A 72089-nucleotide genomic window follows, 5' to 3' on the forward strand; every position below is an offset into this window, starting at 1 on the left:
TTTGTGAAGTGGAAGAAATACCAAGACAGGATAGCATTCAGGCTGTATCACAATTGCTGCTCATTGTTCTCATCTAGGTCTCCCATGAGGCAGAAAAATAGCAAACAGCTGAAAAATAGGAAAAGTATGCAGTTTGGTACAGAAAGTAGACTGTTTAAAGATACAGACACGGTTGGTATGAAAACAGCTCTAATCTGTCTTTGTTATTACTATTAGCATCATTAGAGAGAAACCTATTCCTCTGTCCTGGGACAATGGTAACACATCCTGAAGGTGAGACTCTATCAAAGTCTCTAGGCAGTACACACAAACATGCATTTGAAATGAGTCAGACTGAACTGAACCACCTGAGGAACTGTTTCTTCAGGCATGTAATGCCAACTGAAACTCCATTCCAAAGGGGCCAGTCTACACCTTGAGCTGGCAGTAGAGCTAGGCAGTGTTGCCTAGTAACACTGGTTTTGCAGGCATGAAAGCTACAATAATGAGAGAGTGTCAAGATTCCAGAAGTCTTCTGCAGCTAGGCAATGTGGCAGGGCTGGAGTCTCTACAAGGAGGTCCCAGGAGGCCATTGCATGAAATTATAAAGGTAAAGCCTAAGATTCAATGGATACCACAAGGTGTTGCAGATGAAAAACTGAGTTCTGCCAAGATAAACCCAGGTACGAAGGAGGAGGTTATGTGTGCTGCAGGCAATGGAACTGGAATGGGCAGGTATCAAGCTCTTTGGAGCCCAATGATGCCACACATGGCACTACAGGACTTGATGTTTTCTCTATGGGGTTTTGGTCTAACCCCTTGCTATGCCCCCACTCCTCAATTTTGGTATGATAATAGTTATTGAGAGCCATTGTAAGAATGTTACATTATACCATTATAAGAATATCAAATTGTAACATTATTGCATTGGAAGAACGTTACATTGTCATTGAGAGCTACTGCAAGAATGTTACATTGTAACATTCTAAGAATAATGAGTTGTAACATCGTTGCATTGGAGGAATGTTACATTGTAACATTGTTATGTTGGAACAATGTAACCTTTTAAACATTTACTTCCACAGAGGCTCCTAGTTAAAGAGATTGGCTTGAGCCAGGTGTGGGGTTGTGCGCCTTTAAGCCTAGCACTCGGGAGGCAGAGGCAGGTGGATCTCTCTGAGATCAAGGCCAGCCTGGTCTACTGAGGGAGTTCAAAGACAGCTACATGCAGGGCTACACAGGGAATCCTTGTCTTGAAAAACTGGGCTGGGGGGAGGGGAGAAGAAAGGAGAGAGGAGAGAGAGATAGATATTGGCTTGAATCCTGAAAAAAAAAAAAAAAAAGGAGAATCTCTTGATTTTTTTTTAAAGAGTATTGTACTTCTTAATGACTTGATGCTTTTGAAAATGAAATGAATCTATTTTGAGCCTGTGGGGGCTGGGGGAAGGGGATGTTTTGGTGTTAAACTATTGTGTTTGGGTACTAAGTTAACAAGGAGCAAAACTGTGATGGTTCATCTTGCTTATCAACTTGAAATAATTTAGATCAGAGATTCTCAACCTCTGGGTCATAATTCCCACAGAGGCCATTTATCAGCTATCCCGCATGTCAGATATTTATATTAAAATTCACAACAGTAGCAAAATTATGGTTACCAAGTAGCAACAAATAATTGTATGGTTGGAGTTCGTCATGACATGAAAAAGTATTAAAGGGCCACAGCATTAGGAAAGTTGAAAATCATGGACTTAGATCAACCTTGGAAGCAAACCTCCAGGCATTTCTACCAGGTTTTGGTCCTCAGTTGGTGGCCATGTTTGGCAGGTTGAGGAATTGTGTCACTGGGGGGTAGGCTTTGAGGGTGTATAGCCTTGTCCTACTTTTAGTTCACTTTTTGGCTTTGTGCTGCTGGTTGAGATGTGTTCTCTTAACTTCTTGCTCCTGCCACCAAGCCTTCTGCTTGCTGTCATGCCAATCCACCATGGTGGACTCTTGTTCCTCCAGTACATTGAGCCCAATGAACTCTTCCTTTATAAGTTGCCCTTGGTCATAGGGATTTATCACCGCAACAAAAAGTGGCTGATATAGAGTCAGTGCTGGTCCTTACAGCATGTGAAGCCCCTTTGGAGGGGGGGAGAATCTCCAGGATGCAGCTCTTCATGCTGCAGATGGGCAAAGGCGGGCTCCACACAGCCTGCCACCCATTTATGGTGTCCTGAGACTCAGCTCCACGTATGTTATGTGTAACAGTGTTCCTCTGGGCTTGCACCTGGGTTCCAAGTCACCTACCTTAAGTGGAAGAGATATTTGTCACCCGATGCTTCACACACCACACAGAACCCTCACCACTCCCTCCCCCCAAAGGCTGCTTCTTCAGGGCCAACCTGGTGATAGAGGCAGATACATGGTGACTCTGTGTAGAGATGTGGGGTCCCAGAGATAAGAAAATGCAAGGCCCTTTAACTTGCAAGCTCAGACAAGATCTTGTAAGGGGCGCCTTGGTATAACACCACAAGCTTCCACTCTGAAGTGAGCTCAGAGAGCTTCTCCACAGGAAGTGTGCTTGCTGATCCCAGGAAGATCTGGTTCAACAGTACTGAATTCTGTGCAAGGGTCCTGCTCACGTGGAACCACCTTTCTGTCTCATCTCCATTCTCCCATCCAGGGTATCTGACTTCCCTTAGCTATCTTAAAGAGCACTCCTGGATTTCAGCTGTCTCCCACAGTCATCCAGATGACTGTCGGGCAACTCTGTATGTAATCTGTCCTGTGAGGTCCCCGACTTTGTCATCAGCTTATTGATCCTGCCCCCAAACATGTCCTAAAAACTCTTTCTGATCTTGTTCTTTACCATGAGTTGAAACAGCAGTCTTCAGTTTTATTTTTATAACCATGCATAGACCACTTCTGTGTAAGGCAAATAACTGCTACCCATTTGGGATTTGTTGCTACACTCTATAGAGAGGTAGGATGAACTTAACTTTCATGATTCTCTTTATTCTAAAGATGCAAAGAAGTGAATCATATTGCCTGGTGTTTAAGTGTGACAAACAACAGCCAGCTACAAACATCCAACCACAAGGCCAGCTCAGACATCTGTTCACATTTTAAATGAGTTCTTTCATAGCATTTAATTTTAAATAATTTGATAGTAAAATCTGAAAGCCATCACATTCAATTCCTTTTATCTTAAAGAAAAAAAGTCACATACAAGATTCCACAAATCGGTAATTTTGAAAACTTTAACAGCGTTTGGAAGGATAGCTTTGCCTGTTTATATTTAGCACATTTCCAGCTGAGAAGCAAAGTATGTGGGACATAGATGAAGCTCGGGTAAGTGTAAAGTTGGGGTTGACTCCTGGAAAAAGAGTCCCAAGGAGAGAATCCCTTCCTTGTGGAGCCATTTCTAGCCATTACTCAGGTACTAGAGAAAAGATACATGTACCTGTTTTCCCCCTGGTACTACTAATTTGAAAACAAAAGAAAATGTTGGTGAATTCTAGATAGACCTAAGGAGATCTCAGGTACTCATTACTTCTGTTGCTGTGTTATGCCTGGCATAAAGAAGAAATATTAAGCTGGCTCACAATTTTAGTTCTCGGTGACTTGGAAGGCATGGCAGAGCAACTCAGTTTATGGGAGTGGGACCAAGGGATCAAGGCTGTGCATGTAACTGGATTAGAAAGTACAGCATATGATAGGAAGCAGGGACCAGGCATCATCTTCACAGACTGACTCCCGTTAGCCTTGTAGGATTTTAAGCCATACTTCACAAATATTTCCACAGTTTCTGAAAGAAAATGGCAATACCAGCTAGGGGGCATTCAAAATAGAAAACCATAGAGGGTCTTTTGGATGTAAAGTGTACCTTTCTATCTGGCCTCCAAAGGCTTATTATGGCCATCACATAATGTACAGCTCAACTTCAGGAGTCGCCATGGTCTTAACTTTTCTTACATCATTCAAAACTCTAAATCCAGGGTCTCTACTGAGACTCAAGGCAGTTTCTCAGTTGTGACTCTGTGTAAAATAAAAGCAGACAAAGAGATACTTCTAAAATACAAGGGCACAGAGGAAATTTTCCCCAAATAAAAAGGCAGAAACAGGGACATAAGAAATGAGGAACCAAACAGTGTAAAACAAGGCCCACCAGGGTAAACTTAACATTCTTTAAGTCCAGGTCCAGCACCAGGGTCTATGGTGTCATGACATGAGCTCCAATGAGTTTGGGGGCCTTGTTCCTATGGCCTTGATATTTGCAACCCATATGGCCACTCTCTGGAACTTGCTCTATTTGGAGCTTGTTCAATTATCAATGGCCACTCTCCATATCCTAAGTGGTACACTGTCTTGAAATTTCCTCTTCCTAGTCGAATCCAGCCTCACTGAAATTGTCAGGACATCAGCAAAACATTGGCCAATTCTCTGTCAGACTGTAACATGACTAGCCTCTTGTTTTATCCCGACAGGAATCTTGTCTGAAAATTTATGAACACATCCTTTTTTAACCTCCATTTTGTTTCAGCATTTTGGTTTTCTGAGCTCCCACTGGAATGGCTATCAAATTCTTCTTAAATCATTCTTGGATTCCCCAGCTCACATCCCATTTTTTTTTTTTCCCAAATTCATCCCACATACCAGTTCAGGATTAGTCATAGCAGTGACCCCTACTTGTCTGGCACCAGCCCTCTGTATTGGTTAATTTCACCACAACACCTGACATCTTAACAGAGGGCAGATTCATCTGGGTTCATGGTTTCAGAGAGTTTCAGTCCATCATGGCACGGATGGGCACACAGTCAGTTCGTAGAGCCCCAGGCACATGGGAGAGGTTGTTCACATGACAGCACGTTGTCCACCGGAAGCAGACAGTATGGGAGAACTGTATGCTGACTGTTGCTTTCAGGGGCTATCCTGGGTAGTGTGTTTCTTCCGACTAAGGCCCCACCTCTCAAAGATTCCACAGACTCTGAACATATGGCCGTCAGCCAAGGAATGAACATTCAAGACCCAAGTGTGTAAAGGCCGTTTTAGATTCAAACCCCAATACCTGCTCTTCTCTTCCCTACTCCCCTCCTCCTCCCCAGCCCCACCCATTCTGGCTCAGAATGATAAAGTGGACTGAAATGTACTTCAGTATCTCTTGAGTCAGACACTTCAAAGCCCACATGGTTCCTGGAAAACCATTGCATTAGCTAGGGCTCTGCCAGGCTATCTGAGGAATGCTTGCATTTCTTGGCTTTTTGTTCTGTGAAAAGCAGCCCTGCTTTCTCTTGTGGTTGCAAAGTTCACAGGATGGAATGTCCAAAACTTAGGAAGGAGCCTGCAGGGTTACTGTATAACATGCACTGTGTACAAATCAGGCAAGGCTCTTGCAAAGGTTTTGACTAGGCTCCGTTATACTCCCAAGACTGTATCGATCCCATAAGAAGAAAATATTTATAAGGTTCAAGTTGTTATCTTTGAGTCATAGATATGAACAGTTTTAATATTTTCTGAAGATTCTTCCTTAGATAAGGGGCAATGTGTTTGTTTGCTTGTTATTGAAGCCAGGTTTCTGTCTGTAGCCCTGGCTGACCTGGAACTTGCTTTGTAGCCCAGTCTGGCCACAAACTCACAGATAGTTGGGGTTAAAGGTGTGCCCCACCACCACTGCCTGGCCCAGAAAAGGGGCAACCTTATATCTGCCTGTGATCCTGGTTTACTTGACTCCAGACCCATCCTTCATTTCCAGCTCCTCCTCTCCTACAGTGATCATCTCAAGTGTAAATCAGATCTTGCTGTCTGACCTGCACCTTAATGCCTTTTGTGAGGGATCCCTTGCACGTCTGAGTAAAATATGAAGTCCAAAACAGCATGCAAAGAACAGCCTCACCTCACCTCTCTCACTTGCCACAACTTTGATTACGGTCACTCGTGATTGTGACAGCTGAGGAGCCAAACCTAAGTTTTGATAGGTTACACTGCAGAGAATCGTCATTTTTCTTTTTAAAAATTAATCTTATGCTCTGTGGTCTACAGAGGAATTCAGCAGTCCTCTTTATTAAAATAATGTTCCTGATAACATATCAGTAATGGTTCTGTATTTGTGTTTTAAGTCAACTTCAAATTTTAAGAAGTTGGTGACAATTGCTCTAAGAGGTGGGTTCTATTTCTAACCTTTTTGATAGATCAGGAAACTAAAATAAACTTCGCCCAAGTTCACGAATGGCAAAGCCAGGTTTCAAAGCCTGCTGTTTAAGCTCCATGAAGCGTCATCTTAACCATGCTTTTATGTACCCATCACTAATGCAGTTCACTCACTGGCCCATCCACATCCAGAGTTTTACATAGTGGTAAACATTTGAGGACTACTAGTGGGCGAGTGCCCTCTAGTGGCTGTACTAGACTATAACATTATTCTTAGTTGAATCAAGTTTTAAAAAAATGTGAACAATACAATATATTTACATCACTTCCCTTTCTCTCTCCCATGTATGAGCCAGATTTTTTGATGCATGTAGTGTGGTAGGATAAATTATTTTCATTATGATGATTGAGTATTTAATGATCTTTAATTTAATTTTGTCATTAGTATATGAATAGTACCAGATGGCTGTCATAGGTACCCATTTAGACCTGGAAATTAAATCTCATTAAAAATTTATATTACATACTATGTATTTATTTGCTTGTTTATTCATGCTTGAATATATGTGAATGTGCAGATCAAAGCACTTGCTTGCAGAGGTCAGAAGCCAACTGTTGCTAGTCAATTCTCTCCTTAAATTATGTAAGTTCCAAGGAACAAAATTAGGTCATCCATCAGACTTGGGGTAGGCACATCCTTACCCACTGAACCATCTCTCCAGTTCAAAATTCAATTTTATTTCCGGAAGTCCACACCCCACCTTCAAGAAGGAAACACTACGGCCACTGAGCCAATGGCAGATTTTACTCATGGCAGCTGCAGGGGCTTCCCTGCCTCATCTTTCCCTCTTGTTGTCTTAGAAGATGGATGGATGAGAATCTGTTAACTATATATGTTATACACATATAGCAACGATATGTGTATAGATCTCCCCATTTCCATACTGGATTGTTATTTAGCCCTAAACAGGAAAGACGTGTGACATTTGTCAGACTGGAATCAAGTGCCTATAGTCCAAAGTCCCTAAGGGCAGTGGATCAAACAGTGATGAAGTTCACTCTTTCTGTTGCAGCTGCCAAAAAGGCAGCCATCCGGGGTGCGGAATGCTGGCCTAGGTCCTTGTTCAGGCCACACATTCAAAAGCAGGATGGATTCTGAGTAGCTGATCTAATCCTGCACTTCCATCTGTATCCAAGCCATAGAGGAGCACCTCCTTTCTCTTAGAGGCCCAACCCAGAAGTGGCACACACATCTTCACATCCCACTGTCTATAATGTGGTCAGAAGTTTCAAATGAGATTGGAGTTAAGAGTTTCTTATGAGGAAGCTACACCTCTGTTCATACCTGGAGTGCCCTTGCTAGAGCAAATTAAAAACAAAACAAACAAAAAAAAAAAAAAAAAAAAAAAAAACCAGGAGTTGATTTTGGGTGGAAAAAATAGGTCTTTTGCTCACAGGATACTCCATTTATTTGGACAACTTTATTTTTTTCAAGCACCGATTTTATTCAAAGAAATCATGATGAAAACATCCTGTGTTTCAATAACTCTAGTTAATGGAATGCCATTGCTCTTGAAGAGGTGCCGCTGGTTGTGTTGAAAGCCATGTTTTCCTCATGGCCCTTCTTGGTGGGGACTTCAGTAATTATGAACCAAGGCAATTAGTTGAAAGGCAGTTGCTGCTGGTCCTTGTATCATTTGCTTCAGCTTCGGCAAGCACAGATCACAGCTAGTTACTGTGCTTCCATTAATTTCCAGGTCCCCAATCACACAGTTCAAAGGTCAGCCATGCAACTTGGGCTTACTGTGTGAAGTACAGACTCTAAGTTACTTCTTTGGCTCACAAATCACTAAGTCAATGACAGCGTTCTTAGCGGTCACTTATCAAGCACATAATGTTACTTGCTGAGCCTGCTCGATATATGTTCAGGGTGCAGTGTGTATAGCGAATGGTGTTTCCTTGCTTCCCAGGGGTAGACCCATGTGACCTTTGATAAAAAAATGAAGGATTGAAAAGGGAAATTAACAATGATGAAAGAAAGGAAGGAAAGAGAAAGTGAGTGGTAACTATGGAAATAAGATTCTAGCCAAATGTAAGTGGAATTATAGGAGAAAGTATTGACCCAGAGAATGATACTGCCACTGTTATCGTTTTGAGACACCTATATGAGATGGAGAAAATTATTGTCAAAGTTTGTCAGGACTAGTGCTGTGTATTTATTAAGAGAGAGAAAGCCAGGTGGTGGTGGCACATACCTTTAATCCCAGCACTCAGAATCTCTGAGTTTGAGGCCAGCCTGGTGTATAGAGTGAGTTCCAGGACAGCCAGAGCTACACAGAAAAACACTGCCTTGAAAATCGGGGGGGGGGGGGTGGAGAAAGAGAGAGAGAGAGAGGTCAAAAGAAGGTGTGTGTGTGTGTGTGTGTGTGTGTGTGTGTGTGTGTGTGTATGTATGTATGTATGTGTGTGTGCCTTTTAAGGATGCTTGAGTGCTTGAGTCTGGCAAATCTCAAATCTGTAAGTCATCCATTATTGTATTTGAGTCTTCAACTGATTGCCTTAGGTTTACACATATCTTGGAAGGCAGAATGTCCACCAATACAAATATCAGTTTCATATGAAACTACCCTTACATGAACATACAGAAAACTGTTTGACAAAATACCTAGGAAATATGTCCCAATATATATGATATATAAAATTAACAAGGTTCAGAACTTACAGAAGTGGTTAGTGAGAATGTTCAACAGGCAAAGGTATTTGCTACCAAGCCTGATGACCTGAATTCACATGGTAGAAGGAGAGAACTGATTCCAGAAAATAGTCATCTCACCTCCACAGGGTGCTGTAGTGCACAAGTACACACACACACACACACACACACACACACACACACACACAGAGAGGAATTAAATAAGATGTAGTAAAATTTGTTTAAAAAAGAACTTACAGAAGTCAAAATTATTAACACACACAAAGAACTTGATAGTGTTGAATGAAGATGACCCAGAGAAAGTGGAGTGGATTTGCAAGAAAAACAAACAAACAAACAACTACAAAAACCCCAACAACAGCACTAAAGGAACTACTGGAATATTTCAAAAGACTAAAAGCCCCAAATAGGTAGTATTTGAAGCTGATCCAGAACAGAGATGACTGGGACGATTTCCCAAAGCCCAGGAAGGACTCCTGCTTGAGGCTCGAGCTATTCTCAGTAGGAGCAAAGAAGTAAAACATTCTCACTTCTCAGCGTCACTAGTGTTTTAAATTACTAAGTAGTTAATACTTCAGATACTTTTATTTATAATTTCCTATGACCGAGATTTTATGTGTTGGCAAAAGTATTAATGAGCCCAGAAGGACCCAACATTTCCATTTATTGTTAAGAACGGCTTTAGCTTGAGGGCCGTTTTTATAGTCCTTCAGCAGCATCCAAAGTGAGGTCTGCAGGTGGTCTAATTCATCTGAAGCCCAGTCTCAAGGCTGCAACTCCACTTCAGTATTGGGAAAGCCAGTAGCTTCTCTGTTTCCTGAATCTCTCTTCTCAGAGGCAGCCAAAGACTTCCTAGATTCCAGCACTTCTATTCGGCACTTGCATTCTATTGATCAGGCAGCAGCACTTTAAAAATCCCATGGCTTCTCTGATTCAGTCTCTATGCATCTCCCCGCTGATTCAATGGCACTGTATCAGAGGCCCCAAGGCTTCTCGTTTCCGCTGTCCCTTGATATGCTTCCTTGCTTTGTTTCTGACTTGGAACCCCTTGCTGTAAGCCAGCCTTCTTCGGCACCTGTCCGTAGCCCTCAGCCTCTTGGAAGTCCACATCTCCATTAATCCAGCAACCCACCTGCAGCAAAAAGCCGTTTAAACGTGGCTTCCCCTCTCCGCTTCCATCCAAGGCTCTTCACATCTTTAAGAAGCAGGTTACAGAGTGGGGTGAAAGCGTGTACTCTCGGTACATGCAGAAAACAAAGAGAACTGATCCTTGCCATCCAAAGTTTAAGATAAAACTTCTTAAATGTGTACTTTTCAAGAGTGATCCACCCCACTGGATGAGACAGATAGATGTCTGGGGATATGGGCGGTAGTACTTTCTTGAGTAAGTACCGTTCATTGTGAGCGCCACGAAGACATGCAGGAAGTTAGGTGAGGCAGACATAAACAATGTTAAATTTCTTTCTCATCGTTATATGATGAGGGCTCCTCACCCAGCACCCGGCTGCTTAACACAAAGCACACACACACATATGCCACTTCTTTGTCCCCAAGGTCAGGAGGAGCTTTGATACTGATATGGTCACACAGCCCTAAACCCTAGCAAATGTAGCAGTCTCAGGACTTTGGCCCACTACTTGCTCTTAAATCACACGATGTCTAGAAGTAAGTAGCATGGCCCAGTGTGTGTGCGCTAAAAGACGCCCTCAGCTACCTGCTCTCCAAGGTGTTTGATGGAACGTTCACCGTCTCAGTCACAGAATCATTGTGACCACATTGCATCTAGATTACGGTAGGAAAAAAAAAAAAATTAGAAGCAAGGCAAAAGATAGAAGGGGCAGGCACTATGAGTAAGTATCTCTTACATAAACTTGTCTTGGAATACTTGAGTGTTTTTTTTCTATTTATCTCTGTGAACATCCAATTAAAATTACTTCAAAGAAAGAGCAAGTCAACGACCCTAAGTGGCCTACATACTTAATATGTGGGTTTGTTGTAACCTAGACTGGTCTCAAACTTACAGTAACCCTCCTGCTTCATTGTTATTTGTGTTGGGATAACAGATATGTGCTATGCCTGACTTACATATTGACTCAAGGCGATTCTTCACTGATCTCTTAAGATTAAAAAAAGCTTTAAGAAGATGAAAAATTTAAAGTGTAAATCTCAGGGCAAAATATTAAAATCTCAAAAAACATTAACTTTGCTGTTAATTTCATTCCCCTCACAACTCCACTAGGAAGCCTAAGTTGGTCAGAAGCCTGCCAAGGCCATGTTTTGCAATAATACCTTGTTATTAATTAGCCTGTGTTTCTGTATCTGTCTGCAGGCAATGGAACGGAGTGGCTTTGATAAGACATGTCTCATGTTTGCTTATCACAGAGACTTGGTAAGCATGTTATAATTTAGGGAAGATGCTTGGAAATTGTGTATGTGTGTGATGCGTGTGTGTGTGTGTGTGTGTGTGTGTGTGTGTGTGTGTGTGTGCTTGTGCGTGCGTGCGCGCGCCTGTATGCTTGTATATATGGGTGATTCTAGAAGGCAGGTGAGCTACTGAAGGAATGAGGTGGTTGCCTCAAACTCTCTAAACAGGGCATCCTAATACACTAATAAATTTGTTATTTTTAACTCAGGAAGGATCAAATTCATAAAGATACTGAGAAGCATGTAGGGTTTGAAGACTGACAGTTGTATGTCTGTGTCTTATGAGCTTACATAAGGCTAATCAGAATTTCCTGGTTATTGGGGTTCATACAGAAAATAAAATGGTATTGCACTGCAGAACATCAAATTCAGATGCAGATGAGTACCCCTATTGCATATCCTCTGTTAACAACTTAATTTGTCCCCTCTTTCTGATGCATGAAATTGCTTATAGAGGGGATATCTTACTTCTGTGTCATACACCAACTAATAGGACTTGGGAGTAATTTAAGCCCCCAGGAATATTTTTTTTTAAGTGGTGTCCTCTCTCGGTGTACTCTCTCTCTCTCTCTCTCTCTCTCTCTCTCTCTCTCTCTCTCTCTCTCTCTCTCTCTCTCTCAAAGACAGGGTCTCACTATATACACCAGGCTGGCTTCAAACTCACAGAGATCCACTTGCCTCTATCTGGAGTGCTGGTATTAAAAGCTTGCCCCATATGCCTGGCTAGGAAGATGACTTTTTTCCCCTTATTCAAATCAGGCTTTTTAAGGGTTCCTCCATTAAGCACTGCACATTAAAATTGAAAGCTAGGGCTGTGCTGGAAGCTGGAGGAGGGGAGGAAGGAGACAACCAAGCAGAAAGACTAAAGATAGGGAAGGCTGGAAACTTAGTACTCAATTGGTTCAGGACCAACTTATTTTGCTGGGCAAGTCTCGTTTGTCTTATTTTTTATTAGCTTTGCATTAGCGGAATGGGAGCATAAACGGAGGAGTTTCTTACGGAGAAATTCGTCAGGGAGATTCTTTTTTCATAATGAGGTTCATTTGTCATGGGCAGGCCTAGCCATACTTGTCACATGCATTCACAGGCGGCAAACCACCTTCCAAGAGATAATACTTATCTTTGTTTCTCTTCCAGGCCTCCAGGCAGGGCACACTACAACTCATAGTTAGGGTTTTTCTTCTCTGAAAGTTTCATCATTTCTCTGTGAAGTCATTTGCTTGCCACTCTCTGAGCCGCCAGGCCTGAGGAGGCATGCGGTTTCATGCAGTTTGCATGAGTAGCAGTGAAGTGAACAGACTAGTTTTAACCACACCTACTGAACTTCTATTACTGCTCTGGACAGAAAGGAAAGCTTGTGGAAAAATAACCAGTGGCCTAGATTATTATTTGCTAGTAGAAATTAAAATCACCCCGGATAGTAAAAGGACAAATGAGTCCTTCTGATATTATAAAATATGTTGACGTTGACATCTGTGTCTAAGGCACCATACGGCTTGGCTCAAGCCTACTATTTAGCCTGCGAGTTTCAGCTCTCCTATTTTCAAAGCTTAGGGCTGTAAGGAGAAGTGAGATCCGTGAGAGTAAACTGGAGTGTGAATGTTTTCTCTAGCATTTACTCAGGAGCCCACTACTCACAGTCTTTTCCAGAGCTCTTTTAGTAAGCCCAGCACTGGAGCAAAGTGGCATCCCCAGACCCACAGCCAGGACTAGTCTGCAATCCCGTTTGATATTTTAAGACAGGGGTGTCCTGTGTCCTATTTCTGCCAGTTTGTCCTCAGCCTTCCGGCCCCACTTTTGGGAGAGTGAGCAGGATAACGGAAGGTGTACGTGACCAACGGCCTCTCTTATCAGTCCTAGCACCTCCACAGACCTCGCGTCCTTCCAGTGGGACCCACCTCAGTGGGCGGGGTGGAGTCTTATCTTCCAGTCCTGGAGCGGTCAGGCGGGTGCTGGTGGCGATAGGACCGGACTACAGTTCCCAGCATCCTCCGCTCCCGCTTGCCTCCCGCCGCCTGCGGCCCACACCCCAAACGACTCTTCCAGGCTCCCGGTTCTAGTTGCAGCGAGTCTCGGTGGGTCTCGGGACCCGGGGGACTCCGGTGGCTCTGCAGGATCGGCGCTGCCCAGTCCGGGCGGGACATGGCCTTGCGGCTGGGCAGGCTGGGCGCGGGCCCCTGCTGGCGCGCGCTGCGGGGCGATTATGGCCAGCTGCGCGCCTGGTCCCCGCGCGGCGCGTCCGCCCGCGTCTCCCGGCTGCCTGGCACCGCTGCTCCCCAGCCTCGCCGCGGGCTGGGCCATAGCCCCTCGGCTGGAGGCGGGTCCTGGCTGGGGACCGGGCTGGCCGCGGCGCTGGCCGGGTTCGCAGGGCTGGCAGCCGCCGCCTTCGGGCACGTGCAGCGGGCGGAGATGGTGCCCAAGAGCTCCGGGGCGCGAAGCCCCTCGCCCGGACGGCGGGAGGAGGATGGTGACGAGCTGGCCCGCCGCTGCAGCGCCTTCATGACCTCGCCAGTGACAGACCTGCGTGAGCTGCGGAAGAGGCCCGAGGACATAAAGACCAAGATGGAGCTGATGATCATGGAGACTCAGGCCCAGGTGTGTCGGGCGCTGGCCCAGGTAGACGGAGTGGCCGACTTCACTGTGGACCGATGGGAGAGGAAGGAAGGTGAGCAGACCTCTCTTGTCACCTACTGTGGGATGGAGTGGGCACCGGATGCAGCTGAGAATTAGGGGTAGGTTAAAGTAGGCAGTACCCATGTGGGGACTGCTCTGTTAGAAGGGGCATCCTTAAAAAGACAGACATTGAGAGCCGCTCTCTGCAGATGTGGATCCAGATGTGCCAACAACAACTTAGAACAAGTCATTTAACATATTGCCAATTTATGATTGCACTTTCTATAGGGTTATTAAGAAACGTTTGCAGGCAACAAACTGCAGCTTGCACGTCCACACTTCAAAGTTTGTTTCCGAACAGATTTTTTTTTTTTTTTTCCTCCTACATTTCATCTGTTGGTTAGGGTGCATTTGTCCCTTGTCCTATAGAGGAAGAAGGAACACTGCTACTTCATTCTGAGTGTCTCCTAGAAACCCTTCTGTAACCTTTTGGGGGTTACAGAAGAAATGTTGATTAGTGTTTCAGCAGCTCTTACTGAATTGGATATGTTAGATTTCTTGAAGGAAAACTTTTCCTTAGAATCCCAAAATACCTTGTCATTCTTGTCATGTATCAGTGACCATATTCCCTATACAGCTGATGTTGTTCCCTGAGTACCCTCCCCAGGACTCCCCTCACATTTGGATCTTAAATGTGATGATTGCTGACCATTTCCCAGCTAGAAATACAATGACATTTCGTCAACACATTTAGAGCTGTGATACTGTCACATCGATGTTAAATGACATTCAGACTGATCTAGTTTTCCAGCTTGTAATGTTTTCAAGTAAAGGCCACAGACCTAGGCCACAGTCTCACATACTACATATAGCTAGCTTTGTAACCTTTGGAAGTTACTGTTTCATAATTCATAATTTTATGATGTTATGGCTATATGTAGAGTGCTTAGAATGTCAGAAACATGGTCAACACTTGAAAAAAAAAATTCACTTACTCCTCCCAGGTGTGAGATCTCGGATATGTTGTCCTGCTTCCTTTGAGTTTTTCTGGATTGGAATGCTCTCAAGGGTTGTACTGGGTCATCATGTGACACACACACACACACACACACACTCTCTCTCTCTCTTACCAGCTCTTAGAAATAAAGTAAACCAATCATTAATTTTTGAGAAGAATGGCTTTTGGGGGAACCTATTGTCTTAAAGAAAAAAATCCTATTAAACTCATATACCTAAATAGTAATATATAAGATTCTGAATCCCTTAAGAGTTTGAATAGCTATATTTTTTTAGTTGTATGTAAAAATGAAAGGTAATAGCAGGTTGAGGAAGGAGAAAAAAACCCATGAAGCAATATGGAGTTCTTGTATTCAGTGAAAGTAGAACACTGTTTGAATGTACACACTCCTGCCTGTGGCATTAGCTTTCTATTTTGTGAATGACGAATGGATTTCTTTTAGGGATGTTTGAACAAAGAGTGCTTTGGTGTTTTGTTAGGCTATAGCATGAGGGCACAGAAGAAACATCCATTCTAGTGGCTTGTGTGTCAGGGTTCAGTGTTTGCTTAGTATGAACAATTTATGACAGAAAGCTAAGCTAATCATCCAATGTACTACACATAAAAATATGCTATTATAGATGGTTTTGGAGCTAGAGGAAGAAGCGAACTCCTCATGCTGCTGTGTTCACAGGAGAGTTGTTTCCCACTTGATGTCCTCTGTTCTCTGGTTTTCTGTTTCTGCGAACAGGGGGTGGTGGCATCACCTGTGTGCTTCAGGATGGGCGTGTGTTTGAAAAGGCTGGGGTAAGCATTTCTGTCGTTCATGGGAATCTCTCTGAGGAAGCGGCCAGCCAGATGCGAGGCAGAGGAAAAGTCCTGAAGAGGAAAGATGGTGAGTCGGTAACTCCTCCTCCAACTCTTTCTCCAACCAGTTTTACTTAAAAATAGCCCTTTCTTCTGGAACATACGCCCAGTAAGCACGTTCACATGCTTTCACTGTGAAAATTAAGGGACACATTACAAAGCAGCTTCTGATAATGGATTCAGAAACCATAGGGAGTAATGTGTGTCAAACCAGGCGATTGAATGCATCTCACTATGTTACTTTCCTTTCCAGGTAAATTGCCATTTACCGCTATGGGTGTGAGCTCTGTGATTCACCCCAAGAATCCTTATGCACCCACAATGCATTTCAACTACAGATACTTTGAAGTAGAAGAAGCTGATGGTAAGTCCTTCAAAGAGTTGTGCAGAATATCACTGTGCAAAGTCTGTGTTTTAAAGAAATTGAAAGGTACCGGATTAGAAAGTGAGAAAAGACAGGATTATTGTATTTTTCAGTAGCTCTGTAGAGGCTTCGGGGTGTATAGGACCTGAAACAGGATATCAATTCTCTCCTCCAGTGTTTCCTCCACACAGAATGATTTGTGAACCAAAATTTCAATCCCACTACAAAGCTTTTTGCAAATATAAACTTGTTGTTTCTGAAATTGAAAACTTGCCATTGGGGCACACACCTGAGGACTGAATTGGGATTCCCCACACACTCATTTAAAAAGCTAAGAGCTAGGGTGTATCGGTAGAAGGATAACTGGAGCATCAGTATAGCTAATTGGTGAGGTCCAGGTTCCTTGAGAGACCACGTCTCAAAACAAATGAGAAGGAAAAGTGATTAAGGAAGACATCTAATGTCAACTTCTGGCCTCTACACAAATGCACATGGGTGCATGTGTACCCCAGTGCACCTGCGCACACACAAACATTATATACTCATATCAATGAATTAGGTTGCTGAATTAAGCTTGTTAGTATAACCCCTGAAGTGCTCGAGTCTCTAGGCAACATTGATTCAGCCCCCTTGTTTTGGTAGGTAATACGCACTGGTGGTTTGGGGGTGGATGTGACCTCACACCAACATACTTGAACCAAGAGGATGCTGTCCATTTTCACCGCACTCTAAAGGAAGCTTGTGACCAGCATGGGCCAGATATCTACCCCAAATTTAAAAAATGGTAAGCTGTTGAGACTGTATTTTCAGTAATCTTTTATGGACCTTATTTATATAAAGACTATGTAAAGAACTCTTTCCAAGTTAAGGACAATTCTACATGATTAGCATTAGTAAGTGGTGTCTTAGGAGACTTGTTTTATTAGACAGAGGACAAAAGCATCCAAAGTAGGTTGATGGCTTCTTGTGCTGGCTCAGAAGCGTTGCTTCTAGACGTTCTGTAAACATTTCCTTCTGCCAGCCTTTCCCCCAGCTGGGCATGCTTTAGAGTCACCCCTTCTAATACTGAAAGAGACCTACAGTTGTTTACAGCATCCCACTTTTGGTGAATGAAGACACATAAGAGCCCAGCCTTGCACCCCAAGTGGTTTCAGCACGGAGACCCTCATCCTCTGCTTTGTGTAAAAGCAGCAGTGTTCCAGCAGGTGGTAACCACTTGCTTTAGGAAGTATAGTGGCCGTACTGTACTCTTGTTTTATTTACTGAAGTTCCTAGTGTTCTTTATCCTTCAGATTGGCTTGTTTTGAACTGTCTGGTTGCCCTGCAGTTAAGAGAGCACAAATGTCCTGCATGGGTAATAGCCTCAGAAAATCTGGCCAAAGTCCTAGTTTCATAGCTGAATAGAAAATAAAGATCCTAATGGTGCGCTTTGAACCTAAAGGCCTGTATCTATTTCCATGTCTCTTTCATCTTACCTTTTGGTCCATGATTTAATTCTACTGCATGTTCTAGGTGTGATGACTACTTCTATATAGTGCATCGTGGAGAGCGTAGGGGCATTGGAGGCATCTTTTTCGATGATCTCAACTCTCCATCCAAGGAGGAAGCATTCAGCTTTGTTAAGACGTGTGCCGAAGCTGTGGTTCCTTCTTATGTTCCCATTGTGAAAAAGCACTGTGATGACTCATTCACACCCCAGGATAAGCTGTGGCAGCAGCTGAGGAGGGGACGGTGAGTAATTGAAGAATGAACATGAACTGTCTCTTTGTACAACTTACAGAAGTATTGTTGGGGGGGTTCTAATATAATAGTGCCTATTGAATTGTTTTGGTTAAATACTTTATAATTAGTCATATGACTCCATACTGTTTTTTCTTAAGTAGATGAATATTAAAAATGAATTTAATAGCATTGTGTAATAATCAACATCACAAGGTTTACTCAGTACACACACACACACACACACACACACACACATATATTCATGGTAGACTCATATGCCATATAAGGTAAGTACTTGGAAAATTTAATTCTCTTCATTTCCTAAGGATAGTTTCTATCCTTCTCATCATTTAGGGTTTTTTTTTTTTTTTTTTTTCTGCTCATAAATTTCTAGTTACACTTTAAAAAATTCATCTTCAATATGTTATGAAAGCAATTTTGATACAAATAATTCATTCTTAATGATAATTTTTACTTACGCTGAACCTCTTGCTATGCATAGCCCCTGCATGAGGTATTTTGTATCTGGTTTCCCCAGGAAACCTGTGGTATACATGACACCATCATTTAACTGATCATAAGGTGTCCTTATCAAATTAATTCCTTTGCCCAAGGTAACTCGGCAGGTCCAATAACATTCCAGATGTGAAACTGAATTGTCCTGTATGTTCTTTTCATCCTTACTTATCCCCAGCCCCTGACTCTGTACTGAACTTGGTGAGTTCATAACTGGCGAGATAGGTTGTGTGTGTGTGTGGTGATATATTACTTATGATTTATTAAAGCTTGCCTGAGGATTCAGAAAGCAAAGTCAGCCACAAGCTATAGAAGCCAGACACATACCTTTAATCTCAGGATTAAGAGGTAAATGGATGTCTGTTAGTTCAAGGCTATATGAAATTGATCCAGTCCTAAAGAGAAGCAGCTCATATAAAGACGATCACTTGGGATCACATGCCTTTAATCCCAGGATTTATGAGAGGCATTTAAGACAAGAACAGGATCTCAGAGTAGGCATTCATTCTCCAGCCATAGTGAGGCCAGGAAGATATTGACATCTCAGGATTCCCCAGATGTGCTAAGGAGAGGCAACAGTGTTAGGAACTAGCAGCCAGCTGACCCCCACCCCGACGAAGGGCAGGATGCTCATGGCCGTGTCATCGCTAGTCAGCTTTACCTGGTGGCCAGAGGACTCAGTTACTCATGTGCAAGCCTCTTTTAAAGCAAGCACGCCAAGTGCTTCTCTCTCTCTGCCTCTCTGCCTCTCTTTGCTCTTCTCTGTCTGCCTCTCTGCTTCTTTGCTCTCTCTCTGTTCCCTCTCTCTCTCTCTCCTGCTTTCGGTTGGCCACCAGCTACCCCCTCTTTCTCTCCCCTCTCTCAATAAACTCCACGTGGGCGCTGAGTCTCGTGTTTGTGTTTCTTAGGCATTAGCTGCAGCAAAAGAACAACAAACAGTCTGAGGTTTGATTGAGCCAGGATCACCTTTCAGTCTGAGGTAGAGTAAGACCTAGTGACCAGCTGCTTTGCTTTTCTGTTCTCCAGGCAGGCTTTAATAAATCATAAGTAATATATCACCACAGTTGTTGTCATGACCTAGTCACATATCTGCTCTGCCAGCCCCCTATTTCTTTTGGCCATCTTAACTGCATATGTACCATGAGTCACAGCCAACTGAAGTCTTCTAATTCATGTTAATTCCCTTGGTCACCTGAAACTTTGAGCCCTAAGGGAGGTAAAACTGTGCCTCGAAGAGGCCCTGAAAAAGTCAATTTAAATATTTCAAGTTGAAGGACAAGTGTTTGTTTGTATTTAACTTTCTGGGATTGTATGTTTTGCTTAAATAATTGTGTGCCCTGTTTGGTCCCCATGTAACAACCTGATGAAGTGTATTCAATTTTCTTTTAGAAAATGTTTAAGCAGTGCATGTTTGGCACCCTTCCCCCAACACATACACAGTTTGTCAAGTACACACTTCCCATTCTGTCCTTCTTTCTCTAGACTTATCTTGCCCTCCACCCCCCAAGGTAAGGGCTGACTACAGAGTAGGCAGGCATAGCATAGGTGGGAAGGGAAGGGATTGCTAATTAGAATTGCTTCAGGCCAGGCAGTGATGGCTCACACCTTTAATCCCAGCACTGGGAGGCAGAGGTAGGTGGATCTCTGTGAGTTCGAGGTCAGCCTGATCTACAGAGCAAGTCCCAGGACACTAGGACTGTTGCACAGAGAAACTCTGTCTTGAAAAAACAAACAAAAAAACAAAAACAAACAAACAAAAAAACAACCCCCTTCCCCTATCCCCCTCTGCCCTCTGCTTCAGTATTGGACACATTCAGTATACAAAGCATGAAAGTTTTGTGAATCCTCCTTAGGTGATGCTTTTACCACTTAGACAAATGACAGTGCTTTTCTTTTTCATGATTTGATTGATGGCAGACCATTCTGTGAATTCTACTCTGTGTGTGTCTCATTGTCTGTCCACTGTCTTTTGCCTTAGAAAATGTGTGGAGTGCTAGATTAATTCCTCATGGCTTAGCTGTCACTAATGTTCAAATAAAAGCTCCCTGTCACCTTTCTGTCTGGGTTGGAAGTGGGTTCTGGGGCTTAAGATAACCCCAGCATCATCATAAAGAGGCCTAGGGGTCAGCAATGGCTTCAGCTCTTACTCTGTGTCCTTTACAGACCTTTCCCCTCCCCCACCCCGAAAAAGACTCCCTTTCGGGACACACTTGTATCCCTTTCGACTTTATTTACATTCTCTTATTTGTGTATCCCATCTAGTTGGCTGTCTCAGTTACTACTGTCCTCTTCTTAGACCTCGAACCTTAGTCTCCTAGTCATCTTTCCATAGGAAAATAGGAACTAAAATTTCAATTATATTTTCTTTTCTTATTTTTGGGAAAGGGAGGACAGCAGGATAGAATAGAAGCATTTGTGAGATTGAAGCAATTTTTAAAATTTAAATTAGAAACAAGCTTTTTTTTTAATATGTCAATCCTAGTTCCCTTTCTCTCCCCTCCTCCCCTGCCCCCCACCAACCCCCTATCCCATCCCCTTTCTGCTCCCCAGGGAGGGTGAAGCCTTCCATGGGGATCTTCAAAGTCTGTCATATCATTTGGGGCAGGGCCTAGGCTCTCTCCCATGTGTCTAGGCTGAGGGAGTAACCCTCTATGTGGAATGGGCTCCCAAAGTCAATTTGTATATTAGGGATAAATACTGATCCACTACCAGAGGCCCCATAGATTGCCCAGTCCTCCTAACTGACACCCACATTCAGGGGGTCTGGGTTGGGGTCCTATGCTGATTTCCCAGCTATCAGACTGGAGTCCATAAGCTCCTCCTTGTTCAGGTCAGCTGATTCTCCAGCCTGGTCTTGTCCCCTTTGCTCATCACTCCTCCCTCTCTGAAACTGGACTCCAGGAGTTTAGCTCAGTGTTTGGCTATGGGTGTCTGCTTCTGCTTCCAACACATACTGGATGAGGGCTCTAGGATGTCATATAAGGTAGTCATCAATCTCATTATCAGGGAAGGGCATTTAAGGTAGTCCCTCCACTATTGCTTAGATTGTTAGTTGGAGTTGGGATTATCCTTGTAAATCTCTGGACATTTCTCCTAGTGCCAGATTTCTCTTTAAACCTATAATGGCTCCTTCTATTATGATATAAAGAAGGTTGTTAAGAGGGGAAATCCTTTCCCACAGAGTCAGGAATGAGGTGTTTTTTTTTTTTTTAATTGCTTAATATTTTGAGACAGGTAGAAGAAGGAAAGAAGGAATAAAATAGTCATTAGTTCATGAAAGCCAGTCAGTGACAAAGAAGATGGAGACAGAAAGGAATCCATAGATACACTTGCTTAAATTGGTAAGGTTCTCTGACAAACTTCCACACAAAGCTTTTTTCCAAAAGTGAAGTACTGCCGGGCGGTGGTGGTGCACACCTTTAATCCCAGCACTCAGGGGGCAGAGGCAGGTGGATCTCTGTGAGTTTGAGGCCAGCCTGGGCTACAGGACAGGCTCCAGCAGGACAGAGAAACCCTGTCCCTGGGGAAAAGAGAGTGAAGTACTATAGGTGTTTTCTGTTTGTTACCTTGTTGTGTTTTGTTTTTTGCTCTTGATGGGCTTGAAGACAACAACTTGTGCACTAAATAAGAATGTCTGACGGAGTTTGGACTGAGAGTGGCTCCTGAACAAGTCAGGAAATGACTGGAGAGGGCTTTGTAGAAACTCATGTTTATGAATCATTCTGAATTCTTTTTTAAAAAATGATTTATTTGCTTTTATTTCATCTGCATTGGTATTTTGCCTGCATGTACGTCTGGGTGAGGAGTCAGATCTTGGAGTTAAAGACAGTGGTTAATTACGATGTGGGTGCTGGGAATTGAACCTGAGTCCTCTGGAGCTGTAGTCAGAGCTCTTAACCACTGAGCCATCTACCAGCCCTCATTCAGAATTCTTTAGGACAGTAGAAATTACAGTTTTAGATTTGAAGGGTCTTTTGAATACTATGATGTGTAAGGCAGAAACAGATGTTTAGACCGGGTGGAGTTCCAATCTGTTTTCCTAACAGTGATCAGAAAATTTGGACAATACACCAAACTCAACTTGACTTAGTACCAAAGATATTTTCATAAAGAAAAAAGAATGTAAAACTAAGCACTGGACTGCAAAGCAGTAGCTCCTGTAGTGTGGCTGTAAACAGAGAGGAAAGGAGCGGTCCCTCTCCGGATGCTGGGAACTGCTGTGGAGAGGGAGCAGGATCTGGGCGCTGTTAGTTGTTAACTTAACTGATGGCTCCTTGCTTAGTGGTACTTGGTCCTTCCCTGTAGACATCCAGCACTCCTAGTATAGTGCTGTGTGTTTACTACTCTCAGTGGAGTGCTGTGAGGTGGAATGAGATGAAGCCCTCTTTCTGAAATGCCCTAGGCTGCGGTGAGGACCAGAGCTGTGTTACCCACGAAAGAATGCTGTTTCTTTCTTAATTGTTGTGCATGCCCAGTCCCAGTTTGTGTTTCAATTGTTTGTTCACAGGGAGAATGTAACCATCTTGATTTGTTCAGTGTTGGGCGCAATCTGTATCCCATTGTTCAGCAGGAAGAATAATACCCTTTTATTTATGTTTCCCAGAGGAGACAGCTCCGAGGGCTATGAGCTGCTTCTGGGTGGTGGCTCTCAGGTGACAGGGGTCTGGAGAGAAGTTCCCTATCAGTGTTCCTTAGGGATTTCTGGAAGGCTCAGCTCAACACACCCTTACTGGTTTTTGTGTTTTCATGTACATTATTTTATTTGGAAATGTTTATAACAGTACAGTGAAACTAGGCTTCAGAGACAATGGCTGTCATTAGTTTAGGCATCATCAGTTTATTATAAAAGGGAGACATGGAAATTATTTATGGCATGAATAGTTCAGTGGAATGGACAACTTCATGTGACACTATTTCAACAGTGATTTCAGTCCACATACTTTCCAAATGTCTCCATCTCAAATAAGTAATCCTGTTGTCTAGAAATACTTTGGTGTCTCCATATTCTGGGAGAAGAACTTTGAGTCCAACTTTCACACTGAGCGGTTGAATCTCTCCATCCTTTCCTTTTGCTCCTGATCCCACAGCCACTACTGTTGCTTGCAATGCTTTTCCTTGAGACTTTTCTGGAAGCAGAATGCCACCTTTGATTACAGTTTGGGTGGCACTCCTTTTAACCAGTACTTGCCAAAGAGCGGAAGAAACTTTCTGAAAGCTTGTTCAGCCATGACTTGTGCAGCTGCAGCTTGGAGTATGCACTTGGGGCCACCCCAGCAAGGAGAGTCCTGCAGACCTGCTCAGGACACGTGGGGGAAAAAAACCCAAAAAACAAAAACCACGCCCTTATTGTTATTTGGTGTCTTTTTGACAGGTACGTAGAGTTTAATCTGTTGTATGACCGCGGCACCAAGTTTGGCCTCTTTACTCCAGGATCCAGGATCGAAAGCATCCTCATGTCCTTACCTCTAACAGCCCGGTAAGAAGACAGCTCATCGTAGTCACTGTCCCATCCAGTCCCTGTGCCCTACAGAATCTGCACCAGAATCTGCACGTTAACTCTGACAGTTACCTGCAACTTCACCTGTTTCATTTTTTTGACTTTTATAAGGAAATCATGGGTGGATAAGGAGCATCAAATTGGATTTTGTAAGAAATGACAGGACTCATGCTGCAGCTGTGTGTGTGAGGATCTGGAGAGAACACAGGGGTGGAAAGTACTGCTTGAGGGTTTGAGGTTGACATTGCTCACATCCTTGTTGGAAATATACATGTGTAAAACAACTACCTATGTATCATCCAAGGTTCTATACTTTATGAAACCCTAGCTTATAATCAAAGTGTATTTTGACTTTAGGATCTTAATATTAACCCAGATATACCTAAGAATTATTAAAAAAAAAAAAAAAATTAACCTAAGTAGTAAGGCAGGGTAGGCACAGGGAAGTGGAGGTACAATGCTTTTTTTCTCTTGGGATTTTATTCTTCATTACTTATGTGTGTCATTTATTGTTATTTTGTTTTCATTTTCTCACTTTGTTTTGGATGTGTATAGATGGGAATACATGCACTCGCCACCAGAGAATTCCAAGGAAGCTGAAATTCTGGAAGTATTGCGCCATCCGAAGGACTGGGTACACTGATTCAGCAGAGCCTTGTTGCAGGGCCTGGTGGACACAGGCGCGGTCTTCCTGCACTGCTGCCACTGTGTGTGGCAGGCAATCCTCCTCGGTGCCTTACTGTCCCAGCCTTCTGCACTCTGGGCACCACCTCTGTGGCAGGTGGTTTGGGATCTTTTCCAGTACTGTGGGGTGAGGTAGCAATGATGGATGGTGATATAAAAATGCCAGATTCATTGGATGTGATGACCATTTGTACTTTTAGAATCAGGTTCTATGACCCGTTAATTTAACATTGGGTTTCCAGGTTGTAAGATAAGGGAATGTCAGAACTATAATATGGACCAGGAAACTCTTCCTTTTATTTGTTGGTTCAGTTTTTACTTGTTGCCACAGGAATTTATCAGGGGATACATTTTATCTTCATTAGTTCAGTCAGGTGGCCCTTCTTGGTAACTTTGGAATGCAGTTTGAAGCCTTGTCCTCAGGAGGCAAAGGCAGGAGTTCAAGGCCAGCCTGGTCTACAGAGTGAGTTCCAGGACAGCCAGAGCTCTCCACAGGGAAACCCTGTCTTGAAAAGCCAAAAAAAAAAAAAAAAAAAAATGCAATTTGAAGGGATATGTTTTCCTTTGTCATTTTTGAAGTATCTTTGATGTAACTTGCTTGTGTCTTTCTCTGTCAACTAGAGCATTATAAAAGTACTTTTTTTTGGTATAAAGATAGGTATTTTGGAGCACTTGAAATTTTCTTAAGTCAATTCCTGCATTATAATTCAATGATGACCTACAGTTTACAACTGTAAGTGGCATTATTTAAATAAGGGGATGTCTAAGGGGTGGTTTTTTTGTTGCTGTTGTTGGTTTTTTTTTTTTTTTGTGCGAATGATAATTTGCTGACATTAGGATTCTATGTATTTTTTAAAGCAAAAGCTTCTATCCCTGGATTCTGATACTTAGAGTTTTATATTTCAGACATTTAGATATGGGAGTTTAGACTAAGAATAAATGAAGAACATTTTCCTCTGTTAATTAAAATGAATAGAACTAGTCTAACATGTGGGCATTTTATATTTTTTAAAAAATGGACCAGTTGAAATTGTCCTACTTTTCAAATTAGAGATGATTCCTCAACTTTTATCTTTTCTCTTAAAAGTCATAGCATATTTCTTAGTGCATGGTTTATCTGTAAAATAATAGTATGACTGTGCTGTCTTACTTGATTCCTAATATATTGAATTTGTAAGGAGCAATGTCTCATAAATATTTAAATATTATCTTGGAATATGTTGAATGTATGTGATTGTGTTTGGCTCTTGTAGGGTGAGAAAATCTATAGATTCTTCCACATGTCTTATACAGATCCAGTCAATAAATTTTATTTTGAAATAAGACAAGTAAGCATGTGTAGTCTTTCTTTTATTGGAACGACTTAGGGATACAAATATTTCTCAGTGCTAAGACCATAGTTCCTTATTACAAGGTGTTTTCTCCAAGGGAAATATAAATTTTGCATTTCATTTTCTTAGCAATGTTAGTAAGAACAGACTAAATTAAAAGCACCTGAAATGGCAAATGAGCAGGTAAATGGATAAACAGTTCGTGACTACACAAGCAGTAAAATACACTGAGCAACAGAAAAGGATTATCAAGTGAAAACAGTGTGCGAGGCGTCCGAGGTACTGCGGCAACACAGAAAGAACAGGCTGACAATTGTCCCCTGTGAAAACTAGACCAGGAAGACCCTATGCAGGGAAGCAGGTCCCTGGCCACCACTGGCTGCAGGCAGGGAGCTAACTGTGTTTTCTGTGCTATGACCGAGGTGACGATGGTTATTAGACTCTATACATTTATGAAAATTCACTCAACTCAACATTACAACATCATAAAACTTTTCTTGTGTCTATGGGTAATATTTCAATGCTGATGTTGGAAGAGAAGCATAAGAACAGATATTTAAATACGTCTGTTTGGTTACCTTTTAAGAACTGAAAATGTCAAGCTGAGCATATGGTTCAATCGTAGAGCCTGTCTAGCATGTATAAAGTCCTGGGTTTTATTCCCAGAACTAGGGGGTGGGAACCACCCAGATCTCTGACTGATTTAGTGGTATTTAAGGTCTATATGTGATAGACACAAAACAAAGATGAAATTTCAAAATCCTATGCATCTGTTTAAATTCTTCAGTAACCACGGTGGAGCCATGTCTGGGAAACCAGTAACAACTGCAAACTTGAAGATGATTCTGTTCTTCAAAGTAAATTGCTCTTTCACAATCTCATTGATGCTATTCTGAGTTTACCAGATGAGGGTACATGCCCTCATCTGGTGGTATAATCACCTGACTCCTGTTGTCTTACACAGGCATGCTGTTGGCCGTAAGGGTGTGTCAGGAGAGATGTAAATAACACAGGGACAAGTATCTAACTTCCCTCCCACCCCTGTGCTGTGCTTGCCTAGAGTAGTCTGATTTCTATTACTGTGATGGAACACCAAAGGCTGGGTATTTCATAAAGGGTTACATTGTTGCTTTGGATGCTAAAAATTGAGGCTTAGACAGCTCCATTAGTTCGGCCTCTCTTTTGGGCTGGGTCACAACGTGGCAGAGAAAAGGGAGGGAAGTAGTCATCCACAGTAGAGGGCAAGCATGTGCAATGGCTATCCTTTATCACAACACTCATGAGAACCACATTCCAAGGAATCAGTGTTTATCCCTTCCCAGGGCAGTGTGCCCAGTGACCTAACCACCTCACATTACATGATATCACTTCAAATTTCTACCGCCTCAAAATCTAAGCAGAGAGGACCAAACAACAGTAGTCAGCTGTTGAGCATGCCCAGATCAGAGAATATATTTATACAGGATGTATCTTTGCATGTGACAGTGGGTCATGATGCCCCCTGGTGGCTCAGAACATGTACTCCATGGGACAAAATGGAAGCAGCATATGGGGTTTCTGATCTAACCTCTGAAGTTATGAATTGTCACTTGTTCCAGATTCTACTGGTTACAAAGGAGTCTATATTCAAGGGGTAGGGAATTAGTTTCCAACAGCCTGCTTGGCCTCTAGTCATTCTGGGTCCTTCAGAGTTGTTTATCTAGATCTTATTGGCACTTCCACACTGAATATTCAAAGCAAGTCCTTTAGAAAATCCGAAATTAGTCCTGCTGCCCTTTGCTTTTTCTGTGTTACTTTCATATGCTTTGCCTTCAGGCTATTTTCTGAACATCCTTCCGGATATGCCACCTCAGACCTTCTGGAAATTGCTCTCTTTGCATGGACCCTCATGCGCTTGTTCATCATTCCTATGCCAAGTTCAAATCTTAAGAACCCTGTCCTGGTAATAGTCCCAACTGCTTGTTCAACACATTTCTTATTTTTCTTATTACTGTCATCATAGTAGTAATCCAGTGTAAATTACATCAAAAACAAAGTATGTAAGATGGGGTTTATTTACATTACTTAGGAGTGCCTTGTTAATCCTTTGTTTCCTGTGTCTTTGCAGAACATTATGACATCAAACTTAACATTGTAAAACAAATCCTAATCTGTGAAAGCGAGTTCCAAGGATCCATCTAGAAAAGCCCATTTAGAAATTGTGTTCCTGCCCCAAATATTAGGAATGTATTTGAAAGCCCATATTCTAAAGTTGAGTTCCTCCCAAAGAAACATACCTTTCTTACATCTTATTTCATAATAAGCCTTATTTAGAACCATTAAATTAGTGAGACTTGGGTGCTAGAATGCTTGACTAATCCTGTATTACCTGAATCCCAGTCACAATAGAGAACCTCACAGACTGGTTTCTACAAGTGGTTTTAAATCAAGCCCACACTGAGGTGTGCCTGCAGAGAAAGGTAATCAAACTGCATTCCATCTTCCCTGCAGAGTTCCCGGTTCAAGTCATTCGACTGGCATTTCAGAATGTCTTTCACCTACGGTCTCTTGTCTCTTTCATGTTTCAGAAATGTGCTTTATCATGAAACTTGGCAAGATTTAACCCACCATATTCTCAACAAGATTGCCACAAAGCTGGCCACAGGATGACAATTGCCACACTATTCTGTTTTGGTAATGGTAATTTGCTTATTAAATGGTTGGTGAGGCCTCCAACTAAAGGTCATTTTAGTGATAAGCTAACACATTTATGAATTAGTCTTGAGATGGTTATTTTCTTCGCCCTGTCCATTTTTCACTCGGGTAAGGCAGGAACCCCTTTTCACGATCTGTTCCAGACTAACTATAAGTATAATGTGTGAATGCAACCCAACTTACCAAATTCTTGAAGTTGTAGCTTAACTTTTAGAAACAATAGGTTCAATAAATATCCTTTAAAATATTTGAATTATAGTATCTCCCACAATACAACTCAGCAGCTTGTGCTGAAGGTAGTTTTTATCTGTAAAGTGCAATTCCTCTTTTACCCTACTCAACACGAAGGGGTACTTAAAAATAATGTGTAGCATTATTTTAATGGCTCAGCAGTTAAGAGCCCTGGCTGTTCTTCCAGAGGACCTGGATTTAATTCCCAGCACCCATGTGGTAACTCACAACTGTCTGTAACCCCATTCCAGAGGATCTGCCACCCTCACACAGACATACATGTAGGCAAAACACCAATGCACATAAAACAAATAATTAAAATATAGGAAGCACTGAGCAAGGACCTTCTTTTCCTCATTTTAGTAAGGAATGGGACACAAGCCACCTTCCTTGCTAACAGCCAAAGGCAGTCTTCTCAGCTGGCACTGGCTTGCGAATAGAAACATGTTATTCCTGAGATCCTAGAGTTACTGATTCACAGAATCTTGGTTCAGGACAAAGTGGTTGTTGTGGTATGTCATTAAACGCGAGGTTTGGTAAACAGCAATCAATAGCTGGAACGTGGTAGGCACTGTTTACAAAATCAAGGGGAGATTTTTGATGAGCTGCCCTTGCTAGTATTTAGAGACGGGAACCTACAGCTCAACCTAGAAGCATAAATATACTTATTACTTATATAAAGGTGGTAATTGGAAAAGTGGAAGCAGGTGAACGGCCCAAGGAAGTGAGAACCATATCCTAAGAAAGGAAGGCACAGACTGAACTAGGGCAGAGGAATGGTCAGGGGAGGAAGTCCCAGGGGAGGAAGCCAAGAAACAGCTCATCTAACTGGAACAGGGAAGAGGGAAATTGCAAGGCCATGTGCAGTGTGACTGCCATAGGGTGGAAACTTTACGGCTGCTGTTTGTGAAGGAAAGAGAAGGTGGTGGTGTAGTGCTCCTTGTCAACATGCTTGATCAGTGTGGAATGAAATTAATACTTTACAAACCGTTGTAGTCCATTTGTAACGAGGTTTGCTCGGTGCTAAAAGCTAGGTAACAATGATTTGCAATGACATGTGCAGTGTCTGCAGGCTCTTACTGCATAAACTGGACATTCTTGACAGAACCAATAGGTGGAGCAGCTATGTTCAAGAAACGTAATTCTAGATTTTGGAGGGGAGGTAGAGGGGAGGTGTAAAAATGAAGAAAATTAAGGAAAGAGGGAGAGTGATAAAAGGAGGAAGAGGGAGAGGAAGAGGGGGACAGAGAGATGAATATTCAGTAGATGAGAGCATAATAAGACAAGATGCGAGAGCCTTCAAAACCTGTGCTCCTTAAACTCGCTTCTCTGGAGACTGTTAGCTCGACACAGCGTTACTGCTGTTCATGTCTCATCACAAGGGCCACCACGTTCCATGTTTCTCACAAATATCAGGAACTGCTCTACCTGCCATGGAGTAAAGTTGCAAGAATGTTGCATGGCTGAACCAGGGTTCTTGTCAGGGCTCCCATAGAACCTATCCTGGAGCTGACTTCATGAGAAAATGTTTGCCCTTTTCCGAGAATGTCTGTTATAGCATGTCAACAAAAGTATCACGTCATCTGTTGAAATAATTCAAATGGAACTATTCAGTGAAACCAAGAGGTAATACATAGCAGAGACATGCTTAAGAAACAGTGCTTTGGAAAGTAGTACATGGCAGCTGTCCCAAGCAGGAACAAAAGTTTAAAGATGAGTTAAGTAAAATAGCCACATCCAAAGGACATCAAGGAAAACTAAGTGTGACATATAGAACTATGAAAGCCAAAGAACTACATGATGTAACCTCACTCACATGGGAGCCAGTGCACAAACAACGAAACAGATGTAAGGAGAAACTAAACTAAAACACACTCGGAGCAGGTAACGTACTTTACTAATGTGACAGACTAAGCACCAGAGAGTGATTTGCACTTCTGTATAGCAGGGTTCAAAATAGCCAAGTTACCCAGCCAGCCTAGGTGTCCGTGGATATATGAACAGATTAAGAAGATGTATGTACACAATGGAGTTTGCAGCCACGAGGAGGGCACAGGTAGGTTGTATGCAGGAGGGAAATGACTGCAACTGGACAGCATCGTGATTGTGAGATAAGTGTTTCACGTTTTCTCTCATTACTGGGTCTTGGGTTTCATATCATTACATGAATGACAGAAAGGAGAGAAGCCTGGGGGAAGGAAAGGGAAGGGTGTGAGGGAGAGAGCAGAGGGTGGGAACTGAATGTTACCACAGTACGTGGCTGGTCAACATCTTATGAAACCCACCACTACGTACAATGAAAACAAGACAATAAAATTTCCTAAAAAGAAACCAACAAAGGAAAAAAAAAAAAAAAAAAAAAAAAAAAAAAAAAGACTAAAGACTTCAGAGGCAGAGATCAGAAAATAGGGCATTTTCTGGAAGTTGGTAGGGGCCATGGGCTCTAACCCAGCTGCTGTTCCTTCCTCAGGGGAACCTGGGCTCCCACTGGGCAAGAGATTCATGAGTTCCTTTCAGGGGCATATCTTTACGAAGACAACTCCTTTACCCCAGAAGCTTCAGTGTCCCTACCAAAAAGTAGCAAGCTCCCTTTTGTCCCCTAGCTTCCTCCCTAGTGTCTTGTCAGTCGGTGTTCAGTGCCTTTGTGTGCAAATAGGCAGCCAAGGGTCACTAGGCATTGTGCAGAGTCTTCAAATACATATGAGACACACACACACACACACACACACACACACACACACACACAAAAAAAAAAAAAAAGGCCAAGGAACACAAAAATTGGTAATTGTATCTTCAGACAATTACGAGTTTAAACTTAATATGAAATGTGGGGCTAGGGACGAGAGAGATGTCTGAGTGGTTAACAGTACTTACTGCTCTCCTGGGACATTCAGGATCTGTCTCCAGCACTCACACAGCAGTTCACAACTGTCTGTAACTTCAGTTACAGGTGATCCCGTACCCTTTTCCAGGCTGGCAACAGATACGCAACATGGTGCACTCACATCCATGCAAGCAACACAGCCATCATACACATATTTTTTTTTTTTTTTTTTTTTTTTTTTTTTGGTAGAGGTAGAGAAAAGGCTGAAAAGATTTAAGAGTGGTTGTCTTAGGATAAAAATGAATGATAAAATCCGACAGGGTTTTTTTTTTTTTTTTTTTTCCTGTACAAACCTTTACTACTCTTTAACATTTTAAAACTGTTAAGCTTTTTTTTTTTTTAAGAATAATAGAGATGCTGAAGGCCTTGGATTTTTTTGAGCCCTCAAAACACCATTTTTTTTTTTTTTTAAATCACTTGTAGATTTCTATCAGTTCATGTTTCTTATTGGAAATGGCTTCCTTCCTGTTAACGTAATATTTTTATCATGAGCTGCCACGGGTTTATCAGTGTTCTAAAAGCACTCTTCCTGTTGTTCATTACGGCTAAGAATAACTAACATGAATTATCTCCCAATTAGTTTTAGGGTTAGGGCATCAGATGAGTTCAGAGGAAAGAATTACTTCCCAAGTCCTACCGGTTCCTAAGGACCCATTGGGTTCCACATTTTCCACATTTGCTGCTGAATACAACTTTTGTTCATAAAATCTGACCTGTTAAATCACAGCTTGTGTGTACCGAAAAGGGCGTGGGAAGCATACCTCTGAGGGTGGGTACTGAATGATAAGAGATGTGTGACCTCTTGAAATGTTTCATCGCCGAATTTAGGGTTACCCTGAAAGCAGCAACTGTGGAAGAACCTGACCACTCTTCCTGGGGCTGTGTTGCCTCAGCACCAAAGCACCATGGATACACCTCGCACATTCTGGGACTCAGCATGGTTGTATGTCTCTAGAAGGAAACTGGAAAAAAAGCATATTCTGGCTTTACAAGTCCACTGCATGCTTTTTTTTCAAAGTATATTTTCGTGACAAATTGAAAGATTAAACCTCAACGCCGTTTTCTTGGCCATCAGCAGAATAGGGAATTGAAAGGGAACGCCCTTCCTTGGTCCTCCTCCATCCCTTCCAGATTGGAGTAGGTCCAACGGAAGGAATGAGGCACTCTGGTGCAGAGGAAACGTGTCCTGTTTACTGAGAAATCACAGTCTCTGCTCCATTCCTTCATGGCCTTGTTTGTGTGAGAAGCATCACAGATGAGCACAGGAGATTGAAGGACCTTTCTGTCAAGGACAAATGGGTCACAAGATAACTGTTTCCTTCTGAAGTCTTTGAGCCTGCTCTGCATGTCGCTTTTTTTTTTTTTTTTTTTTTTTTTTTTTGCTTTGGCCAGGGTCTCATGTGGGCAGGCAGGGCGGAGCCCTCCCATTCTGACTCTAGCCTTGTAGTGACATTCTCAGTTCAGCAGTATTTGTTCCTCAATTTTTTTTTTCCCCCCGTGCTTTTCTGAAATCCTTTATACAGCTAGAAATGTCCTTTGCTTCTCGTAGCACCAAGTATAAAACAGTATTGGGATTTGTGTTAGCACAGAAAAGTAATTTAGAGTAAGAGGCATATACAGAGACAGCGTAGCGTCATGTCTGCATTTCTCATAACCTCTTCACCCTTGAACACTTTAGTTTTCTTCTGTCAGAAATATTTTAGTTACATAGTACTTACAAGCTGCAGGTAGGGACGCTCAATCAAAATTCACCTTCCATTTCCTGCAATTCAGCTTTTAATTTAAAGTTGTTGTTGTTGTTGTTGTTACTACTTTAAGATGAAGTCTCACTCTATAGCCTACACTAACCTAGGCTTCACAGGCTTCCCTTGTGCTCACGCTCTTCCTGCCTTATCCTCCTGAGTGCTGGGATAATACACATGACTAACGTATCATCTTTTCTATAGTGACTTTTTGGTTTGGTTCCAAATTACCCATCTTTTGATTTGATGTTTAATCCTCTAGTTTAATCTCAAGACTCTGTTTTGATACAAAAATACTTTCCCTTGAATGCATATTGGAACTTCTATATCTCAACATCTTTTTTTTGTTGTTTGTTTGTTTGAGATTTGTGTAATCTCCATGCCCCTTTCTTGAATGCTGAAAGTCAAAATATAGCTTATGTAACTTCCTTATTTGATAAGAATCCATTTGATGAGATTCTTAATTTGTCCCCTTAAATGACTAATCATGACATGTAATGGAGCAAAAAATACAGTGGAATGAATTCAATTAGACATAAGAGCTAGCAAAGGGAGCTATAAAGGAGTATTGAAGAGATGAAGGGTGAGTGTAGCTTGGGATAGAAACTTAGTCTACAAGTGAGGTCAGTATCCAAATGCCTAGGGCCAGAGGTTTGACTGGTTCCAGATCCTTGCTGCTGGGTTGAGCAGCTCCAGCTTATCTCTTTAAACATCAATGCTCACAACCTACTTCTGTTAGGATTCTCTAGAGAAACAACACTCGCAAGACATGCCATGTGCGTGCCACGAACAAGACCCAAATTGGCTCATGTGAATATAAAGGGTGGCAAGTTCAAGCTCCACAGTTAGGTTTGCAGGCAGATTCCCTCCTGTGTGTGGGAAAGGCAGTCTTGTTTAATTTAGAGCTCCCACTAATTAGGTGATTTCTGAAGGCAAACTATTTTCCTCAGGGTTCACAGATTAAGGTGTCAATCTCTTTTACCACCACACTTGCAGGCCCGGGAAGATGGCTCAGTAGGGGAAAATCTTTGTGGCATAAACAGTAGGACCAGGGTTTGAATCTCTAGCACCTACAGTAAAAAAATTGCTATGGGGGCAGAGACAGGAGAGTGACTCCACCTCTCTCCAGGTTCAGTGAAAGGTCCTGTTTCAAAGAAGTAAGGTGGGGACAAAAAGAACAGCCCACCCAACATCCTCCTCTAACCACTACATATATGAACCCCACACGTACCTACCCTGTTCTCCTGCCACTTAAAAAAAAAATACACAAGAGTCTTGCAGATGTTGGACATGTAGCTCTTGGCAGAGTAGTCACACAGCACTCATGAAATCCTGCGTCTGATCTCCAGCACAGAATAAAATCAGGAATGGTGGTACATGCCTTCAATTCCAGTACTCAGAAAGGAGACTCCTATGTTCAAGAGCCAGCCTCAAGTACATAGCAAGTTCAAGGCCAGTCTGGGCTACATGAGACTCAGTCTCAAACAAAACAAAACAGAAAAACAAGCAAACAAACAAGAATCAAAATAAAACAACACTCCCTTGTCTTCTGCATCTACAGCAACCAGCATTCGATGTCAAATCTAGGTACTTCTCCCGGTTCATAACATTCTATTATGTGGCTAAACTTTGCCACTTGCCTCTTCTTTCCATCCTGTCTTTCCTTATCTGCTGTGTGCCCTGTATCTTTTCTCTAGTTCAGGAAGTATCACATTTTCCACCTTATTCCTTTCCCCTCACACTTAACACTACAGAGACGCAGGATTCTAGAGCACCAAGCCATAAACTCATACTTCCCAGGCTAAATGAATCTTTAGCCTCCTGGTGGGCAATGGATGTCTCTGAATAGATCTTGGGCTGTGTTAGTCAAAGTAGCTCTCCTCCAGGGGTCCACCTCTCTGTCCTACCCAGCCTGAGCTCTTGATAAAATTCCTTACATGATTACAGACCAATGAATTATGTCTGCTGAAGGGCTTTGCAGTGGAAATTAGATTTGCTTCCTCCAGTCAAGCCTGTACAAGGGGTGTGGCTCTAAAAAAAACTCTACACAGGAGTAGAAAAATAAAGATATTTCCTGAAGTGGTCCAGGGTGTCAGCTTTGAGAGGAAGAGCATGCTTGATCGATTGGTTCATGTCTTGCTTCCCCGCAGAGGGAAACTTCTTAGGTTACTTTTCTAAAGGAAAAGCTAAAACACAATTGAAATAAAATTAGAAAGTGGCAAAATGGAAAAGAACTTCATAGGCAGAGATTCCCAATTTAAGTCTTACGTTGTCCCCTTCCCCGACTTAAGCCACACCTTAAATACAGAATGATTTCTGAACACTTTAATTGTATTCCCATACCATCTGAGACTAGATTGCAGGCCACTCATAGCTGTGACCTAAGGAGACTCTACTCTCAAGTTAACTTGTGTGGAAAAAACGTGTACTTCCAAAAATTCCTGTGAGAAGCTAATGGCATAGCATGGGGGGGGAGGGGGAGAAAGGTCTGTAAACTGGTTAACTTTGAATCCTCAGTGTTAGCATTCAGGCATTATGCTGGCCTGCCCTTTGGGGACCTGGCATAAGGTGCTTGTCAGTACTGTGGCCTGCTTAGCGTCCTGCCAGTGTCATCAGTTAGGTCACTATAGCACATGCGCTAAATCCCCTCATAGAAAGCCGGCCCAGCCCTCCTCTTCTCCATTTCTTCCTCTGTGCCTGTCTTCAGATCCCCCACCCAACTCCTTTCCCCAATAAACTCTCAATGTGAGCCCTGTAGTGTGGTGGCCACACACACTGGGAGAGAGCTACATGGATGCTAGGATGCTAATCAGTTAGAGGCATATTCCAGAATTTAACACCAGTAACCAGATATTGCACTTGGAGGAGCCCATGAGATTGGTTGGTACTTAAAGATAGGAAGCCAACACACAAGTGGCAGACGTGGCAGTAAGAGGATAGGAGAGCTTAGTCTTTGCCATCCTAGCCTTCCCCCACTCCCAGGTGAAATGCAGAGGCATGAAGATACCTCACATTTGCAGAAGCACCAGGAGGTTCTTTTTACTTTCTTTGATCATCAAACATCAAGTCATAAAGACTTTTCAGTTAAAAACTTGAGTATCCTGCAGAAGTTGGCCAGAAAAGTACAGAACGACTTAGTGATGAATATTTATACAGAATCCAAATATTAGACACATGTTTATAGATATACACATTTTACTTGGGAAGAAAGTAACATATTTATCTTCTACACAGAGCACTAGCTATTTGACTTCACATCTGTTGTTTGGCTTTCCATTCTCTTTGTTCTCTCTTTGTGGTCAAGTACAAACTCAAGTCCGGAGCTGAGAGCTTTGTACCAGGGGCAGCAAGTGAATCTGGCCCACAACAAAGGGGCACAAAACAGTCAGTTTTCATCTCTACCCAAGGCTTCTTACCCTGAAACTCTACCCTGGTGGCCCCAGGCTCTCCTACCTAGAACGACTCACCCCTAGGCCTGTTTGATATCTCTATCTCTCATCTAACTTTCTCATGACATTTGGCAACATGACTTATCTCTTTGTAAATTTAAATGTATATTTAAATGGTCTACTTTGCCTCTTTTGGGGGAAGGAGAGTCATTTCAAGGCAGAGTTTCTGTACGTAGCTCTGGCTATACTAGAACTGTAGACCTCTCTCTGTAGACCAGGCTGACCTGATCCACTTGCCTCCCAGGTGCTGGGATTAAAAGTATACACCGGTACAGCCAGCTTCTACTTTGCCTTCTATTGGCTAATCCTGAAGCTAACACACCCTGAGGGGTGACTGTACCAGGTGTTATTCTAAAACCCCAGGTTGCCATCTTCGAGATCTGAAGTTATCCTAGTGGAGCGTTGTCCCCACTGAAGCAGGAAGTGGGAGGGGTGGAGCTTGTGCTCAACATCTCTCAGCCAAATGTTGGCCAAAAGAGGGTATATCTGAAGTGCACACCGAGTCACCGAGGGAGGACAGCTCAGTGGGAATCAAGACCTCCCCTCACATCTCAGTTGTTTCCAGCTCCCCAACCATGGTTTGCACTCTGTAAAGGATCTTAAACGTCTCATGGTGGGTGTTCTGGGAAATGAATCCTATAGTTATGGCAACGAGCCAGAAGGGCTAGAGTAGTTGTATTCTATGACTCCTCCATTATTATTTTGTCTTTTTCATATTAAATTAAAAAAAAAAGGTTAATATGATTTGAGGAGCTTCAGGTTAAGGAATGTTCATAACACCAAGGTCTTGTTAGCACCGAGATTTTGGAACGTATGGACGTGTGACTTCATACAGCTATTGAACTATGGATAGAAGATCATTATTATGCAGCAAACCACTTCCTGCATCTGTTTACTTATTAACCTGCAGTGTTTGAGCCAGTCCCTTCACTGCTTTTAGGCGCTTGTGTTTATAACTAAGACACTACATGGATCATAACAAGAAAGTGTGGACTGAGGCCAGATTTTGAGGTTAGGATCCCACATAAATGCCAGGTACTTAGATAGAGTGGAAGAAAGCATCGTTATGTTAATATATGTAAAGCCTGACATAGGCCAGACCCATAGTAAGTGTTCACTGTTATCATTCAAACCCCCAGTTTCAGGTAATAGTCTTGGTTTGGTCTTGTGTAATCAGAAACTTTGACTCAGACCTGAAGGCTGAGCCTATCCTTATTCCATTGGTTTAAAGTGGTGGTTCTCAACCTGTGGGTTGTGATCCCTTTGGAGGCTGAATAACCCTTTCACAGGGGTCTCATATCAGATATCCTGCATGTCTGATATTTACATTATGATTCATGACAGTAGTAAAATTATAGTTATGAAGTAGCAATGAAAAAATTTTATGGTGGGGGGTTTCATCACGGCATGAGTAATTGTGTTAAAGGGCTACAGCATTAAGAAGTTTGAGAAGCACTGGATTAGAGTCAACAGATGTTAGTTTTGAAAGGGTTAATTGTCTTGGTACAATTTGGTTGCTAAAACTGAACACATGTACTGGATGTATTCCTTCCAGAATACAAAGTCAAGCAAAACCAAACAAGGGACCTTGTTGCTGATGCTGATGCTGGTGCTGATGTTGTGCAGTCCTGAGACAGCACAAAGCATCCCAGTTCCAGACAGTGCATGGATGCTAGTTATCCCACTTTATAACAAAGATGATGTTCCCAGTAAGCCATTCATCCATTCAGAAGAGGGAGGTGCTCTTTACACAGTGAGCTCCCCAAGTTCAACTGTTAAATGACATTAACTGCAGGAACTGAGTTAGTAACATGAAATTTAGGGCACAAATTCCCAAGTGTATTTAAATTGAAACATTTTTTTTAAAGCTACTGGCATAAATGTATAGAATAAAATGAAATGTTTCATGCCCCCCAATAACTATCTCCCCTGGCTCCACCTCACACTGATGAATGTCCATAAATGTGTTCCAGAAAGTTCTTACCCTTTTGCACAGAACCATTCCAAATACCCATTATAATAAAAAAAAAAACTCAGAAGGAATCTTACAAATATGCATCTCATGTACTTTATATTTTGGGCATTTTCTGAAATAACACATACAGGTTTTTTTTTTTTTTTTTCTTTTAAAGGCTCTAGAACATTTCACAAAAAGTAAACATTTAACCGATGCCTTCACAATGGGCATTGGCGCACACTTTCTTTCACCTCCTCCTCCTCTACTCCCTCCTCCTTCTCTTCTTTCCAAATTGTGATAGGCAGGCACAAAAGATGACCACTAATGAGCCTTATCTCCTAGTCCCAGCTCTATTCTGACCCCTTCCTTGGTGGTGTTTGGCTGACCTTCATGGGAAACTGCTTCCACAATGCCCGGGAGCCTCTGCCTCACTCTTTCTGAGATCCCAAAACTTGGGCAGAGAACAGTTAGAGGGTTATGGGGATTCTCTATTAGTCATATCGAAAGGTCTGATGGGGGATGAGACTTCACATCTGCAACCTGGCAGCTTGTTAGTGAGTCAGACTGGAATTGGACCTTCTTGCACCAGCCTCTGCCACATGCCAGCTATAGCCTGCTCTTTGTGTCTGAGGCAGGGGAATTCTTTGAGTCAGTAGTGCCATTATGACTTTCTGCTTGGCTCCATGCATAGCTAGCAGACAAGTGTACCACAATGGTCATGCACATCTGCTTATTTCTATGAAGACGTGCAAGTCTCTAAGTCAAATTCCTAGAAGTAGAGCAGAGAAGAATTAAAAACACTGATTTAAGATTTTAAGTATTGTTCTGTTTAGGGTCTCATAGTGGGTGAGATGCACTTTAGGGCTATCTCAAACACTGTAGCCCACATTAACATTCTGCCATTTCGACAGAGAGGGGGATAGCAAAGTACTGGTGACCTGAATGGGGAAATTGGAAGAATAGGGGGAGGTCTCTAACTAGAGAGGAGGAGGGAGTTGAATGTAGAAGAGTGACCCACTTAGCGTGATAACCCCAAGGGTGTAGTAGTGGCACACAGACCTTGGCAGTAACAACATTCTTATCAAGAAAGACATCATGCCTGGTCATGCCTTGCCTGCCACACAGGGCTAGTGAAGTTTCGGATCTTAGAGGATAATCTACAACCACTTCTTTACTAAACTAGCACAGTCCCTAATTACATTCTAGATATGTATCCCCACCCTGACAGAGAAATATAGTTCCTACCCTTAAATTTCTCTTTGCAACAGATGGAGACCATTTTATAGAAAACCACAGCCGAAGTGCAGAGTTGTGGATCCCAGACCCAGATGATTCATATACAGTACAACTTCTGCATTTAAGGCTAAGGGATCATTGTTGAAGAAGCAGAGGAAAGACTGTAAGAGCCAGACAGTTGGGGAGTTTGCTGTGAGATTGTTTCTCCTAGAAATCAGTGAAGCAATTCCCATAAAGTCTCACCAACATGGCTGCCCAAGGAGACGTGAACTAGGATGACTCTGATAGAGCTGCTAACATGGAAAGCAGAGACTCAGGATATCTCAAGGATAGAGAAAGGACTACAGGCAATAAAGAATGCCAAGTGCCTGAGAAATAGTGTTCCTTTGGGAAGAGCACACCATTTTCTACCCAATATCAAATGGTCAGCCCAGAAAACACATACATACAAGTAACATTATATTGACTTAGCAAATTGTATGTTGTCTTCATTATAGTTTCTGTTGTTGTGACAAAACACCATGACCCAAAGCAAGGATGATCAGGATAGAAACTCAAACAGACCAGGATCCTGGAGGCAGCAGCTGATGCAGAAGCCACGGAGGGGAGCTGCTTACTGGCTTGCTTCCAATGGCTTAATAAGTCCACCTTCTTTTAAAAAAAATTTAATTATCTCTACATAGGGGTGTGTGTACATGAATGCAGGTGCCCATAGAGGTCAGAAGTGTGAGGTCACCCTGGAACTTTGGATACAGGCAGTTGTAAGCCACCTGATGTGGGTGCTGGGAATTGAACTCAGGTCCTCAGGAAGAGCAGTATGAGCTCTTAATCATTGAGCTGTCTCTCCAGCCTGCTCAGCTCACCTTCTTATAGAACTCAGGACCACCAGCCCAGGGATGGCACCACCCACTATGGGATGGGCCCTCCCATACTGATCACTAATTAGGAAAATGTCTTACAGCTGGATCTTATCGAGGCATTTCCTCAACTGAGGCTCCTTCCTCTGATGACCGTAGCTGTGTCAAGTTGACACAGAAAACAGCCAGCACATATGTATATGTTTAGGAATGCACACGTGCATATGCACACACACAAAATAATGAAAGGAAAATGAGCCATGACATGTGTCATCAACGCCCAGCTTGCATATACCTTTCTTATGTTTAGGAGTAATGACAGACTCTGGAAACTGGGAAATCACTGTCATCAGCGGTGTAACCGCTGCTGAGCCTATACCGCTCTAGTAGAGCCTTCTAAACCTAAGGTCACACACAACTCCCTGACCAAATCCACTGGATCTCGAAACAAAAATACATGAATGAGGAAAAGGGATTTGTGGGGAGTTTTTGGGGTGGAAGGGAGGAGGAGGCAAGGGAGAGTAAGGGATGATTAGAATGTATCACATATATTCAAGAAATGCCACCGAGCAAGTCTAAAAAAAAGAAAAAAATGAAAAAAAAAAAAGAAAAATGAGCCATGAGATTGAGGGAGGGGAAGGTGGGCTATGTAGGAGTGGCTGGAGGGAGAAATGTAAAAATTATAATCACAAAATAAAAATATATAATAAAAAGGAATAAAGGAATTTCATTATTATGTAGATTTTTGTACATTATTATGTACATTATTATGTACATTTTTTCTTCTGTAAAGTTTACACTTCAAACTTAGCATGAGATGATTTTTAAAAAAATATACTGTGGATATTTACATCTATCATTGTGTTACCTGATGATGCCTTTTATACATATATCAGACTGTTCACCTTTTTTTCCTCATATTTATTAGTTCTTTGAAAATTTCATGCAGTGTGCTTTGATCAGATGGTCTCCTTCCCCCATTCCTCTCAAACACAACCTCCTACTCTCCCTGCCTTTGATACTCAATTTCATATCTTTTCTTTTCTTTTTTGGCCTGTGAAGTCCTATTCCTTTCAGATGTATGGCCTTCCCCTGGAGCACAGGGAATGGGAGGGGTAAACTGACTAGGCCATACCCTGAAACTGACTCTTCCTTCCCGGCACTACGGTGAGACTGACACTGCCCATCTCCCCTGTCCGTGCTTGGAGTTTGTTTTGCCTTGAGCCCATGCAGGTCTCATGCTTTTGTATCTATACATATTTTCCATACTGTGCATTTGTATTGAATATTGTTCATTTAATTATTTTCAGAATATAAAGGCTTTTGTTTGTTTATTTTTACCTCTTTAAAATGCCAGGCAGAGGCAGGTGAATCTCTGTGAGTTTGAGGCCAGCCTGGTCTATATAGTAACTTCAAGCCCAGCTAGGACAGTATAGTCACACTCGTCTCAAAACTAAATAAACATTAAAAATCTGCATATGGTGGCATACTCCTTTAATCCTATGACTTGAGAGGAGGAAGCAGGTGGATCTTTGTGAGTTTGGGGTCAGCCTGGTCTACATAGAGAGTTCTGGGCCAGCCTGTCTAAAAAGAGTAATTAAAGCTTTTTGGTATAATATATCTTTTAAAAATGATTTAAACACCAGACACATTGGAATGTGCCTGCAATCCCTGCTCTAAAGAGGTGAAGGCAGGAGACTAAGGCATTCTAGATTGTTCTCAGTCACATAGAAAGTTTAAGGCTAGTGATAGCTATATCAGACCTGAAAAGAAATCCAAACAATCTCTAACAATTGTTAAAAGGCAAACATACCATATCATCTCCTAGTTTATGCTTCCCTATCAACAATGGTAGTTGAGAAACTGGTTCTCAATGAAAACAAACAAAAGTGTGGACTTAAGGTACCTGCCAATTTCCAGGGTCTGAGTGCCTTCCTCATGTCCAATTTCAAGTCAACAACATGATGTCATAGATGTAGTTAGAAAAAATTTTAAAACATGAAGAACTCTGCCCATATACCCCAGGCCAGCTGGTCTCTTCCAGCTCTCACACATTGATGAACAAGACAAGCATTTTAGCACAAGGGGGTGGGGACCCACTTTCTTCCTCCTCCTTAGTTTTAACCAGCTCAGAAACTCTTTAAAATAACTAAGCCTTCGGGCCAGCATAAATTTACTTCAGCCATGTTCGAATTTTAATACACTGTGTGTAACGTGAGCTTTTCTTTCAATATGGGTTGTCATTCTTAAAACACAGTTTGAAATCACCATGTTATACCCTCAGCCAAATGGAAGGATGGATGGGACAGAGAGAGATATGCCTTTGCCTCGTGTATAACGCTGATGGGGTTTCTCTTCAGGTCTTCTGTTCCCCTGTCCGTATAATACTTCATACTTCAGGACTAAATGCCCTCTCTCCTCTTACTTTCTCCATCTTGTATTTTTAAATTAACTAAGTAGTTAAATTATTGTGAGATGAAATCTGTTACATTGCTTGAACTATCCTACAAGTTGGCCTCAAGTGATCCTCATGACTCTAAGTTGCAGAGACACTACATTGGACATCTAGCTTGCTGGTCTAATTTTTGTTTTGCACAAAACATTAGTAACTCCTTTCACAGTGAGAAAGATCAACGGCCAATGGGTGAGTGACTTAAATAGGAATAACATAAAGGATTTTTAGCACAGTGAAACTATTCTGTGGCTATAACGGTGGTGACCAAAAGCGTACCATATAGAACGCCAAATGGGAACCCCAAGATGCTCTCTGCAGCTGAATGTCATGGACATGACTGTGTAAGTTCATCAGTTGTGTATTTAACGGTCTAGTGAGGTTGTAGTTAACAGCAAGGATACCGGCACACCACTCTATCCTCTTCAGGTTTCTTGGGAGCCTAAAATTCCTGTTAAAAAAAATAAAAAGAATGTCCTTAAAACCACACCAAAATACCACCTCAGATCTGTTGTTACCTGAAAGTGCAAAGGACCGGTGAAAGGTTCAAGCGCTAAAGTGCTAAAAGATGAGGTCATTTTAGGGAGAAGGAAGCCATAAGCCTGCTTGACTAAAAGCGCTTGCTTCAGCTGGGTGTAAGAGTTGATGGGACCTACGGTTTTCTCACAGATCTTAAGGAGGGGAGGGGAGCAGCCTCCAGAGTCAAGAGGATACACAGAACTTGCAGAGACCTTGAAGGCACTGGCTTTGAGTTCTGCTCATGGCTGGATTACTTCCTGCATGAGTGATTTTAAGAACTCCCTAAGACTCATTTTCCTTACCTGAGTAATAAGTGGAAGGTAAACCAGCCTCTTCCCAGCACAGTGGATGAGGGTGAGCCCAGAAGTCTATCTCCTGCTTTATGCACTGAAGTGATGCCAGGATTTTGATTATTACTCACAAAGAGGACAGTGGCTCAGAACCATGCAAGGAGCCAACCTGCGCTGGGGTCTGTCTGCTTGGAGTCTGCCAGTTTGTCTCTGCTTGCCCCTGAACCTGACACGTTCACCTTCTGGTCTCTAAAACTGAGTAAGGATCAAATTACCTTATTGTTTTAAGACCCCATTAGATACACCTGGAACATATTTAGTGTAGTTCCTTTATCCATCTTACTGTAGTAAATGACACACAAAAGCTGTGCCCTTTGTTTCCCCAGTGTACAAGGCACAGCATTAGTGCTTACCTATGAAGGTCAGCTCAGCCTATCTCCTCCCACTGCCCCAGGAGAGATACCTTTTTTTTTTTTTTTTTTTTTTTTTAGCTCACTGTTGTCTGATGAAGAGGGATATCTCTTTCCCAGCCCACCAATGTTTTAATAGAGGAGTCTAAATAAACTGACAATAGGCTGACAAAACAAAACAGAGAAACCAAAAAACAGATTTGAATTCCACAATGCACCAAAGTCCCACAGAACATGATATTATATGAAGAACAGGTAAGCATCCAAACTACAGAAAGAAATAGTAGGAGTGTGGGGCTTCTCCAGAAGGCTGAGATGAAGGTTGAGGACAATAGGGCAGGAGGTTTCAGACCTTGGTTCTGACATCTCCCAAAGTCTTCAGCCTGCCCTAGTGACATACTTGAGGTATTAGTTCCTGAACCCCAGCAATCTCTGGGATGGATGACATGTGATATTTTTGTCTTCTCACTCTATTAAAATTATACCTATTTGAGATGAAGTAAACCACGAGGGATCTTTGGACATTTAAAAGTGGAGTGATATATTTAGAAAAGGAAAGAATTTTAAAAATACCAATTCTGTAGTGAGGGGAAAAATCCTGATTGTTCATTACCAGCATTATATTTTTATAAAAAGATGTTTATTCTTCTCTTCCCAGCTATGTTTTCATTTGACACCTGTCTTCTTGGGTGGAAATGACTTTTGTACAAAGCTGTAGGGCTTTTAGAGGAGTGGGGGAGCTTCTGGTCCTTGCGTGTGATTGCTTTCCTCTGTGAAGTAATGAGATCAGTCACCAAGTCACACTTTGCTCTCCAGTGATGGCCACCACCTCTCGATTTCATGAGAAATGATAAAAGAAATGAGTCACCACCAAGGACCCCTTCAAGGATGGCACGCTATGCTCAGGCTGGCCCCACCTTCTCTGTAGCTGAAGAGGTTTCAGAAAAAGCCTTCTGAGACGCTCCTCCAGAAAACACAGGCGCACTTCTGGCTTCCTTCTCTTTCTCTGTCCTTGCCTCTTATTTGGCTTTCTGGATTCCACTAAAATTTTTGAAATGCCAAAGTATGTATTTGATTGGAGATATAAAAAGCAGGGATCTGTGATCTTTGGCCTTTAAAGGAAGCTTCTACATAATCATGCATACAAAGGCATCTCCAACAGAAGAGAGCAGCTGTGTTTACTCTCCTAGTTATCTGTCACCCTGGGTGAACAGGTCCAATTTTAGAAAACTCTGCTTAGGCTGCACTCTTCCTCTTCCTCCCGAGATAAGCTTTGTTTAGGTGTTTTCATAACCCTTGCCATGTGGTGTAGATGCTGACGCTTTTGTATTTTTTAAAACTACAACCATTCTTTGTTTAAAGGCTTGGAATGGTTTGCAATTAAGTAACTCTCTTAAGCCCCAGGAGAAAAACAAACTACAGTGCTGTGTAACTCTAAGTGGGACTCAGTCTAAACTATTTTATCAGAGCAGACCTGTCAATAGTCACCTGCTTAGAAAGGAGATGCTTGTTCACATACCAAGAGAAGAAAGAAGGATCTTGGCCTGGATCTTTTACTAGTGTCAAGGTTCACATGTCCCTTGGAGAAAAAGCAAGCTGATGGCATTTTGGATTCCCTTAGCCATAAGGCCTATCTCAGAGTGTTCTTTTCTATCTGAGGATTTCACCGTGTAATCCTGGATAGACTGAGGCTCTGAATGCAGGAGCTTTGGAAACTGGGAAGGTTGACAGAAAGCATTAAAAATGGAACCTTTAAAACTGAAGAAACTTCCATAGCTCAGTACACAAGACAGAGAAAACCAACTACTTGACCAAAGCAGTATTGGTCAAGTGAATAGGTAGAAGTCTAACCTGATTGCTTACTTTTTTTTTCTATTAATGAAAATTTCTTAAAATTACCTAGATCAAAGTGTTTAGATTGTGTAGCATTATGGTTATATGCTTGAGTAAATTAAGATATGAATGTTGCAATATTCTAAGATTACTTGGTTTAAGGTAGACCAGACGCATCTCCATCCATCCTAATCCTACCAGTTTTAGACCCAGGGTTAACTCACATGGTGACCTGTTGGCTTTCCTCTAAACAATTTCTAACCTATACAAAACACCTATGCAGAACGTCTTGCTGATATTTGGTTCTGTAATGCTTTATATTTGTGAACAGAAAAATGAAGGATAAATTTACTGTCATGTCGTTATCTGTATTCTTCTCCCAAATAACCCATTACACATTGTGCATGACAAAGTTTTTACTTCAAATGTCTTAGACAGTTTTAAAATTCACCACTTCTATGCAAAGGATTTTATTTGATTAGTATTAAAGCAAAGGACAAGCAAATAATAGCGTCTTCATGTTTTATATACTCCCTACCCCAGTTGAACCCCAATCTCATTAGGCAAGCTGACAAACACTGGCTTAGGTTGTAAGCCCTAAGCCTGTAAGAAGACACATTGTTTTGTGGAATATTTATAGCAAGCAGCATGACCTTCTTGAAGGATGGATGTTAATTATTTGTGACTACTGAATTCAGGGACATGAAGATGAACAGGAACAGAGAGAGAAGGCTGGTTTAGTAGCATGCTGGGAGAAGGCTAATTACTGGGGTAGTTATTACTGTGTGGGAATGGTTTATTGCACAAGAACCTGACAAAGCCTTGGTAGCCTCAGGGATTTAAAGGCCTGCCTTAAATAAGGAAGGAAGAAGAAGCCAATTTCCTTTGGCCAATAGAGAATCTGCTCACAGAGGGGCACCAGCACAGTTGGTCGTCACATCTGTGGAGTAGAGGCAGAGGGAGTGGAAGCATTGTGTTGTGTAATTTTTAGTCCAGCTCAGAACTTGAAGAAAAGCCAGCTTAATCTTTTGGGGAGAACAGAACCCACTGAAATGAAAGAAAATACCAGTTAGAGGAGAACTTCCATCAAGGCTTTCATACTCTAGGTGTATGGCAAGCCCCTGGTGGTTTGACTCTGGTGACCTTCTGAGACAGTGCTGGGCACTTAAGAGAGGGCTTGAGGGCTGATTCGCTTCCTGTTGTAAATCTAGGGGTTTAGCCAGGGTGTGTAAGTACACCCACACTGAGTGTGTACGAAGAAAAACCTGTCTCTCATGCAGTTCATTATGAGAATAATGAGTAACAAACTCCTAGATCTGTTTCCCCTGTAGTATCTACATCCATCCAGGGGCACAGTTAAGGAATCATACAAGACCAGAGCTGCACACACACACACCTTCCTCACCAGAAAGCAGCGTGGATTCATCAGAGGATGTCTTGCTTCTGCTTTCTCCTCATGGAGGATGCCATTTGAATAGAGAGAAGACAGCAAAGAATTGCTTTGGCAGGTATTTTGGATGGCAAGGGCTAGGTAGTTTTACTCCTCAAGCTGGCATCCAGGGGGCTTCCCCTCCTGATGCCAGGCTGTAGGGTTGCTTCCACAGAAGTCCTCTCTAGACATTCCATTCTACAAATTCATGGAGCAAAGACTGTCAAATCTGGGTAAGCGGTGTGAGAGCCACCGACTTCTCTATCAATATTGTGAATCTACTGCCTCTGTATGGCTTTGTACACATGTTGGAAGTCTTACTCTTTTATTCCCAAACAGAATCACTTAATTCCATAATTTTTCCCTTATTAATCCACCATATACATCTCTTTATCTTCCTTTTTGTGACTATACTCTACTCAAGAGTTAATTCTTAAAATTATCCTTGAATAAAAAGTCACTGTAGCACCTACACATTCCTTCTCATAAATTGATCAATTATGTCCAATTTCTTTCTACTGTACTAGAAAACACAGGTCTCTTAGGTAGTCTTTACCAAAGCCCATAAACCACAGAAACAAACTTGTTGGTAAAACAATTTTGCTTTGAAAGTAGAATACAGAAAAATCTGTTAGTCCATGCAATAATTGGTAAGGTATTAATTGAGAATTGAGGTTTGCCAAGAATCCTCTAATAATCAAACTCCCTAAAATTCCTTGCATTTCTCAAATAGGGAAAGTGTTGTTAATAAATATTCAAGGGTTGAGACAGTCCTCCTGGGAAAGTGTTTCATTTCCTCCTCCAGGTTTTACTTTAGTCATGCTATATTAAAAGTTGTGAGATTTTTCCCAGAAAAGAAACCTATATAACAGAATGTGAATCTGAAATTTCAAGTAGATATCCAGATAAAATAAATGCAAGATACCCAAGTGGGTTGCAAAACCACAGGAGGCAGATGATAAAGCGTACCATCTGAGAACATCTTCATTAACGCTTGGAGCCCTGTAGAGCACACAGAGGGGCTTCTTGAGAGTTGCTAGGGAATGAATGAGGCTCTTCTATGGCACCCTAGACTTTCCCACTGGATAAAGCCACTACTTTCTTTTTATTTTATTTCATTTTACTTTTCTAGCCTTAGGAATCATTATATAGATCAGACTGGCTTTTCACAGAAATCCACCTGCTCCTGCCTCCCGAGTGCTGGGATTAAAGGTGTGCACCACTATATCTAGTCAAATGCTTTTTGTTAAATGGAGTGTGTGAGGGCAAGATCCAGCCTGAAGAAAACAGGCTTCTTTTCCCTGTAGAAGGTGAGCTAACTCAGAGAACATACCTTTATCTCCACCATGAAAGCCACTGCTTTCTCTACCAAGCTCAACAAGCAGGTGCTTCAGTGTTCCCCGGTGAGCCAGGTATACTGGGTACTGGATGATTCCTCATAAGAAATTTCAATGAGAAAATGATCTCGCTTGCATTTTAGACCAAGGCTGGTGTGTGCTGCTGTGTGGCTGTGAAGAAGGCATGCTTTATTCCCATGGGGCCAAGGCTGGGCTGTAGAGGGTGGTGAATGGACAGAGCTTCTTGGCTGGAAAGCCGGCAGCTAAAGAAGAGTGAACCACACACTGGGACTCTGGTGGTGGCATGGATGCGGGAGAGCTAGGCCCTCCCTGCTCTGGCCACCATGAGACTTTCCTCAGCTGATGGCTTCTAGTGCAGATGAAGGTGGAGAAAGACTCTTCCCTGTGGGGCTGGGCACTAGCAATTTGACCGTGCTTCAGTGAATACGTGGACAACAGAAAATGGACTTTTTTTTTTTTTTTTTTTTTTTTTGATTTTGGAGGGGGGAGGTTGCAGGGGATGGGGTAGATATGGGAAGACTGGGAGGAGAGCACAGTTGGGGTGCATGATGCGAGATTTCTAAATAAGGAGTGTGAACATCCTTGGACAATGGGGAGCGCCACGCAAGGCTTGAGAGTTGGCATTGGAGAGGTCTATTTGATGCAATGTTAAAAGCCTGTGGTTGTTCCATGAACCCACCTTAGCTGTTTGCTATGTCCAAAGAACGTGAAGGGACTATAAACTCCCATCTCTTCATCTCTTCCCTCCTCATCCTCAAACAGGATTGTCAGATAAAATATAGCATTCAGATGAATTTGAACCTCAGATAACAATAAATTCATTTTGTTATTAAGTGTTTCTCAAGCAATCTTTGGGAAATATTTACACTAAAACATCATCTTATATTCATTTAAAATATATATCATGTTATACACACAAATATATATATATATATATATATACACACACACACACACACACACAAATATATATGTATATATATATATATATTTTCTATTTACAAAATCTGGTAGTGGAATCCTATTCCACCATTCCACCTTTCCTTGAGCAGTGGGTGCACATGAGTTGCTCTATAATTTCTAAGTTGACACTGTTTTCTGGGTCAAAGCTCTTTCCAGATAACAAGCACTAGTCAATAGATCTGCATAGGAACATTGCCCTACTGAGCACATCCTTAAAGGACTGGATAGCAATGAAAAACGAAAGTTATGTTTTGAGTACACCATCAATCCTCTGTTAAATGCTCCCAATCTCTCTGTTGAACTTTGTTTATGAGTAGTCCTTCCCCAGGGTCACAGCTATTACCTTTTCTTTAAATTTGTGCTGTTAGGCACATATTTTGAAAACTTGTACACTGAGGTACAGCTAACTATAGACAGTACTGTCAGAACTCCTTAAGAACTAATATGAATTAGATTGCTTGGGGTTTCCAGTAAAAGTTAAAACAAATAGGCTTCAGTGAGTGTTCTTAAGTCCAGGTACTTAGAATGCATAGACACAGGAAGGACTTCGGGATGGATTCATCTGCAGGCTCAGCTGCCAGCAAGGGCCCAGAGTTTCTAGTTTGTTTTGAGTGAGGTGGTTCAGTATTTTTTTTTTTTTTAAACATTAAACATTGTAAACTTTAAGACAGGCACCTTTGTGGTCAGCAGGGGTGTGGGGAAGTGGGGGTAGGGGGGAGGGTTTGGGGGGGGTGGGGGAGGGCTAGGAGTCTCAGTTTGGTGCAGTGGGAGGGGCTCTTACGTGCTTGCCCTGTGGTAACTGTGTAGAAGTATGGAGGACCCGAAGTCTATTAAGGCTTTATCATGTGGGTGAGAATTGATTGAAGTTTTACTGACGCACACTAGCAACAATGGAAAGTGCAGGGAGTTAAGCGATTGAGGATGAGAGTCCCCAAATCCTTAACTACTGCTATTAAAAACAAAAACAAAACAGAACAAAACAAAAAAATATGAGAATGGATGCTAGACCAGCCAACAACTTCCTTTTGAGTTCAAAATTGGAACTTTCAACACGGATGGCAACAGGATCCATACCTCTAGACTAAGAGTTTTCACTCTTGTAGACAACACCAAGACCCAGAGGACACACTTCTCAGGACAGCCTGGATCTTTAAGGTCTCTTCCACATTAGCCATTATCTCCCTAGCTATTGGATGTTGAAAGATACAATAACTAGGGAAGTTTGCAGGGCCATGGTTGTGTGGGGCACATAGGGCACCCAGATCTGGGGATGTTACCAACAAGGCAAACTCTACACCAGCGTTAGAACAGCCTTTGTTAACACATCCATGGTTCTAGCTTAAAAGAAAAACAAAATTCTGAGTAAATTCTTCATTTCTTTTTGTTTTCACATTTGAAAAATGAGTGGGCTGACTTAGATGATCTTAACAATTCCCCTAAGAGCAGTGTTTGCACTGCAATCAGTAACCATTTGTGTAAATGAGCTTTAATGCTATCTGTCATGCACATTGAGATATGCCTATTTTAGAATCAATAGTTGTTACACAATTTACAAATGCACAGGACTGAATTTCCATTTGAAAATTGGCACATTAGCTCTAACTGAATTTAACTGGATCTTGACACAGATTTTAAAAGCCTGTTCCTCCTAAAAATGCGAGCAGTTTCTTGTTTCTCATTTTCTGTGTTTTGCATATAGAATGAGGGAGAGAAAAAAAAATAAACATTTGACATCTTTAAAACCACTGGTGATGTTTTGACCTGACAAGCACAAAAACAGAAATAATTACAGAAAAGTTAGAATTAAATGGAGGGATTTCTTTCTCTGACTATGGGCCACTGACTGAATTGATCCACTCACACTGGCTGTGCTTGACAGGGTCATCCAAAATGAAGGAAGAGAGAGGGGCCTACAGACATTCTGACTCTTCCCTGACAGGTCAAAGGTCCTCTAGAGACATAGATCCTCCCTCCCCAATGTTTTATCCTGCTTACAGTAACACTTATTAATATTCCTACCAAGCCTTTTAGGTTTTGCTTCACCAAACATCAGTAAAAAACTAGAAGTATGAACTTTTTATAGTTAACATTTATGGAAATTATTTTAAGTCCACAATATGTCTAGCATACAAAACACATGGGACAGGGATTGGAATAAAAAATATGCAACAGAGATGGTTGCAGGTCCCACTCCCTAGATATTTCTTTGTTTTCTCCTCCATATCCAGTACAAACTAGTGTCCATTATTCCAGAAAGCAGGGTTGAGGCAAGAGGGAAGAGGATTAGTATACATTTTTCTACATATTGACATGTTTGTAGTATTTGCAATCTATTTTTTATTTGTTTGATGGAACATTTCAAACATTGGCAGATTTATGTTTGTAGACTACTCTGCACTTTGTCATCAAAACCAAGAAATTCTGCTGACCTTTCAAGACAGAAATTCTTGCTTCCACTTCACATTCCTGGTCTTCAGAACACAACCATGGCTCGGGAGATCTTTAGGAATTTCTTTCCATATTCATATGTGACTATGACTTAACTATGAGTATATATATATCTGTGTTAACCAACCAGCTAAAGCCTTACATGAACTTCTGAGGAACACACAGATCCACAAGTCTAAATACTTTTCAGATACATGCTGGCCTGATCACTAGATAGAGTTAAATGATAAATATATCCATTGCTTTCAGTAGAAATTTTAAAATATGATTTGTAGGGTTTGTTCTGCTCTTTTGTTAGGAACAGTGAGTAAGTGATTCTTTTCCAGCATAGCGCTTTCACAGCCTTTTTGGAATCTGTCTTATTTATCTCCATAATACCCCTCCCCCAAAAGTTCATAGTCTATTAAGGTATGCAACATAAATATGGAATCTATACCTGGAGTTTGTGGAAAGTTGTGCAACAGCCCAGCCATAGCCGGAAGTACTACTGTCGTGCATGTGACTGGGTGTCACTATTTTTAGTTACAATCATAAATAACTTACTTCCATTAAATAATGCATATGTTATACAGGCTCAAAGGAAGTCAAGGGAAGGTTAATCATATGTCAGCTAGTATGCCCAAAAAACATCAATGTTCAGCTAATATTCAAATGATGTATAATGAAGTGTACACATTACCTTTCATACTCACAATGTATCATGGGCAAAAGGAATCAACAAACAAGAGAAACATAAGCTTTTAATATTTGAAACAGTTGTAAGAATTTTTCATTTTAATTTCAGTAATGATGTTCTGGTTTAGTTCCAGTTCATGAGGGAAAAGGAGATGAGATTTTCTTTCTCTCTTCTTTGTGTGCGTGCGTGCGTGCGTGCGTGCGTGCGTGCGTGCGTGCGTGTGTGTGTGTGTGTGTGTGGCTTTTAGAGACAGGGTTTTTCTGTGTATCAGTCCTGGTTGTCCTGGCATCTGTTCTGTACACCAGGCTGCCCTCAAACTCACAGAAATCTGACTGCCTCTGCCTCCCGAGTGCTGGTACTAACAGTGCACACCACCCCTGCCTGGCTGGGATTTTCAAAAATGAAGATGGTTCTCCAGTCCCCATTCATGGTACAGGATTAGAAAAGAACTCTCTCTTTCTGGGAGATAGACATAAATCAATAGAGTTGTATTAAGTGTGCTAATATAAAATGAAGGGGTGCCTGAGCTTTGGGTTAACCATCACCTTTAAAAATTTGTGAAAACACGATGGTTCTCAAATGGTTGCTTTGAAGGAGTCAGGTATTCCTTGATAAGGTACAGGATCTTTGTGCCTGACAAAGGTCTCAGAATATTTTCTCGTGACTGCATAGTAACATTATTTAGTCAATTCTGGACATGTAAGTTTTCTTTTTTTTTCTACTTCTAAAACAGTGCTGCAATAAACATATATGGAGAAACTTCCTTGTTCATGTCCTTCCATGGATGTGTCCATATTTGTTTGCCAGCGTCCAATCCTATAAGTGGACTTGTCCCTGATAGAGTTTTCTAAATTGCATTTAGAAAACTTAGATGATGTCCAGTAAACCCTCCCTTGCAATGCACAGTTCTAACCCCAGCCAAACAGTATTTAATGTAGAAATGATGGCCGGTTTTACAGGTAAACCTGTTTTGTTACGTTACTATGGTCATCTTTGGTTATTTGTGTGAATATTTTTTCACAGGACTATTGCCAGTATGTTTTGTTTTAATTATGGAGATGAAATGGCTTTGACTTTGAATCCTTGATCCTTCATGTATCGTACAGCTCTGCATGGACTCTTTCAACTCTTGGCAAATTTTCCCCATTTTAAACTAGTTTTGGTAATATAGGAGTCAGCTCTGCACTTCCTGAACCTCTTCATTACAAACAGAGAAGCCCTTTCCATCTGCCTTCAAGCCCTGCGAATTTGTATTTTTGCTTCAAAAGTGAAACCGCAGGCAGAGTTCCGTTTCTCATTACCACTTCTCTACCTGAGCTGTTAGTTTTGTTTTTGCTGGAGACTGAGGGCAAGTGAGAGGGCATCTTACCCAGTCATGGAATCTGGAAAGTTCTTCAGAAATGTTTGCTTTGCACCTCTCTCTCTCTCTCTCTCTCTCTCTCTCTCTCTCTCTCTGCTTTCTTTCTTTTTATTTATTTATTTGTTGTTTGGTTTTGTTTATTCCAGACAGGGTTTCTCTGTAACTGCCCTGGCTGTTCTGGAACTAGCTCTATAGACCAAGCTGGCCTCTGCTTCCCGAGTGCTGGGGTTAGAGGTGTGCCTTTATGCTCTACTGCGCACTTCTTCAGTTTGTCCTTTGAAAATAATTGGAAAACTGATCAGAATTCTTTTTGTGTTTAAAATAATCTACAGAGTCTAACACAAGTTTTAAGGACAGAGACAGTCTTTTCATTGGGCATGCCATTGTAAAAACTTCCTTGAGGGACTTGTCACAACTCAGGAGAAGACTGAGTTGTGACAAGTCGGCCCTCTATTATCTGAAGCAATAAGCAATGACAGCTGTACATAATAAGCGAGTGTGCATTTTTCAGAAACAAGCCTGTTTTACATACCAATCCCAGTTCCCAAACCCTCCCGTCCTCCTACCCTATTCCTCCCACAAACCCTTATCCTATCATGATGCCTTCCATGGGAGGGGTCTTCAAAGTCTGTCATATATCATTTGAAGCAGGGCCTAGGTCCTCCCCCATGTGTCTAGGCTGAGGGAGTACCCCTCTATGTGGGATGGACTCCCAAAGTACATTTGTACACTAGGGATAAATACTGATCCACTACCAGAGGCCCCTTAAATTGCTCAGTCATCCTAATTAACACTACTTTCAGGGGGTCTGGGTCAGTTACATGCTGGTTGCCCCATTATAGGTCCCACAGACTGCCCAGGCCTTCTAATGAGACCCACATTCAGGGGGTCTGGGTTGGCCCTATGCTGGTTTCCAAGCTACCAGACTGGGGTCCATGAGGTCCCCTTTGTTCAGGTCAGCAATTTCTGTGGGTTTCTCCAGCCTGGTCTTGACCCCTTTGCTCATCACTCCTCCCTCTCTGCAACTGGATTCCAGGAATTTGGCTCAGTGTTTAGCTAGAGTAAGGCTCTACACTTAGGATTGACACCTCATTTAGGCTCATTTTCTATAATCCAGACAGTTGTTCCAATTTTTACACTTCATGGAGTTGATTATGTTATTCTGGAATCGATAAATTCAAGGATATGTGATGATTTCCATTAACTGCAGAGGTCTGTACTTTGTAAGGAACAGAGCAAAGTTGAGTTTGCTGAATACTAGCAGAGAAAAAATTTCAAAAGGTAGTCTTTAGTGTTAAATCATTTTTATGCATAAAATTTATTTGATGTACAAACAGTTTATAGTTCATGCCTTATACATAATCAAGGGCAAACAAAAGGATGCATTTTGGAACACAGATCACAAACATGCTAGGTTGGAGAATATTTTATACTTCTTTTGAGTGAGTAATGAGATGAAAGTAAATATTTTCTAAAAAGAATTGATAAGCACTAACAAACTATTAACTTTACTACCAATGTTGACAAATACGGAGTACTGTTGATAAAGATGAATTTTTTAGTTAGTTATTAAACTTTCTTAATTAGAAACAAAAATAACCAAGAACAGTTAGACTGATAACATCAGTTAAAGATACACAACAAATCATAAAAATTAGGTTGACATTGTATTCCATGTCTTCTGAATAGACACTTGTTTAACTGGACTGTAGTTCAATTTAATCACATATAGCCAAATGTGCTAAATGTGAAATGTCCCAGGATAATTTTACATTTGGTCTTTAGAAATCTTGTGCATACTAGCTTAATATATGTAGTAAGTAGATTCTTTATTGGACTGACAATTCACTGTGTTCTGAGAACCCATTTTAATAGATTGGTGTACTAGACATTTAAAGTAGGGTTTGGGGGGCTCTCTAGTCATCTTTTATTACACAATTCCAATTTCAATTCAGATATGAAATACAGCTCCATTATGGATATGATTAAGATAACTAGAAACAAGGGCAACTCATTATAAGGTAGATTTTCTTTTTAATCTGCAAAATAAAACCAAAATATTGGAAGGATCTTCCCTCTGGACAACTCTATATAAACTCTAGCCTTAATTATTTTCTCTTCAATAAAAAAAAATAATAAATGACTTAAAGTAAGCAACTGATCACAGGAGTTTGCAGAAGAAAATTCAAACTACATTTACAAAAGACAAAGGAACTTGGAATAGGTAAAAAATGCAAATAGTGCAGCAGTTTGAATGACTGTCTGGCTCTTACAATCCGACAAGGCTGTGGCCATCGTCCTGCTAGCAGGCAGTGGCATGACTTTTAAAAATAAACTTACAGTTATTTTAGTATTGCTTGACTTTTGTGAATGAGCTCTGCAGAAAAACTGAGGCTTACTCTTTTCTATGGCTAGACACAGCAGACAAGTCATTTCTCGCTTCTGAGATTGTCAGCAAGGAAGGAGAGTGATTTGAGGGGTTGAGATGAATCACAGGGTAAGATTTCTTCCACCCACCACCACATACCATGCTTTCTGCATTATAAAAAAAGGAATTAGCTCGCAACCCCAGTGACAGATGCCTTTCAGTCATTCGCATAGCTTCCCTCATTACTATTATGGTCATCACAGAAGTAATTTGACATGTCAGAGTGGACAGATCACACGAATCTCAAGAAGCATCAGGTTAGTCTGAATCTTCAGATGTGTGTCTGGGACTGTGCCTGCCGTCATTACATTTATTTGAAAACTGATCATTGGTGATCAGACAACACTTTATCAAGGGTTTAATGGTGCACTTCTTTGGGTATAAATTCAAGAAAAGGACTTCAGAAATGCTTTGAACATTGGTATATTTGTGGTTTTGTTATTAAAGACATAGAATAGCTTAAGTAAATGAAAACAAGAAACTTTATCTTATTATCTCAGATTATTACTGTTATTTTGTTTTACCAATCTTGGGTGTAACCTGCAAGAGACAATGTATTAGGGTGTCAGATTTATCTTCTAAAAATTCTTGACAATGTGTGTTGTTTATTTGATTCTGATATTGGTTGTCAAAACAGTTAAGACTGGACATGAATGAATGTGCTTATAGTAATAGCTCAGCTTTTATCACTTCGAATGACTTTCTCAGCTGGCTACGTTTTTAGAAGCATTTTCTCAAAAATAGTGACTCTAATGATTATTAAGGTGTTTCATTGTTCTGTATGATAAAAATTTACCCTTGATGTTCTGTGTTCTGCTTTTTCTTGAGCTTTGAAGAATTGTTCAACTATTTTGAATTCAATTTTGAAGTTTCTCACAAAACTTTATTTGCTATGGTTTACACAGTCTTTTTTTTTTCTATAAACACAACAAATCTATTATATAGCTATATGTTTGCTACTGGTATTGATGTTATTATAATATTTTAATATGAAAAGTACTTATAAAAGGAAATAATATTTTATTTTGTAACAGTGAATAACAATAAACAAATTGAATACTTTGTCAAACCAAAATGTATACTTTCAGCTTCAAAATAGGTTCAATATAAGAACATGGCCAATAGAGATTTCTCTTACTGTAAGAGATACTTGGGAGGAAATTAGAGAAGCTTGTCTCTGAAAATAATCCATGTTTTCTTATTTCTAAGTCTAACACTTAGCAATAAAAAGGTAATTCATTTAGGCCAATAATGGGTCCAAAACCCCATGTTTTCTGGAATCAAAGCCCAAGCTTCCAATAGCCCACTTGCCTTTTGTTGACACCATTAATTGCATTTTCGTTTTTGTTTTTGTTTTAATATGGTTGTAAGCTGACTCAGTAAGTATTGTATTAGGTAAGGAAACTCAGTAAGACCTTAGAGAGAGAAAGCATGTGTAAGACACTAGTACCATGTCTGTTACAGTTTTTGTTCTTTGGCTGGATACAGAACATCCCATGGCATCTTGAAATTATATATACCAAGCAAAAGAATTGTTAAAGGAATGTGCAATGCTAACATTTTAATTAGAACCCCAAGTGATAATCTGCATGGGGGTGGGCCCTAGCCTCCAAGCTTCAATTACATTAGTAATAATGTTTTCATTTGATAACTAGATGACAGGTAATTAAAAACATGTAATTACAACAAACTCCAATTCTATTTTATAAAAGCAATGAAAACAAACAGCATATTAAGACTTTAAAAAGCAGTTACCATAGCACTATAATAAGCTGTATTGTTACTACTGTTTTTTACAAGGCAAAGGTCAAACCTTGCACTGTGCTTCCTTGTTAACATATTTCAGATCAGGTGACGAGGTGAGTTTCAGTTCATAAACACAGTGCAAAGTGGCTTTATCTTCATGAACTTTTTCTGCCAGACCAAAGCTGTCAAGAATGGCCTGGGATGAAAGCCAATGCTGGAGGTAGATGAAGACTCACTAGATAGACTACTAAATGGGACTAGGGACTAGAATCCATCTTAGTAACTCAGGGACTTGTGAGTTACAGAGTCCAAGTGAGCTTTTCTGTTATCCTGCATCCCACTACAGTCCTTACCAGATGAAAGTGTCTCTTCACAACACAGCCCAGTGTGAACAGGAGGGTGGGTGGTCTTGATAGGGTCTGAAGGGATGCTGACACACATGAAGAAGTAGGTGTATGAGTTCAGGGACAATGGGGATTGTATTTTGCCTGGCTGACTTGAATGCCACGTAAGAGCATTTAGCTGAAAATGCAGCACGTGGCCTAATTTTTTGACAACACAGGAGCTCTTCAGGGGGATTCTTAAAAATTCACCACTTCCTTGGGTTTATGAAGCAATATGAATGTCATCTTCAATCTTTTCGTTCTCCATTTCTGACAAAACCCAACTTCCTAGGAGTGCCGACAGACCTTGCAATGTCACAGCTCCCTTCAGAGTGACACAGACCTCTTCCTCCGTTTGACAAAATCCTCTGCATGGATGAGGTTGGAAAGAGCCTTAGCGAGGTGACTGTCTGACATGTCAGTGCTGCTCTCAGAGTCGTAGTTCTTCAGACAAGGGCACAGACGGTGTACAACAGCCCGCCGGACATAGCTGTCGAAGACATAGTAAATGAAAGGGTTGACGCAGCTGTTGGCAAATGCCAAAGGCCCACTCACCTCCATGGCCAGCTGAAGAGATTCCAAGGAAAACTGGTGTTCTGGCTGTAACCTTGAGACAATGGCCAGGAGCTTGAAAGTATTAAAGGGCAACCAGGAGAAGATGAAGGCTGCCACAACAATAACGATGATCTTTATGGACTTCCTCAGCTTTTTGCTATGCTTTCCTGACTGCTGGTAATGAGCACACAGCCTCCTTGTGATGCAACAGTAGCAGGTCAAAATGCTCAGTAGGGGGACAAAAAAGGTGACAATTAAGGCTACCAGACCCCACATCAGTTTTAGTGGAGTGGGTTCCTTCTCTGCGCAGTACGGCTTGCCATCCATGTGAGTAAGCTCCCTGGACAGAAGAGTGGGCAGTCCCAGGAGGCAGGAGATGATCCAGACACTGGCGCAGACAGCATATGCACAGTTTCTCCTCCTCAGTCTTCTGGATAAGGCTGGGCACATGATGGCCAGGTAGCGGTCCATACTCATGCAGGTGAGTAAGAAGACACTACAGTGCATGTTCACTGAGATGGCATAGGAGCTGCCTTTGCACAGGAAAGAGCCAGTCCTCCACAGTCCTAGAGAGGCTTCCTTGTCTACCCAAAGAGGTAGCGTGACAAGGAAAATGAAGTCAGAGGCAGCCAGGTTGATGATGAAGATGTCAATCAATCTTCGGTTGCTGTATTTGAAATGCAGTGCAACCATGAGGATGAAATTCCCCAATACTCCAGTCAGGAACACGGCTGTGTAAAAGATTGGGAGAAAGACAGATGTGTAGGAGACATGGGGGAGAGTCTCCATGACAGGATGGTCTGTGCCTGCAGCTTCATAGTAATCCAAATAAAGAAGGGTTGCTGTTGGGTCCATCACTGAAGTTGGAAGCTGAATCTGGTAAGTGTTCTTACCTACCAAGTGTCTTATCAATTTGAGAACTCAAGGGAACTTCTTGATAAAGTCTCTTTCTCCTCTCTCTGCTCTCTCTGTTCTTTCTGTCTCTCTCCCTCTCATTCAAGATCTTGGACAAACATGAAAACAGGTTAAAAATGTAGTTTCTGCCAGTCTTCTAAAGGCCCACAAGTAGCACCCCTGTGATTGGTGTTGGCTGTGGTTGTGGTTTTCTTTCTTTGTGTTCGCCTGTGAAACTTACATGTTTTTTTTTTTTTAACTTCTTTATTTGAGATGTTTGATTTGTTTTCCTAAATTCAGAAATTAAGAAATGAATCAACATTTTATTTTCACTTCTTTTTAAAAATGTGGCTTTTTTTTTTTACACCAAATCATTTGAATGCAGCCTTCTATGTCACCTTTAACATACTGTTATTGCAGAATTGTAAATTGCTGAAGATACTCTATTTTCTCACAGTGTTGGTACACACACACACACACACACACACACACACACACACACTTAAGTTTTCACTGCATACAGAGGGAATTGCAATCTTCCTAAACTATGAGGTTCACACACACAGCAAACACTGTGATTGCAATTAAGGCATGGGGTCATTCCCATTTATCTAGCTCGTTTGTTTCATAATCAGCCCTACCTTGATAAACTCATTTTTAAAAAGGCTTTGGATTGCATCTTGTACTTTTATTTATTTCAGGGTTTTGTTTTTTTTTTTTTTTTTGGTTATCCATTCATTTCTCTCCCCCTCTTTCCTTCTTTCTTATTTTCTCTTTCTCCTTTCCTTCTCTTTCCTTCCCTATTTCTATTTCTTTCCTTTTGCTCTTCCTTTCTCCCTTTCCTTCCCCTCCTCCTCTCTTTCTTTTCTTCTTTCTGTGGATCGATGCCAAGAAGTCTAGCTGTAGGTGCTATTGTGATCTATGGAGATTACAAACATGTTTTTACAAACACAAACTGTGATGTCTACCTTCTCTCGTGCTACTGTAACTCAATCACAAAGTTCTCTTTTATTTTAGGGTACATCTCCAAGTACAAGAGACTTTCCTTTGCAAACCACAGCCACCTTCATTTCTGCCTCTTCTCTGTGCCATGCTGCAGAGATTCTTTCTTTTTCTTTTTCTTTCTTTCTTTTTTTTCTTTTTCTTTCTTTTTTTCTTTTTTCTTTTTTTTTTTTTTTTTTGAGATAGGATCTTGCTGTGCACCCAGGGAAGCCTTGAAACGAAGACCTTTCTACTTCATCTTCCCAAGTACTTGAAATAAAGGTATTTGCTACTGTACCCAAAAGGTTTCATTTTTTTTCCTCCTTTCAAACCATTATCTTTTAGTAAGTGTCCCCACACATCAGTGGACTGGCAAATACTGTATAAAGGGCCTTTATAGGAGAGCTGCTCACTTCAGAATTTTGGTACAATATTTGAGGAACAAACTAAAACAGAAGGCATTTCACTTTGTGTTTTCATGTGTATTCCTTCTTCTCATGTATAGAGATCCTAGAAAAATGTAACAACTTTTGAAATTGACTCGATTGGTTTCAGTCTTCACTGTCTGACGTGTCTTGAGTCTCTTGCACTCACCTCCTGCCTTCCTTCCATCCATCTCACTTAATGCTCAAGAGTTCATTTTCACAGCCATCACTATTGACCAGAAGAAGGGATGCTTGTAGATGAAAATAGAGCTGCTACATATTTGAAGTCCTTTCTATGGAAGCAGCATAATTTTTTCAATAACTTTTTCAGTGCTGAAAAGACTTCTGACCTCTGAGGCCAGGCAAGAGGTATAAGATTATGGAGGGATGAGGCCTCATCTCCCACGGAGCAAATCAAGAAGTCACTCGAGCATTGACCTATGGGGTGACTTTTCTTCTCTTTTGTCCCCAGCTGTTCTGAGATGTTCATTCATGCCATGGGGGAGGGGGTATATTCTTTGCTAAATATAGACTGTAGCTCAGAGAAACTAATTAACAGTTTGACGTTTCTGGGACAGAAATCCTTCCCACTGGGTAAACTTTAATTATTTAAGAGAATAATTCATTTTTCTCAAATAGTTTGAAGTAGGATAATATTTACATGGAAAAGGATAGTTCAGCACTGCGTCTATATGTGCATGTGTTGAAGGGTCAGTCACAGAATGTTCTGTAGTTGTGCCTTAGTTGTAATACTAAACTCATTCAGTCAGAAGTTATTGTGCACTTGCTAACATAAGTCTGATTTGGGGATAAGTGTTTTTTGTTTTTGTTTACTTTGAGACAGGGTTTCTCTGTGTAGCCCTGGCTGTTCTGGAACTCACTCTGTAGACCAGGCTGCCCTCCAACTCAGAGATCCACCTGCCTTTGCCTCCTGAGTGCTGGGATTAATGGCATGTGGCACCACTGCATGGCAAGGGGCTAGGACCTTTTAATCCTTAGATAAATCTCAAGAACATATCTGGACACTAGTGAGATGGCTCAGCTGTTTGTAGGCATTTGCTTTCAAGCTTGATAACCTGAGTTTGATCTCTGGAACCTATTTGGTAGGTTCCAGCATCCCCTGACCTACCTACCTACCCCCCCCCCACACAATGTAATAAGACACTTTAAAGAAATTAAAATTAAAATATAAAAATGGAAAATAATTTATGTTTATATTTTGGAGAAATATATTAGTTTAAACGAATGTATACCTGGAGATGAAAATAAAATTTCTAGCTGGGATAGGTAACACACACCTTTAATCCCAGCACTCAGGAGGCAGAGGCAGGTGGATCTCTGTGAGTTCAGGGCCAGACTGGTCTACATAGTGAGTTCCAGGACAGTCAGGATTACATAGAGAGACCCAGTCTCAAACAAACAAACAAAAGAGGAAAAGAAAATCCCTAAACATTTACAATTTTATTTAATTTCTTTAGGCCTAAATTTTCTTTCAGGCTTCTGAAGTTGCTGAGGTAGTGTGTGTGTGTGTGTGTGTGTAAACCATATCTAATGAATCTGACATTTACATCAAACCCTTGAAGCAGATATAGATAAGGCAATTAGCTTTATCATATGTGGCAATTCTGACATGTGGTGAAAAATGAGAATGAGCATTCTTCATAATGACAATGCTCACTATGGAGCGATACTATCTCCTCCAGAACTACATTAGGAAACAAATGGGCTGTTTTAAGCTGAAGGTGGGGAGTGTGTAGCATGGTTCTTGGTAACACAGAATAAAATGCTGGCATAGAAGAAAACCCACAGTAAAGGCTGGCTATAAAATAGGGAAGTTCCAAGAAACCCCAGTGCAAGGGTCATTTTTAGCACTTTGAACATCATTTGAAATACACATGCAGATACTCGTTAAAGTAACCAGTTAAACATAGTTAAAAGCTCAAAAATAAAAAAAAAAATCAGTGAGTCTATAAGCATGTGAAAATGTAATATAGATGAACTTTCTTCAAAACAGAGGAGAAAGTATTAGTAATTTAATTGAAGTATGCATGCACCTCCTGAGAACAAATTTTCCCAAACAACAAGAGTCAGATTTTCTTCCCAATCCCTGCCAGAAATGATTCCATTGGACTTTTATTTGTATTATTTATGTTATTCCTTTTGAGACAGGGACTTGCTATGTACACCAACCTAGCCTCAATGTCCCAGAGTTCTGCCTACCTCTATCTCCAGTGCTGGGATTAAAGGGTGTGTGCCCTGCTTCTTTGGATTTTTAAAATATTCTATATAGTATTCACGATGTCATTTCATGTGGCTAGTTACCTTAGCATCTGATCCACTGAACTGATCATGAACAATTTAACGGCAGAGGCTACTCACCTCCTGTCTACTCACTAAAACAGACAGCAGCTACCTATTCCTTTTGAAGTCTCAAAGCTATAGTGTTGAGCTTGTGGATGCCAGGGCCCATTACCCACATTAGAGTTGCCTGTTCCATCTACTAATTCTAGAATCTTTTAATTTTTTTCTTTGCTTTGTTTTTTCTAGATAGTGTTTCTCTGTGTAACAGCACTGACTGTCCTGGAACTTGCCCTGTAGAGTAGGCTGGCTTTGAACTCACAGAGATCCGCCTGCCTCTGCCTCTTGAGTGCTGGGATTTAAGGCATGTGCCACCACCGCCTGGCTCTAACTATATATTCTTAAACCTTGTTTAGGTTTATAGACTCTGTCACTGGGGATGCAGCCTAGGATGCTATATTTAACACATGAAAGTTTAGAAGCACTATACCTGTTTGCATAAAATCAACACCACAATATGCTGTGCTTTGTAATTACTTTGGCTACTTTTTTTTTTTTTTTTTTTTTTTTTTGTTCCAAAGGCTTAAAGATATGTGTCAAAAGCTGGAACCTGTAGAAGGCTTTTAGCGTGGAGTTTGTAACACTTTAGGAATTTTTTTTTTAAAATTTCTTACATTTTTGGTTGTGAGCCTAGCCTTTAACAGCTGAGCCATTTCTTTAGCCCTTTTTATTTTTATTTTTTGAATTTCTAATCTCCATTTTTGTTCAATCCCTCAGATATGTTCAGAACTGGATAAGATGTTGAACAAGAAGAGGTAGGTTTACCCCACTGAGACATTTGCTCAGGTGAGTCTACTATCCTACTATATATGGCTCTAACTGCGGTTTGTAGCCTCCAACTCACATGAGTCGGTTAAGCATTCTATAAGAATGCTTAATCCAATTAGTCTGTAACCTCTGCCATTGGCATTAACTTACTTTGGCTTCTTTCCTCTCTTCAGGTTTGCCTCCCAAAACTGGTTGACATGTCATCAGATTGTACATGAAAAGTGAGGCAGAAAAAGCCATCTCAGATAGCTATTATGTTCACGTGTGCTCTGCTTACAGATCCCAGGATAAGCAGCAAAGAGCTTGAAGCAAACTATTTCTCTTTATTCTTACAGACGTATGATCATATACATTTAAAAATACCCCCTTCTTCACTTCTTATATGAATATAATAAAGTATTCGATCATTTAAATAGTTAACTTTGAGAAAACAGTTCACACTCTAGGTTTTTTTTTTATTTCTAAAGTCACATGGGGAATTTAGAATTTAGTAAAACAGCATAGCAAACTAGGAGCGATATATTTGCTGTAATCAGTGAATCCCATTTAGCTTATTATTTTGCTTATTAACTCATATTTGCATGAATAACAATTATGCTATTATTCCAGAAGAATATGCGTTAGGCCTCTTTGTCTTAGTAGATTTGCAGATGGCAATATGGCTCACTGGGTAAAATTCTTGCTGCCAAGCCTGCTGACCAGATTTTGATTTCTGGAACTACGTAATGGGAGGAAACATCGCACTAACACAATTGTTCTCTGACTTCCATACATGTGCTTATAGCATATGTTTGCCCATATGCATACAGACCATATGTACACAAATAAAAACGTAGCTTTCATCTGGATTTACATTCTACATAACAGATTATATATGTTACTATCCCTGCTAATCCAACACAGTAGACACTGCAGACACTACTGGTTGTAGTGTGTGGCCAATAAATGCTTATAAATCTGGGTTAAATCATGCTTGGATTCGGAGATCCATTTCCAACAAACAAGAACAATTCAAAATTTCCTGGAATAGCTTCCATTCTACACTAGCCTACCTTTTTTTTTTTTTTTTATCATATCATAAACTAACATGGAGGGATATTTGTCATTAACATAGCATACTTCTTTTTTACTTTATACCAATGTTTTAATTCAGTATATCATGTTAAATTAGAAGCAATTCACAAATGAATAGATTTGAATATATCTCTATTATGTATATTGTATTTTGAAGTTACATTCCCATGCTTTCAGTTGAATTATGAGTCATAAATTTAAGGCTTCAGTAGTAGGTTAATAACCATTTGACTAAATGAGATCACTGGGACACAGAAGGACCCATGGTCTTTTAAAATAAAGTACAATTTTAACTAACTTTTTCATCTCCAAATGGTTATTTACTATTATCTATCACAAGCAATAGGAGTCAAACAACTATAATTTGTTACACCTTGAGGTACTTAATAGGATTTGCTAAATGAAAAGGGTGGAGTTTAATATTTTATAAGAGGGCCCCAAACTTTAGTAGGCCCCAGATCTCAGCACAACTGACTCCATGATGAAAATACCATTCAGTTCACAAAACTCAGCACACACAGTACCCCTGGCCAAAAGAAAAACAAAGACTCAATCCATCAAAGTCCATAGTTCTGTAAAAGTCTCTAAATGTACTAACCTTGCTTTTTAGCTTCTGCAGTTCTGCTTCTTGCTAACTGAAGTATGCCAACCAGAACATCATTTTTGTGCTTAAAAGTTCACTCTAAAAAATGGCTCAGGGCTGCAGTGGGACCCTGAAAAGCTATTAAAGTGGGACTCTGGCCAGCTATTAAAGACTTCCCATTGGCTTAAACCCAAGTTGGAGCAGTGTTCTCTGGTGAATATCCACAAGAAGTTTTAAGGTACATTTTTATTTGCTTTTTTTTTTTTTTCTGAATCAAGTTTTGTCATTGATCTATAGTGAACAGATACAAAGCAATTCTGATCAAGACTTTGGGATTTGTCTAGGACTCAGAAACTGACTACTTCCAATTCCTTTCTGAGCTCCAAAGTTTATAAGAAAAAATAGGACAAATATGTAGCTACAAATACAGCAAACAATAAAAAAGAAGAAGAGTTGTATTTAAGAATATTAGAGAACCCAGGACAGAAGGGAATTGTACAAATAGTATTATCTAAATACATAGATCTTCTGTTATTGATCTCATTTACAATGCACTTACCTATAACACCTTCCTTCTGAAAGCTAGAAACATCAAATTCAGCAAATTTAGCCAGACAACTAGTATGAAGCCTACATCCCATAATCTTGAATAATAATGCACAGAAAAAGCTGATGTTCCCAAACAGTTCAGCAAGAAATAGGAGCAAAAAAATATCTATAATAATTGATTAGAAGTCTGTTTTGCCTACCCACAAAACTTAGTATAAATAAAAACTGGAAAACACCAAAGATTCAGAGATAACTCAGAAATGTGAACTTGTGGTTGATGGGACTGTATGAGAAGGAAGTATGGGTCTTCCGTGCTGAGGCATTCTGGGTGGCTAAAACCTCAAGTACACTTCCATGTTGACACTAAGTTTGTGATCGAAAAGTCTCCCATGTGTGGTCTAGGCATTCTTCAGAGTTGGAGGATGAAAGCAACATTCTCCTTTGTAGAGCATCCCACCTTAAACATTTACCCCTGTGTTATGAATAGTGTACTGTGACCCCAGGACTTCAAGCTTACTGAACAGAGGACTAACGAAGCAGTTTGGAAATGTCTTCCTGGCAAATCTTTCCTAGTCAGTTGGTAGTTAGTACACAAGTTCAGAAGCTATCTGAAGTTCTGAAGTGAGCAAGGACACCTATACTTCTATTCATGACAGGCTTCTCCTCTTCACCAGGAAATCAGGAGTTTTACAAAGCCATTTATGCTAATTCTATTCAAACACTGTAAACATTCATTTGTAAGTAATGCTTTAATCGTTCTTTACTGATCATCAGGTCCCTGTTACACATTTTCTCACCCAATCCTTGCAATGATCACATAGGATAGATGCTATGTTCAAATATCCATATGCTTAATGAAAAAACAATCCTCTCTTAAAGATTATTAAGTAAATTGTTCAAAGTCATAAAATTAGTTTACTTGCCTCAGTGTTCACGATTGCCTAGTTGGTTAATCTTCATGGGCTTCAGTTTTTTTCTTCTTCTTGAAATGTCCCTTTTACCAGCACTGGTTGAGCAAATTACTTTAGGAAGTCGACGTCTAATGAAGGCCAATGGATGAAGATGTCTGACTATACATCATTCATGGTTCATCCTGTGCACACCCATCAAGTTCTCAAACTGATGCCTGAGGCAAAATCGCCTTCTTTCTTTTTTTATTTTTCTTCCTTCTTTCCTTCCTTCCTTCCTTCCTTTTCTTTTTAATTTTTTGAGACAGGGTTTCTTGGTATAACAGCTCTGGCTGTCCTGGAGCTCACTCTGTAGAGCAGGCTGGCCTCGAACTCACAGAGATCTGCCTGTCTCTGCCTTCTTTGGGCTTAAAGGTGTGCACCACTACCACTCAGTGAATTGATTTAATGCTATCCATGAAAATCTAGTCATGCTATTATTTGGAGGCTGTGAGGTATTTGGCTAACATCTTGCTTCTTTTAGGTAGGCTCCGTATATTAAGCATCAGTTTAAGTACTCTACTAACACTGGAGCAGGCATCACACCTTCACCTCCTTGTTGTTCGCCATGTGACGTCATGTTTCACAAGAAGTCCATTTCCAGACACAGCCCACGATGAACCAGAACTACCCGTCAAAGACAACGCTTTTCTTTGTAACTAAAAAAGTTCTTGCTACCTGTTCAGAAATCCCTGTGACATATTTGAGGGTTTAGAGTCATTCCATTACTTTCATGTCGCAGTCTACTGTCTCAGAGGCTGCCCATCACCTTTTCTGTCCGAAATGAAGTTCCATAAACTCAATTTCATATTACAATCACACTTTAAAGTCACATTTTCGACCTCTAGTATCCTTAGGATTTACATTTGAAATAAACCAATTAAAACTTATTTAAAAAGAAAACTTTCCTGCAGTAGAGATCAAATGACAGATTTCTTCAAATGAGAATAACATAATTATATTCCAAAAGGTTATATTGTTAGTTTAGTTTAGTTATTATATGCTGGGTTATATCCTGAGATTTAAACAAAACAGAATTCTTTGCTCAAATGGGAGGGAGGATGTAGGAAATGGGGAGGAGGGGTATCGAAATTTGAACAGTAGAAGCCCCTTAATGTTCATCTACTCAGTAGTACCAATATTTAGAGGTAGGGTGTTATGGTAGGGAAAGCACAAGACTGAAAGTTATACATGAGTTACATAAATCACAGCCTTCGACTATGGATGACCAAAGACCCTCCCCCATCACTTTCTGTAGCTTGGTCCCTCCTTTTCTGAGGTGTAATAATCCCTCACCCAAGACTTCTGCTTCGCGCACCTCGCCGCCTTCGGAGAGAACTACATTCCCCACAATGCCCCGCGCGGCACCAGGCATGCTCTCCACCGCCTCCAGCAGCTTTTCCTCCGGTCTTCCTACAACTCCCACAAGACCCCTCGGCCCAGGCTCGCCTTGGCCCGGCTTAGGGTGGAGGCGGAGGCGGAGGCGCGGGAGTTATGGAGGGGGCGGGCTCTGCAGGGAAGTGCGTCAGAGGAGGCGCGGGGAGAGCAGGGTGCTGTGGTCGGAGCTGGAGGGCGAAGCCGGTGGAGTGAGAGGATGGGCGGTGAGTGCGCGGGGTCGCGGTTCGGCACGGGGCGCGGCGTGGGGAGAGGGTCCCTGGCTGGCGCGGCCGGGCCGGGAGGCTGGAGTGACGGGCGGGGCGGGGAGGGGCGGGGCTCTGGGCCGAGGGGGCCGGGGCTGGCTGTGCTCGGGTACCCCGGGCACCCGCCCAGCCCAGCCGGCCTCAGCATGCCCGTGCCAGGCCCCTCTGTGCCACAGGCCCAGGGTGACCGCGTGGGCGCAGCTTCCAGAGCCCGGCGGCCTTTAAGGTCACCCGAGAGCACCGGGATGGGCGAGATATTTGAAAATCAGAACACGAACCGCAGTCACTGAGTTATTGTTCATGATTGCAGTCGCCCCTGTCTTTCCGGAGCCGCTTCCTTTCCCCAGACTCTGCTCTCCAGTTTGTGAGCCTGTTGTCGGGTGCTGATGTGTGGGGTTCGAGGCGGTCACGGTGTCCATACACTTGGCAGGGTTTGACTCAGCGTGATCCGCCTTGAGTCATTTCACCGCGGCCATTTACTACTGCCGTGGAGCCCTGTCCACGCCTAGGGTGTGTTCAGATTCTGCCCAACTCACCTTTCTGTTTGCGAGTAGGGAGCATTTAGTTTTTATGGATACGTGCTATTCTTGAGGATTTAGGGAGCAGGCAGAGTTGCAGTTCGGGAGGTTGAGAAATGTTAGGGATGAGGAGATTAAGGAGTGAAGAATCAGGCTGTATGAGGAAGGAAGCTTGGCTTAGCTTTAATTGGATTGGGGGAGATTGATACCTAGCGATGTTGTTGGTCTCTTTGCTATGGCATACGCATAAAACAAACTTTCTCTTTGTGTTAACACCTTCAGCTCTGGTTTTCAAATAACTCCTCACTCCTGTCCTTATTTTGGAAGCCTCCCCACCAAAGAGCAGATGGTCCCTAGCTTCCCTCTCTTAAGTCTTTTTCTCACTCAAACTCTAAACACTCAACATTTTGTAGCCTCTATAAAATTCAACCTGCAGTTAATGTGTGCACACTACACTGCAGATCATGGGCGTGTCTGTTGTTTGTATCTGTAATGTGTATGTCCATTTCAGTGTTGTCTGTTTTAGTATGCAGGTGATAGACTAGAGACCAAGACTTCTGTCTCCGTAGCGTCCTGGGTATGTGAGCATTCAATAAGTACTTTGATGAGAATGCGTTTTGTTTTAAACTTATTGTTTGCCCTTTTTTTTTGTTTGTTTGTAAATTTTTAAAATGATAAATGCATTATAAAAAGAAGGGATGGGAAGCAGGATAAAGGGTGGTTTTGAGATTTAAAAAAAAATTTTTTTTCTTGAGGTCTAACTTCTCTTCTCTCTTCGACTTAAACAGAGCAGTCTGAATGCCAGAATGGATAACCGTTTTGCTACAGCATTTGTGATTGCTTGTGTACTTAGCCTCATTTCCACCATCTACATGGCCGCCTCAATAGGCACAGACTTCTGGTATGAATATCGAAGTCCTGTTCAAGAAAACTCAAGTGATTCGAATAAAATGGCCTGGGACGACTTCCTTGGTGATGAGGCAGATGAAAAGACTTATAATGATGCACTGTTCCGATATAATGGCACAATGGGATTGTGGAGACGCTGTATCACCATACCCAAAAACACATACTGGTATGCTCCACCAGAAAGGACAGGTAGCCTTTATTCCCATTTCTCTCTCCTTTATCACTTAATAATGATTACTCAGTGATGCCTAAGCAGGTTTGTGCACGCCTTAAGGAATTTTCTGTGTGTGTGGTTTTTTTTTCCTACCATTTTTTTTCAACTTCTGTGCAGTTCCACTGGTATCAGTTGGATCAGTAATTTCCTAATCTTGAGAAAGCCATTTGGCTCCTCAGAATTACTTACTAATTAGAATACTTTTTATTAATTTCACCTGTCATGAGGAATTAGTTTGAAGATTTTAAATATTTGGTAATTTGTGGAAGAAGTGGTATTCAAAATCAAGGCAACAAATGTGAGTTGATTGTCCTCTTAGGATTGGCTATGTTAGCCAGGTGCTAGTGGTATAAGCCTTTAATCCCAGCACTCTGGAGGCAGAGGCAGGCAGACCATCCTGGTCTACAAAATGAGATTGGTGACACCGAGGGCTACACAGAGAAACCCTGTCTCACAAAACCAAAAAAAAAAAAAGACCCCCCCAAACCCAAAA

General features: G+C 41.4%; 3 protein-coding genes across 6 annotated transcripts in view; 2 read left to right on the forward strand and 1 right to left on the reverse strand.

Annotated features, from left to right (window-relative positions):
* Positions 1-13276: 13276 nt before the first annotated feature.
* Cpox (coproporphyrinogen oxidase) lies at positions 13277-25837 on the forward strand. The gene is made up of 7 exons (XM_051191711.1): positions 13277-13910; positions 15607-15750; positions 15976-16086; positions 16729-16870; positions 17599-17817; positions 23696-23800; positions 24377-25837. Exons 1-7 carry the CDS (start codon positions 13388-13390, stop codon positions 24462-24464), a joined length of 1332 nt encoding a protein of 443 aa, XP_051047668.1. The 5' UTR covers positions 13277-13387; the 3' UTR covers positions 24465-25837.
* Positions 25838-59260: 33423 nt separating this feature from the next.
* On the reverse strand, positions 59261-60630 carry Gpr15 (G protein-coupled receptor 15). The gene has a single exon (XM_051191642.1). It carries the CDS (start codon positions 60589-60591, stop codon positions 59509-59511), a length of 1083 nt encoding a protein of 360 aa, XP_051047599.1. The 5' UTR covers positions 60592-60630; the 3' UTR covers positions 59261-59508.
* A 9022-nt stretch (positions 60631-69652) lies between these two features.
* Positions 69653-72089, forward strand: part of Cldnd1 (claudin domain containing 1) — a 6521-nt gene continuing 4084 nt past the window's right edge. For 2 of the 4 annotated variants that reach the window (XM_051191714.1, XM_051191712.1), the window contains exons 1-3: positions 69653-69916; positions 71000-71050; positions 71262-71571. In XM_051191714.1, coding sequence (XP_051047671.1) covers positions 69668-69916; positions 71000-71050; positions 71262-71571 — 610 coding nt within the window. In that variant the 5' untranslated portion in view covers positions 69653-69667. The remainder of the gene's footprint in view (positions 69917-70999; positions 71051-71261; positions 71572-72089) is intronic. The other 2 variants (XM_051191715.1, XM_051191713.1) reach the window with 2 other exon arrangements.

This window comes from Phodopus roborovskii, unplaced genomic scaffold, assembly GCF_943737965.1.
Source record: "Phodopus roborovskii unplaced genomic scaffold, PHOROB, whole genome shotgun sequence".
NCBI lineage: Eukaryota > Metazoa > Chordata > Mammalia > Rodentia > Cricetidae > Phodopus > Phodopus roborovskii.

Coding starts and splice junctions, on each gene's coding strand:
- Gpr15 (XM_051191642.1), bottom strand. CDS start 60,591: ATGGACCCAACAGCAACCCTTCTTTATTTGGATTACTATGAAGCTGCA.
- Cpox (XM_051191711.1), top strand. CDS start 13,388: ATGGCCTTGCGGCTGGGCAGGCTGGGCGCGGGCCCCTGCTGGCGCGCG. Junction 13,911..15,606: donor CCGATGGGAGAGGAAGGAAG/GTGAGCAGACCT, acceptor TTCTGCGAACAG/GGGGTGGTGGCATCACCTGT. Junction 15,751..15,975: donor AGTCCTGAAGAGGAAAGATG/GTGAGTCGGTAA, acceptor TTTCCTTTCCAG/GTAAATTGCCATTTACCGCT.